Here is a 60,948-nt window from a genome sequence, read left to right as displayed (position 1 = left end):
CAGGTGTGCCTAATAAGGTGCAGGTGTGCACAAGGATGGGTTGACAGGACTGGCGGTTAGTAAACCGGCGATGTCGAGCGCCAAAGAGGGGGATCGGGAGCGGACGTGACAGTACCCCAGGCTCCAGCAGCAGAACGACGATGGATGAGAAACGTGCCGGTCCAGAAGGAAATCTCGGATGATGTTGGGCTCAAGAATGTCATCCACTGGAACCCAACACCAGACCATACCCCTCCCAGTCCAACAGGTACTGGAACCAACCCCCACGACGTCTGGAGTTGCTATATAGAGGGGAAGTGATCAGGAAAATTAAGTCCAGGTGCTAGAAAATTCTAGCCCATTTGGGTGCTGCCATAGTTACATTTAGAAGTGCCAATCCAAGAAGGCTCAAGGTCATTGGCCACAGATAAAATGACATCAAACCACATATGTAAAGTAGCTTTGCTTGGACTGATCACGTCAACATTGTACTTTCAAAATCTTAGCTATCAGTCATGAATCAAGTCGACAATCTACTGGCAAATCCTTTTTAATCCTTGTCATATGAAGAGAAGTTAAAGCTAAAATGTATCAGTGCTCATCAGCCATTGGGCAAACATTACACAAGTTGGAAATCGCAAATTCAACAGTGGTTTGGAAGGAATCAGTGTCGGTGGCTAACTGCAAGCAAAGCAATCACTAGCCTGTTATTCAGTGGAGTGGCTGTGTGGTCCCAAATTTGGGATTAAGGCGACGTTAAAATGGTAAAAATTCAACATTGGCCATGCTGTCAATGACGCATGATTTGTGCCGCGCTCAAAACAATTTTAACTCTGAACTGCGAGAACTTGACCTCAGTGAGTTCAAGACCACTGGGAAGTTGGGAATAAACGAGCTCCGACTGGGAAAATGGTCATCTATTTCGGAATTGTAAATCCAGCCTCTATCTAGAGCTATGAGCTGAAGATTAATGACATCATGATTCGACCTTGTTTTTTTCAGAGTTACCAGTTGTTTTGAAAGCACCATAAATCCAGAGAATGCCAGACTGACAATTTGTCCACGAAGGACCACTGTGCCACCTTCCTGTGAGCACAGCACAACCAGGTGAGTGCAAAATTGTATTGTATGCTGCTGTATAAATGATTAAATTTACCAGGGAGATATGTATACTGTAGCTAAGTCATACAAAGTGTATGTTGTGTAGATGTTAGTAGCCAAACCCTGATAATTTGATCTATTTTCCCCTCTTAATTTCACCTACTATTCTGACTTGGTGGTGCGCATGTAGTTTTAGAGAAATGTAATCATCGAATATTGTAAGAGCTTTCATTGTCTGCTTATATGCCCCACTCCTCAATTTCGCAATTTGGTTGTGCATCAGCAGTTATACTCTTGTCACTGGCAGCCACTTAATTTTGATCTAAACTTGAAGTAATCATGTCCGACTAGCGACTGGGCACACGGCACGTGTCCAGGGGCCCTGACTTTCCCTATTGACTAACAAAATCATTCTCACTCAGATATTCTATTAACGTGGCATAAATCATGTCTGGAAAAAGCATAACATTTGTTATAAAATTGTGAGGTTTCTCTGCCCCATGGCAAAGGTGTAGAATTGCAGGAAATTCATTTTTAAAACACATTATCCCCACTTTTAAGAGGGGGGGCCACTAAAACTAATGTTTTGCTGCAAGGGGGCAACGAAATCTCGCTAAAAGCCCCCAAAAGGATAGTCGGCTCTGAGTTGATTACATATTTACTTCCTGTTTATTCACCTGGCACTACTTGGTTCATGCACTTTGATGTTGCTTTGCCACTGACATGTACACTGCTCAAAAAAATAAAGGGAACACTAAAATAACACATCCTAGATCTGAATGAATGAAATATTCTTATTAAATACTTTTTTCTTTACATAGTTGAATGTGCTGACAACAAAATCACACAAATTATCAATGGAAATCAAATTTATCAACCCATGGAGGTCTGGATTTGGAGTCACACTCAAAATTAAAGTGGAAAACCACACTGCAGGCTGATCCAACTTTGATGTAATGTCCTTAAAACAAGTCAAAATGAGGCTCAGTAGTGTGTGTGGCCTCCACGTGCCTGTATGACCTCCCTACAACGCCTGGGCATGCTCCTGATGAGGTGGCGGATGATCTCCTGAGGGATCTCCTCCCAGACCTGGACTAAAGCATCCGCCAACTCCTGGACAGTCTGTGGTGCAACGCAGATGGAGCGAGACATGATGTCCCAGATGTGCTCAATTGGATTCAGGTCTGGGGAACGGGCGGGCCAGTCCATAGCATCAATGCCTTCCTCTTGCAGGAACTGCTGACACACTCCAGCCACATGAGGTCTAGCATTGTCTTGCATTAGGAGGAACCCAGGGCCAACCGCACCAGCATATGGTCTCACAAGGGGTCTGAGGATCTCATCTCGGTACCTAATGGCAGTCAGGCTACCTCTGGCAAGCACATGGAGGGCTGTGCGGCCCCCCAAAGAAATGCCACCCCACACCATGACTGACCCACCGCCAAACCAGTCATGCTGGAGGATGTTGCAGGCAGCAGAACGTTCTCCACGGCGTCTCCAGACTGTCACATGTGCTCAGTGTGAACCTGCTTTCATCTGTGAAGAGCACAGGGCGCCAGTGGCAAATTTGCCAATCTTGGTGTTCTCTGGCAAATGCCAAACGTCCTGCACGGTGTTGGGCTGTAAGCACAACCCCCACCTGTGGACGTCGGGCCCTCATACCACCCTCATGGAGTCTGTTTCTGACCGTTTGAGCAGACACATGCACATTTGTGGCCTGCTGGAGGTCATTTTGCAGGGCTCTGGCAGTGCTCCTCCTGCTCCTACTTGCACAAAGGCGGAGGTAGCGGTCCTGCTGCTGGGTTGTTGCCCTCCTACGGCCTCCTCCACGTCTCCTGATGTAATGGCCTGTCTCCTGGTAGCGCCTTCATGCTCCTCTGGACACTACGCTGACAGACACAGCAAACCTTCTTGCCACATCTCGCATTGATGTGCCATCCTGAATGAGCTGCACTACCTGAGCCAGTTGTGTGGGTTGTAGACTCCGTCTCATACTACCACTAGAGTGAAAGCACCGCCAGCATTCAAAAGTGACCAAAACATCAGCCAGGAAGCATAGGAACTGAGAAGTGGTCTGTGGTCCCACCTGCAGAACCACTCCTTTATTGAGGGTGTCTTGCTAAATGCCTATAATTTCCACCTGTTGTGCAAATGAAATAGACAATGGCATGTGAAATGTATTGTCAATCAGTGTTGCTTCCTAAGTGGACAGTTTGATTTCACAGAAGTGTGATTGACTTGGAGTTACATTGTGTTGTTTAAGTGTTTATTTTTTTGAGCAGTGTATTTTCTCTCTTCCTCCTAGACCATCACATCCTACCTACCGGCCTTACAATCCAACAGAACCCAGGAGCAAATCACCACCCCCCTTTTCTGAGTAGGGAACAGGTTGCGTAACAATTGTTTTTCCTGGTTGAGCCTCTCTACGCCGTACCATTAGTGCAAAGGTCACAATGCTGAATTTACCCAAGTTAGACACATTGTATGAGTTTGACTACCCCAGATGCTCTCAAGTGTATATAATGTATGATATCATGCAGACAATACATCCCTGTGCCATCTGCTGCTGTAGCCACTTTAAACTATGCCACTTTGTTTACATACCCTACATTACTCATCTCATATACTGTACTCGATACCATCTACTGCATCTTGCCCATGCCGTTCTGTACCATCACTCATTCATATCTTTATGTACATATTATTTTTCCCTTTACACTTGTGTGTATAAGGTAGTAGTTTTGGAATTGTTAGATTACTCGTTGGTTATTACTGCATTGTCAGAACTAGAAGCACAAGCATTTCGCTACGCTCGCATTAACATCTGCTAACCATGTGTATGTGACAAATCAATTTGATTTGATATCATCCCATCCTGAACCAAAAAAAACACTTAGCACTTGAGTGTCTCTGTAAAATTATGAAACTCAAACAAATGTAGTTATGCCATTTTAAGAGTAAAACAATCTGCCATGGATCATACCATATACAGCTTGGAATGACCAGTCATTGCATTGTAGACCTAGACTTCAGCAAGCTGATTCTATTGTAAGTCACAGGCACGTTGTAGCCGACTGACTCTTAACTGTCAATACCTTCAAGTCTGCAGTTCTATTTATACATCTCTCCCAGAGTTGTTGTGTACATGCATTTGTAGCACTATGGTCACGTGGAATGTTAAAAGAAGGATTCTGTGCACTGCAGAAAGGTTTGGAGTCACTGGGTTCAGATCTGCTGCATTGGTCTTAGATTTGGGGACACCTATCAAGAAACACAAACAGTGATCAGAGTTGAGTCATTATAATGGAAGCACAGAACATTCAGTGTTGAGTTAATGAGTCAGTAGTTATTCCATGATTCATCTGAGCTATGATGGGTTTGTCAAACTCACAGCCAAGTCTGTGCCAGTGCAAGCTCTGATGTCATCAGGAGTAAGCCCCTCCCAGATCTCTATGAGAGTGAGGCCCCTGGCCTTGTCAACATCAAAAACTGCCTGAGGGAGTGAGGAGTGTAAGCCACTGCATACAGGGAGAGGAGATTGACACTGCCTGCAGCTGATAAGCCTAACTTTATTTAAAAAGCTCACCTTTTCAGTGATGATCCTATCCACACACTGCTTCCCGGTCAGTGGGAGAGTACAACTCTCCAGGATTTTGTGTTTGTCCCCCTTAAGTTTGTAAGGAGAAAATGTTTACTACAGGGTACACTCCTATAGTGTAGTAAGGTCTAAAACCATATGTATGAAGCACCAGAGGTAGTGTCATTTTGTACCTTAGCAGAATGCTCCATGGTCACCACCACTTTGGTTCCTGCACTTGCCACTAGGTCCATAGCCCCTCCCATTCCTTTCACCATCTTTCCCTTTGGAGGTCAATGAAGAGAGCATACACATGTTGAAACATTATATACACGTATTCCTACGATCGGTCAGGGTGAGAGACATGATCATACCGGGATCATCCAGTTGGCCAGGTCCCCATACTTAGACACCTGCATGGCCCCCAACATGGTCAGGTCAATGTGGCCACTGAAAGTAGAGGTGGTTCATGTTACCTTCAGCTACTCCAAAGGAAAAAGTGATACTAAGGTTAGTGGAGCTAAAGATCGGGGAGTACAGTAGGTGGTTTGAGCACTCACCCCCTGATCATAGCAAATGATTCATCACTGGAGAAAAACGCGGCTCCAGGAACCACAGTTACAACCTCTTTACCTAAATAACACAAACAGAGACTGGGTAGGAGGGTAAAGGCCAGGAAAGATGTTCCAAGAAAGCTTTGATTTGAGGATAGCATGTCCAACCAAAGATTTTCTACAACTTTGTAGGTGTAGTGTTGACGTATGTGCTTGCTGTACGTACCTGCATTGATAAGGTCTGGGTCTACCTCACTTTCGGTGGGATAAGGACCCTTTTTATAATACACAAACAAAATGAAACAGACACACACACAGGGCTTTGTCAAAGAGAGGGTGCCCACTTTCCTGAATGCACTTTCTACTTGTATCTGTAAATCTAACAGTTTAATATGGCTCACCAGGCCCAGAAGTCCATTCTCACTCTGTAGGTGCACAGTGATGTCAGAGTTGATGAAGTTGCTGGCCAGCATGGGGATCCCAATACCAAGGTTTGCTTAAGATGCTGTAGTCAAGGGACCTATTAATAACCAATCACATCCACCACGTCTACATATTATTACATCTTCATTAGTAGACTACCAAACATGCTAACTGCCTGGTACTTTACTCCACGTTTTTTCAAAGGTCCAACACACCAGCTTCTCGTTAGTATAGTGGTGAGTATCCCCGCCTGTCACGCGGGAGACCGGGGTTCAATTCCCCAATGGGGAGAAAGGACTGTTTTTTTTTAGTGTGAACAATGTAGCTGAGCCCACAAAGTGAAAAATATGCTTGGAGATAAAGCTTTATGATACGATTTCCAGCCTTATCTCAGTATTCCAAGGCATTGGTTGTTCAGTGGTAGAATTCTCGCCTGCAACGCGGGAGGCCCGGGTTCGATTCCCGGCCAATGCAGGATGTTTTGAACATGTAATTTCGAGAAGTATGCAAACCCCTGAGGAACAAATCTGTGTTCGATTGCCAAGCCAACAGAAATCTCTGGTCTTTTTTGATGCTAGTGGTTGAATTAATTTAGGATCTATCGCATTTTACAACTGTTCCAGACTATCTTTGGAATATTTATTTCTCACACAGAATAGGTCAACATTTGTACTATGGGGGATAGTCAATTGACATAGGCTAGTGCTTTTGCTGTTAGTTAGGCCTACCCATCTTGTTGGCTGCCGAAAAGTAAATGTGGACAGTTATTCCAATATGAATCTCAGAATTGGATAAGGACGTGCACAGTTGCGTCCCCGATGTGTCTGTCTTCACTTGTAGCCTGAATGAAAGACCCGATCAGTGATGGAGAGCCATGTGAGTGAGAGGTGCTTCGGAGCATGCAGCACTCAGGGAGAAGGGCACAACGGCCACTGGCCACAAAAGGCATGGATTTTTTTAGGATGCATTACGGCCACAAAGGGGATGACGCCGGGAAATTCAAGGCATCGTCAAATTGTGAATGAGAGACTGAAGTGTGAACAGCCTGCGCAAATAAACAGAGCAGAGGTCATGAGCTCATGTCTTTCTAAATTAAGCATATAGATAGCTATTTCTTTGTTAACCGCTCAACACAGAATAGCCGCATGTGCACACTCCCTGGAAATCATTTGGAGAAAATATCCTTTCAATGTAATCCAGCTATGTTCAATTGTATTCTTCATACTATAAAATAATGCCATGGAATTCTAAGCCAATCTTGTCTGCTAAATGAACTAGCGTAGCCCACAGCCATATGGAATAGCCAGATCAGGACCTGCCATAAGGACAACTCAGAGTATACTATTCTGTTCTTCTGAAAAAGACCACATTTTCTTCATATCATGTTTCTTTAGAACTGTCTAAAATAAAGAATGGATTTATTGTGAAGGTATAGGCTATATTACATGGCTTTATTAGACTTTTTCCAAATGTAGATGTTCCAAAGGTCTGCATCAGTGGCTTGTAGGCTGTGTGCAAGCCAGGAGATGCTAAATGTGTTTGTTAATTAACTGTCAATTACCGTGAGACCGACCATTTATTTGCTTGACAATTACCGTCTGAGGAAATTTTGTGACTGCCATAGCCCTATATGTACCTCACGTTTCAATATCAATCCACACTGTTCCCTCCGGCCCTGATCCTGTGTAAAGGATACCATACATCCCATCCTGGAACTCCAGTGCTGCCCTCCTGATGATCCTCTCTCGGAGCAGGTCTGCCTTCCGCTTGGGTTTGAGTGTCTCCATAGATCCTTTCTGGACCGTTCTCTTCTGCACAGTGAACAGGGATTATTGCCAATCAATAGTACAGAGAAAACAACCGATTCCACGTTACCTGCCACCAACAGACTGACAGACACAGACAGGCAGGCTTACCTCTATCCTCTTCTCATAGACTGCCCCCTTCACAATCCTGTCAACATAGATGCTGGGGACATGGATATCTTCTGGAGCAAAGGTCCCCACATCTACAATCTCTTCTACCTAAGACAGTAGTAACCGAAGACCCAGTTGGGGTTTAAAAGTCTGGGGTAAGGTTCAGTAAACTCTTAGGCCACACATTATAGTTGAACAAACTGTTAATTGAAACTGGTTCATTGACATGCTAACCTCCACTACGGTGACTTTAGCTGCTTTACACATGGGCTGGTTGAAGTTCCGTGCTGTTTTTCTATAGAAAGACAAAGACAGTATCATGAACTGTTTATTGTATGCTGATATGCTAAGTAGAGTCAGTGCATTAACTATATAATCATTCACAGTGACAGTCGTTGTCCGTTGTAATTGATTTTGAATGTTAGCACTAGCAGTGGCGCAACATCATGCTAGGAAATGTTGACCTCTTGTGGAGTTTGAATATAACACGTTCTTATGATTGTTGTTGAAAAAAATCAGCCAACCCCACCTGAACACAATGTTACCGGCTCGATCAGCTTTCCAGGCCTTGATCAAAGCAAAGTCCCCTGTGATGGCTCTCTCCATGACATAGTGGATGCCATTGAACTCCCTCACCTGTGAGATAATGACATCACATGTCAGGGTCAGGAGTAAAAGCTGAGCTGACCCCATAGTGTCCACCTCTCTCTCTCTAATATTACCGGGTCTTTTTTGGAAGAAAAAAAAAAACAATTATTCTGGGTAAATAAAGGTTCAATATGAATATATGTGTGTGTTTTTGCATACCTCTCTCTTCTTGCTAGCGATGGCCACACTGCCGTCTGTGTTGTATTTGATGGGTGAGCCTCCCTCCTGGATCAGTGTGCCATACCCAGTGGGCGTGAAGAAGGCAGGGACCCCAGCACCGCCGGCACGTACCCTCTCTGCCAGGGTACCCTTCAGTAGATGTATGGTATAAGAAAGTCATAACACGATCTAACACGTAGGCTATAACAAGATACAAAAATGTTAGAACAAACTTGTTATAGCGAGAATGACAGGCAAATCCATTTTTCATTACAAACCAGATGGAGAAAATACATTAGAGTCTAACCTGAGGCGTTAGCTCCACCTCCAGTTCCCCTGAAAGGTACTGTCTCTCAAACTCTGCATTCTCCCCAACGTAGGAGGAAATCATCCGCTTGATCTGCTTGGTCCTCAGCAGCAGACCAAGACCAAAATTATCCACACTGCACACCCACGAGAGATTTATCCACACGAGAATCACAAACACATTTCTATCTTGCTTAGATACATACAACACATGCACAAAAACAAATATACTCAAAGGCACTCGCACACACACTCATTTTGTAGTAGCCTAATTACCCAGCGTTGTTGCTGACTGCTGTGATACCTTTCACTCCAGTCTTCAATAAACTCCCAATCAGATTCTCGGGTATTCCACACAAACCAAACCCTGGAAAACATTCAGAAGAAAACATTAAACTCTGAATTATCCTATACATTACCCAAACTAATGTACAAGCGCAAACATGGAATGTTAATGATTAGCGCTTAAACAAATATGACATATTGTTTTCCCAGAAGCAGAAGGTATTTATGAGGTTTGAAACGCAAAATGTTTGAATTTGACTAAAGCTTAACTATGTGATGAAAAAGGCCTGAGAGTAGGTACAGTATGCTACCTCCGACTAGTAGAGTGGAGTCATCTGGGATGTCTTTCACTGCCTCTGTGGGGTCGGTAAAGAAGCGGGCATCCCTGGGGCAGGAGGTGGAGAAGCAACAGCCACACACCCGAGGGTGAGGAACACACTGAAATAGCCACATGACAATTTGGACAAGGACATCACAGTAAACCTGGATTTTTACCAGTGAATCAATAGAGTTCAATCCACCTCAATGAAATTGATACAAATTTGCATGTTGTTATTTCGTGCTTCCATTTTGTCAGGGGAGAAAGGTATGTTAGAGTTGTGTCAAAAATGGTTAATTCAAAGTGATTCATGTAGCACTGTTTCTGGTTTCTCTCATGGACTAGGATTCATTCTAGAATAAAAACTTGTAAAAAATCTTGTAGGTTTCCTACTTGATTTATTCTAATGCTCTCCACTTAGACAGTTCTCATCCATAAGAACTCTGAGTGACCCATCCACAGTATTATAGCACTCAAATCAAGTTTATTTGTCACGTGCGGAGAATACAACAGGTGTAGACCTTACAGTGAAATGCTTACTTACAGGCTCTAACCAATAGTGAGAAAAAAAAGGTGTGTGTGTGTGTAGGTAAGTAAAGTAAAGAAAGAAAAAAAGATAAATAAAACACTCCCACATACAGTGCATTCGGAAAGTATTCAGACCCCTTGACTTTTTACGTTACAGCCTTATTCTAAAATGGATTAAAGTCCTATAGGTGCCTTTAGGAAAACTCCAAGCGGGCTGTCATGAGCTTTTTACTGAGAAATGTTTTTTGTCTGGCCACTCTACCATAAAGGCCTGATTGATGGAGTGCTTGAGAAATGGTTGTCCTTCTGGAAGGTTCTCCCATCTCCACAGAGGAACTCTGGAGCTCTGTCAGAGTGACCATCGGATTCTTGGTCACCTCCCTGACCAAGGCCCTTCTCCCGATTGCTCAGGTTGGCCGGGCAGCCAGCTCTAGGAAGAGTATTGGTGGTTCCAAACTTCTTCCATTAAGAATGATGTAGGCCACTGTGTTCTTGGGGACCTTCAATGCTGCATAAATGTTTTGGTACCCTTCCCCAGATCTGTGCCTCGACACAATTCTGTCTCGGAGCTCTACGGACAATTCCTTTGACCTCATGGCTTGGTTTTTCCTCCGACATACACTGTCAACTGTGGGACCTTATATAGACAGGTGTGTGCCTTTCCAATTGTATTTTTTTAATTTAATATTTAACCTTTATTGAACTAGAAAAGGCTGTTAAGAACACATTGTTATTTACAATGAAGGCCTACCAAAAGGCAAATGCCTCCTGCGGGGACTGGGGCCTGGGATTAAAAATAAAAAATACAAATAAATATAGGACAAAACACACATAACAACGAGACCACACAGCACTACATGAAGAGAGAACTAAGACAACAACATAGCAAGGCAGCAACACATGACGACACAGCATGGTAGCAACACAACATGGTAGCAACACAACATGGTAGCAACACAACATGGTAGCAACACAACATAACAACATGGTAGCAACACAACATGGTAGCAACACAACATGGTAGCAACACAGCATGGTAGCAACACAACATAACAACATGGTAGCAACACAACATGGTAGCAGCACAAAACATGGTACAAACATTATTGGACACAGCCAACAGCACAAAGGGCAATAAGGTAGAGACAATACATCACACAAAGCAGCCACAACGGTCAGTAAGAGTGTCCATGATTGAGTCTTTGAATGTAGAGATTGAGATAACTGTCCAGTTTGAGTGTTTGTTGCAGCTCGTTCCAGTCGCTAGCTGGGAAAAAAATCTAATGTGCAACAATTTCTAAAAACCTGTTTTCACTTTGTCATTATGGGGTATTGATGACGGGGAAAACAATATTTAATCAATTTTAGAATAAGGCTGTAAGGTAACCAAATGTGGAAAAAGGGAAGGGGTCCGAAATCTTTCCATATGTAACAAGAATAAAACATTTGAGGTTCAGAACAGATACCCTTGTGAGGTTCCTAACAGTTCCATACCATTAAACAGTATCAATAGTCACAATTTAACACACAATCGTTACATTGTATATGGAGCAATACAATACTAGCTTGATATACTGGATTAATAAACAACATTTTACCTAATGTTCAGGTTTATTATACACATAACACAATTTGTGGTAAAATTATAAAGTTGTTCCTACCTTGCCATACTGCATAGACAGTACTCCTTTTTGTCTTCTCACTGAAGATATATTTCTATGAAATTGCTCTGATTTTGACAGAATTCTGAAGGACGCCATTTTCGGAATCGGTCTGTCAGTCTTTCAGAAAACTGAGTGTTGGAGGTTTGCAGTACAGGTCATTCCCCCTGGGCCCAGTCAACAATCAGGCCAGGAGGGGTGGGGGCATCCCTGGAGTGACTGAGAAATTGACCAATTAAAAGTGATACTGCTTATTAGTACCATACTGACCAAAAGTTTTAAATGTAGGCTTTCAAAGCACCTCGTGAAAGGGTAAGTCCCCGTTTCCCCCACATTCAAGTGAAAACCTAAAAAAGCATGAGACCAGGTAGCATAATCACAGGATCAACATGGAAGACCACATTTTGAGAAGAATTTCAAGCTTTGAATTCCAAACTTTGTTAGAGAGAGAGACTGTCTATTTATAAGAGCATGTGCATGGAGGGTTTTCACGTCCTGACCATAGAAAGCCTTTATTTTCTATGGTAGAGTAGGTCAGGGCATGACTAGGGGTTTAGTCTAGTTTATATTTTCTATGTGGGGTTCTAGTTTGTATTTTCTATGTTGGTGTATTGGTATGATTCCCAATTAGAGGCAGCTGGCTATCGTTGTCTCTAGTGGGAGATAATATTTAAGTAGCATTTTTTCCACCTGTGTGTTATGGGATATTGTTTGGAGCACTTTGCACCTCTGTAGTCACGGTTTGTTTATTGTTTTGTTAAGTTTCACTATTATTAAAGCATGTGGAACTCTACATTCGCTGCGCCTTGGTCCGACCATTATTACGAACATTGTGACAAGGGTAGGGAGTCTCACTTGACAGACTTCAGAGAATGAGTTGAGTCAGGGGCTCACATGCCAAACACTCTCTCTAGAGCCAATGAGATAATGACTCTGAACAGTGGGGGCAGATTTGTAAAGGAATACATCTTTAGACCCTATCTTTTAGATAATAGAACCTCTCCCAGGGCTGAGTGCCATGAGAGGAGAATGTATTCCATCTACCGTAATTTGAGTAACCTAGACATAGACTTACCACAGCTGCTGTGATTTGTTTGGTGAAGGGAAAAAAGTCAAAAACATATGTTACTTTCAATAACATAATCCCTCAACCAACCAACCAACCAACATAGAAAAACATGGAAACCATTTCAAGTTGTATGAACAAAATACACATGGTATACACTTCCTGCTAAATGTTTGTCTTGCAGTTGTGAGTGCACTTCAGTGTGCCGGCTATGTCCACTCTAGTAGGTGAGACTGGAGGTTCAAAAATATGGACTCATCAACTCCTTATAACCTAACATTGAATAGGTGAAAGTGAGTATTCCACTTCATTGAACTCTTCAATCCATACTGCGAGGAAAATATAAATGGAAATAGGGTCCTAAATCAATGGATGGGCCTTACATGCCCCATAGCCACCACATGTGCGTCTGTGAGAGCGGACATTGAAGAGGTCGTAGACTACTTACAGATGAACAAGAAAAACAACTTGCACAATCTCGAAAGGCGGTTCCGTAAAATAATTCAGGACAATTGTCAACGGGTGTAAATTATGACAAAGGTTTCTTTTCACGACTGAACTGTAGGGTATGTAATTTTTGTGCGTAAAATGCGTAAACAACTTCTCCGAAATTGTGGTCTTGCCTGTTATGTTAAATATTTACCAGCTGGTGGCGCTTTCACGATGCCACAGAGTGGTGGATTCAATTATGCTGAGCCGCGGGGCACCCGTTTATGGACCGGATTAATGCAGGATTTTGTAGGGAGCCGTAGTCTGAAAAAAAGTACAGCTATAGTAAAAATATATATTATTTTACTGCAACCAACCACAGGAGCCTGCTCACAATGTTCAAAACACACCAGAGAGCATATTTTTTCCCCCCACAGATTATCAATAGTTTAAAAAAAACATAGCTGTGGTATAAAACAAGCAGATACTGTATTCCTAGTCGGCAGGGCCACAATTTGGGCAGCATGCGGGCCAAATATAGAACGGCTTGTTGTGGCCATAGACATATAATCCATTGAAGGGTTTTGGAACCTCTTTACCTGCCAATTTGACTGTTAAACTAATGTGTACACTTGCAATGGCTGTCATTGATATATCTTCATCTGGTTTTGGACTCGTGATTTGAACCGGAAAACATGTTGAGGGAGGCACTCCCTTCTCAAATCGAACACTAGCCTAATCTGCTCGGTTGTGTTGTCAACAAAGCAGCATGGTGCATAGTCCAGAAACATACATCTGTTTGAATTTTCAAACTAGTTTTCATTGGGGGACGTTTTTATCAAAAGCATTCACTTTTGCATGTGAAAACACAGAATCCTACTCATTACGGCACGTGATTAATTAGGCCTATATCACGTATGTTTTAGGACCACATTCCTTCTGTTTTTAACCGATTTCGCCTGCTTTGAACTGGACACCTGGCTCACGAACGAATGCAATTTACTTTCAACCGGTGCCTCAAACGTTTACCCGGCCAGATTAATCGAATCCCCTTAATGGCAGCAGTAATGCTCGCAGAGCGCGCAGCCACAGATTGACAGAATTGAATCAAGGGGAAGAGTGTACGAGAAAGAGAAAGCTATGCGTCTTGCTACAATATGTCATTTTTGGAATATAGTAACGTTTAAATGTTGAGTTTGGGGATTTTTTCCACCAAGGCGTGACCGTTTTTGGTGATGGTCTAGCAGATTGCAGTCCGTGGTTGAGACGAGTGTTCCGCTTGATCAAGTCTTGAAGAAACCAGCAGCGTTTTACAACTTGCTTATACAGTGAGTAGACACCAGCCGCACTATTGTTCTTTGCTAACTGGACTAGTACATGGATTTCTCAACCATATCTGCCATAGAACTACACAGCTGATTCAAGTAACCAGCTCGTCTTCAAGCTTTTATAATTTGAATCAGCTGTGTAGTTACAGGGCAAAAGAACATAACGTGCACCCGGAGGGCCCCAGGGCCGAGTTTGGGAAACCCTGGTCTACTAGGCCTATCCTACTGTTAAGATTAGTTTAATTTAAAGGCAAATGGCTAAATTTCAAAACAATCTCTCAATGTAATTAGCATATGAATTGGTCAATTCAATTATTCCAAAGTCGAAATCCTGTAGACCTACGTATTAAATGTGTGCAAAAAAGTAAAGAGGCGAGGCAATGACAAGTCACGTTTTGTATTCATAATTGTAGCCTACACCAAACGAAATAAAATAACACATGTGGCGGCCTCAAGAAGAGTTGACACTGCCAAAGTAAATAATGAGTATTAGGACTTTTCCACAACAGTATTCACCTATTACACTTTCTTCATTTATATCCATTGATAAATGGTAACGCTCTGATTCAGCTTTGCATGTAGTACCTTGAATTCCTCAGATGGAGACTGAAACACATGACTGTCCTCATATAAAACTAAGAATGTAATGCTTGTTTGAAGCAGTAAGATATCAACAATCTGTCTAAATGATCATTTACCTCATGTGTATGTATTAAGGAAATAAGATGTGCCATCTCAAACATACTAAAATATCAATACAATATGAATGTGTCCATTAAAATCATCAAATTCACTCTGATTGACATAATTACTTTTCTAATCAAAATGTCTTATCCTCTTCTGAACACGTGTTATTGTCTGCCACCCTCTTTAGTGTAACTGGCCCTTTGCCAGACAGTTAAAAAGAAATTGAAACACTCATTGGTGTTATTACTAATGATTTGTACTGGTGTTTATTGTTTACCCATTCTGTCTCCTATGGGATTCTAGATTGAGGAGAGAGAGTACAGCATACAATGGCTCACACTGTCTGTTGATGAATACAGAAAATAAATGCATCCAAATTTAAGTTTGGTGCTTATGGTCACCATGAAGGGAGTTATATTAACCATTAGTTCACACGACAGGTAATTGTGTGTAGTATGTATTAGGGGTTTCTACCAAACTGACTTGTTGTGAATAAAAGTCTGAGCGTGATGATGTAGTTCAATGTCAGGGTTGTGGGTCTGATTCCCAGGTGGGACCAATATGGGAAGAAGTACAAAAATGTATATACTCACTACTGTGAGGCCCTCTGGATAAGAGTGAATGCTAAATTACTAAAACATATTTTTTGTATTTTTATGGATAGGCATTTACAATAGTAAAACATATGACTTCTTGAGTTTCTATTGTTAGTATAAAAACAGGACGACAACAAGAAGCAGTGTCATAGTACACCACACCTAAAATATGTACGTTATTTAGACCATTGTGTTAGTGGCGTTAGTGCCCCATTCTCCTTTCCTTCCCCACGCCCCTCCCATATCCTCTCCCCCTCGATCGGACCCTGTTTTCCCAGATCGTCTTTCAGTGAAAACAAACACATACAAATCTATTTGTCGTTTAAGATTAACATCTTCCACTCTGCGGCAGTTTCTTAAAGACTGATATGTTTTGGTTGGCATACAGCAATAGTGATTGAAGAAAAATGAGAGGATTGTTGTTTAAGAAGAACGCCTATATTTTCCATAGAGCGGGGAAAATAACTTGAATCGGGCCAGGATGTAGGATGGTTTTATTTCACAAAACAAGTGCTGGACACAACCCAGCCCAGAGTCTTTGGCTGCAGATCTTGAATGTCATGTTCAGCAGTGGACTGTTGACTTTGTCATGTTTCGTAACGCGACCGAACGGTCAAACTCAATACCCCCAGAAAAACCAGGAATTGTGGACAGCGCTCACACTACTGAGTCACTGAGTCCGTGACATCAGATAGGCGTGTGCAATTGCCCCTTCGCTAAGCCCGGCGTCTAAATGTTTCTGCAACCAACCGCAGCACTCCCAATGGATAGCAACGGTCGTCGAGTTCAACACCTCCGACATGTTCATGTTTAAATCCCATGAAAGCCAGTGAGGGCTATAAAACAGTTTTGCTTTGACTGCATGCTGACATTGACTTCAGAGCCATTCAGCTAGCTACACTGTTACAGATTTTAACCAGGTTCCGGTGAAGCAATTGTAATGACAGTCCACCACAAGATACCCAAGAGTTTCTTGATCAGCCAGGGGTAGTTGTGTTGAATTTAGATGTGTATTAGACACACCGTTTTTTAGATAATTGTGAAGGGATTTCGCCAGCGGTTGAATGGAATTGGGCATTCCGGGAAAATGTTATCGGAGGTTGCAACAGTAACTAAAGGGGGCTGGGCTTAGCGAAGGGTACATTTAAAATACCTCGACTGTGTTCGAATACCAATATACTAACATACTGTATACTACATACTATATACAACTAGTTAATTTTAGTATACTATAAACAAACAGTATTCTTTCAGTTGAGTGTACTTGTGCTTCACCTGTCTACCGGAAGTTTATGCTGTTGCTTTGCAACTTCTTGCTAGTTTGTTAGCATAACAAATACTAGCTAGACATCTTATGACTTCATTGTAGTAACAATGTCCATTGACCGCTAAGAATGACGTGAATAATCAAGTCAATAAATGTTGGGTAGTTAGTTGGATAGCATATTGTAATGAAACAGCAGGGAGCCGGTCTCAAACCCTGGACCTTCGAGCCTGAGGTCCTGCGGCAGGGTAGATTTCCACGCTTATAAACCCAGGGTCTTTACAATATAGTTAATATACTGGCAAGTTTGATGTGTTAGTAGCCAACTAACATTACCGGTACATACAAGCAACTGCTGTAATGCTATGCGGTTCGTAAGGCTGGCGACTGTGGCGTAGCTAACAAATTAACATAACGTGTAACTTCATTTACTTAAAAAGTAATTACTTTATTACGTTGCTCAACATTTTCTTGACATTTGTCATAAAATACATTTTATAGAAAAAGCCATTTGTATCCACTGTAGGTTTTCTCTTTAACCCTAATCAAGCGCACCTGATACTAATAATTACCTGGTTGATAAGCTGAATCAGGTTAGTTACAAGTGGGGTTGGAGCGAAAACCTACAGGAAGGTAGCTCTCCAGGAACAGGGTTGGAGAGCCCTGGTTTAAAGTGACTAGTGATCCATTTATTAATGTGATCAGTGACTGGGTCTCAATGTAGGCAGCAGTCTCTCTGAGTTAGTGATGGCTGTTTAGCAGTCTGATGGCCTTGAGATAGGGGCTGTTTTTCAGTCTCTCGGTCCCAGCTTTGATGCACCTGTACTGACCTCGCCATACGGATGGTAGCGGTGTGAACAGGCAGTGGCTCGGGTGGTTGTTGTCCTTGATTAAAATTTTGGCCGGGTGCTGTAGGCGTCATGGAGGGCAGGTAGTTTGCCCCTGGTGATCAAATCAAATCAAATGTATTTATATAGCCCTTTGTACATCAGCTGATATCTCCAGAGTGCTGTACAGAAACCCAGCCTAAAACCCCAAACAGCAAGCAATGCAGGTGTAGAAGCACGGTGGCTAGGAAAAACTCCCTAGAAAGGACAAAACCTAGGAAGAAACCTAGAGAGGAACCAGGCTATGAGGGGTGGCCAGTCCTCTTCTGGCTCTGCCGGGTAGAGATTATAACAGAACATGGCCAAGATGTTAAAATGTTCATAAATGACCAGCATGGTCAAATAATAATAATCACAGTAGTTGTCGAGGGTGCAGCAAGTCAGCACTCAGGAGTAAATGTCAGTTGGCTTTTCATAGCTGATCATTAAGAGTATCTCTACCACTCCTGCTGTCTCTAGAGAGTTGAAAACAGCAGGTCTGGGACAGGTAGCATGTCCGGTGAACAGGTCAGGATTCCATAGCCGCAGGCAGAACAGTTGAAACTGGAGCAGCAGCACGGCCAGGTGGACTGGGGACAGCAAGGAGTCATCATGCCAGGTAGTCCTGAGACATGGTCCTAGATCTCAGGTCCTCCGAGAGAGAGAAATAAAGAGATAATTAGAGAGAGCATACTTAAATTCACACAGCACACCAGATAAGAAGACCAGAGAAGTACTCCAGATATAACAAACTGACCCTATCCTCCCGACACATAAACGACTGCAGCATAAATACTGGAGGCTGAGACAGGAGGGGTCAGGAGACACTGTGGCCCCATCCGATGATACACCCACTTTGCCAAAGCACAGCCCCCACACCATTAGAGGGATATCTTCAACCACCAACTTACCATCCTGAGACAAGGCCGAGTATAGCCCACAAAGATCTCCGTCACGGCACAACCCAAGGGGGGGCGCCAACCCAGACAGGAAGATCACATCAGTGACTCAACCCACTCAAGTGACACACCCCTCCTAGGGACGGCATGAAAGAGCACCAGTAAGCCAGTGACTCAGCCCCTGTAATAGGGTTAGAGGCAGAGAATCCCAGTGGAAAGAGGGGAACCGGCCAGGCAGAGACAGCAAGGGCGGTTCGTTGCTCCAGAGCCTTTCCGTTAACCTTCACACTCCTGGGCCAGACTACACTCAATCATATGACCCACTGAAGAGATGAGTCTTCAGTAAAGAGTCTGCGTCTCTCAAGTAGGTTGGTAGACTATTCCATAAAAATGGAGCTCTATAGGAGAAAGCCCTGCCTCCAGCTGTTTGCTTAGAAATTCTAGGAACAATTATTAGGCCTGCGTCTTGTGACCGTATCGTACGTGTAGGTATGTACGGCAGGACCAAATCAGAAAGATAGGTAGGAGCAAGCCCATGTAATGCTTTGTAGGTTAGCAGTAAAACCTTGAAATCAGCCCTTGCCTTAACAGGAAGCCAATGTAGGGAGGCTAGCACTGGAGTAATATGATCAAATTTTTTGGTTCTAGTCAGGATTCTAGCAGCCGTATTTAGCACTAACTGAAGTTTATTTAGTGCTTTATCCAGGTAGCCGGAAAGTTGAGCATTGCAGTAGTCTAACCTAGAAGTAACAAAATAATGGATACATTTTTCTGCATAATTTTTGGACAGAAAGTTTCAGATTTTTGCAATGTTGCATAGATGGAAAAAAGTTGTCCTTGAAACAGTCTTGATATGTTCGTCAAAAGAGAGATCAGGGTCCAGAGTAACGCCGAGGTCCTTCACAGTTTTATTTGAGACGACTCTACAACCATCAAGATTAATTGTCAGATTCAACAGAAGATCTCTTTGTTTCTTGGGACCTAGACCAAGCATCTCTGTTTTGTCCGAGTTTAAAAGTAGAACGTTTGCAGCCATCCACTTCCTTATGTCTGAAACACAGGCTTCTAGCGAGGGCAATTTTGGGGCTTTACCATGTTTCATTGAAATGTACAGCTGTGTGTCATCTGCATAGCAGTGAAAGTTAACATTAGGTTTTCGAATGACATCCCCAAAGGTAAAATATATAGTGAAAACAATAGTGGTCCTAAAACGGAACCTTGAGGAACACTGAAATTTACAGTTGATTTGTCAGAGGACAAACCATTCACAGAGACAAACTGATATCTTTCCGACAGATAAGATCTAAACCAGGTCAGAACTTGTCCGTGTAGACCAATTTGGGTTTCCAATCTCTCCAAAAGAATGTGGTGATCGATGGTATCAAAAGCAGCACTAAGGTCTAGGAGCACGAGGACAGATGCAGAGCCTCAGTCTGATGCCATTAAAAGGTAATTTACCACCTTCACAAGTGCAGTCTCAGTGCTATGATGGGGTCTAAAACCAGACTAAAGCATTTCGTATACATTGTTTGTCTTCAGGAAGGCAGTGAGTTGCTGCGCAACAGCTTTTTCTAAATTTTTTGAGAGGAATGGAAGATTCGATAGGCTGATTTCTGGGTCAAGGTTTGGCTTTTTCAAGAGGGGCTTGGTGATGCGTTGTGCAGACCGCACAAACCTTTGGAGAGCCTTGCGGTTGAGGGCGGTGCAGTTGCCGTGATACAGCTCAACAGGATGCTCTCGATTGTGCATCTGTAGAAGTTTGTCAGGGTTTTGGGTGACGAGACAAATGTCTTCAACCTCCTAAGGTTGAAGATGCGCTGTTGTGCCTTCTTCACCACCCTGTCTGTGGAGGTGGACCATTTCAGTTTGTCTGTGATGTGTACGCCGCGGAACTTTCCACATTCTTCACAGCTGTCCCTTCGATGTGGATAGGGGGGTGCTCCCTCTGCTGTTTCCTGAAGTCCACGATCTTCTCCTTTGTTTTGTTGACGTTGAGTGAGAGGTTATTTTCCTGACACCACACTCAGAGTGCCCTCACCTCCTCCCTGTAGGCTGTCTCGTCGTTGTTGGTAATCAAGCCCACTACTGTTGTCGTCTGCAAACTTGATAATTGAGTTGGAGTCGTGTATGGCCACGCAGTCGTGTGTGAACAGGGAGTACAGGAGGGGGCTGAACACGCACCCTTGTTGGGGCCCCAGTGTTGAGGGTCAGCGAAGTGGAGATGTTGTTTCAGGACCCAATTGCACAGGGTGGGGTTGAGACCCAGGACCTCCAGCTTGATGATGAGCTTGAAGGGTACTATGGTATTGAATGCTGAGCTGTCATCAATGAACAGCATTCTTACATAGGTATTCCTCTTGTCCAGATGGGATAGGGCAGTGTGCAGTGTGACAGCGATTGCATCGTCTGTGGACCTGTTGGGGCGGTATGCAAACTGAAGTGGGTCTAGGGTGGCCGGTAAGATGGAGGTGATATGATCCTTGACTAGTCTCTCAAAGCACTTCATGATGACAGAAGTGAGTGCTAGTCATTTAGTTCAGTTATCTTTGCCTTCTTGGGTTCAAGAACAATGCCGTGACGGTGGCACTGTATTATCCTCAAAGCGGGCAAAGAAGGTGTTTAGTTTGTCTGGAAGCGTGATGTCGGTGTCCGTCACTACAGACTGGGGTTCAATCCCAGACTGTGTCACAGCTGGCCGGGAGTCCCGTAGGGTGGCGCACAATTGACCCAGCTTCGCCCGGTTTGGCCAGAGGATTTGCTAGAGCACATTGAGCCAAGAAAAAACCCAACTTCAGTCATCAGTTGAATGGTTTTTCCTCCTACACATTGATGCGTCTGGCTTCCGGGTTAAGCGAGCAGGTTTTGAGAAGCACCGCGGCTTGGCGGGTCATGTTTCAGAGGACGCATGACTCAACCTTAGCCTCTCCCGAGCCCGTTGGTGAGTTGCAGCAATGAGACAAGATCGTACCTACCAATTGGATATCACAAAGAAAAAAAACAACCTAGTTTGTATAATTTTGTATTAATTATTGTGTAGTTTGTATAACTTCTTCGGCGTGATATACTCCTCTGTTATATTCACATTTACTAATCAGGCAGAATACACAGGAAAAATGTGAACTTCTTTTCTTTTTCGGATCTCCCTTGGAGTTTCCAGTTACTATATACACTGAGTTTTTCAAACCGTAGGAACAACTTTTGCCTTCAGAACAGCCTCATTTCGACGGGCATGGACACTACAAGATGTCAAAAGCGTTCGACAGGGATGCTGCTTCCCACAGTTCTGTCAAGTTGGATGGATGTCCTTTGGGTGGTGGACCATTCTTGATACACACAGGAAACTGTTGACTGAAAAAACCCAGGCTGGCATCTACTACCATACCCTGTTCAAAGGCACTTAAGTATTTTCTTGCCCATTCACCCTCTGAATGGCACACATACACAACCCATGTCTCAAATCCTTATTTAGCATGTCTCCTCCCCTTCATCTACACTGATTGAAGTGTATTGAACAAGTGACATCAATAAGGGATTATAGCTTTCACCTGGTCAGTCTATGTCATTGAAAGAGCAGGTGTTCTCAATGCTTTGTATACTCTGTGTATAGTGGGAGAGCAGTCTGTTTCATGGAAGCTCAGAGTTCAAACTTCAAGAATGTAACATAATATTTAGACGGGACAATGGGCTCAAATTCAGCAAATGATATGTTGAGACCTAGAAGAATAGATAAGCTACTATGAATACATATGCAATGGTGGGGATCACAGTACCAGACTCTGGACTTATACTGTATGTTTCGGTTTGTAAGCACACCCTACTTAATGGCAGCGGGCCAGCTTAAGGGTGATGTTCAGTCGGGTTAACTCTTCTCTCATGTTTTTCTAGGGATGAACAGCATGGCAACTTCCCACATTCTCTTCATTTGCCTTCTCCTCATCCTAACAGTTGTGTCGCAGGAGCCGCCAACTTCTGAACAAGGTACTTTTGATTAATGATGAACCAGACCAAACCAGAGGGGCTTTCCTTTCACTGGACAATCAATACAGACCTATCAGATTCCTATAAGTACTTCCTATGCATGTATAATTCGTAGTAAGGACAGTCTTGTATGTACACTATGTAGTATTATATACAGTGCCTTGCGAAAGTATTCGGCCCCCTTGAACTTTGCGACCTTTTGCCACATTTCAGGCTTCAAACATAAAGATATAAAACTGTATTTTTTTGTGAAGAATCAACAACAAGTGGGACACAATCATGAAGTGGAACGACATTTATTGGATATTTCAAACTTTTTTAACAAATCAAAAACGGAAAAATTGTGCGTGCAAAATTATTCAGCCCCTTTACTTTCAGTGCAGCAAACTCTCTCCAGAAGTTCAGTGAGGATCTCTGAATGATCCAATGTTGACCTAAATGACTAATTATGATAAATACAATCCACCTGTGTGTAATCAAGTCTCCGTATAAATGTACCTGCACTGTGATAGTCTCAGAGGTCCGTCAAAAGCGCAGAGAGCATCATGAAGAACAAGGAACACACCAGGCAGGTCCGAGATACTGTTGTGAAGAAGTTTAAAGCCGGATTTGGATACAAAAAGATTTCCCAAGCTTTAAACATCCCAAGGAGCACTGTGCAAGCGATAATATTGAAATGGAAGGAGTATCAGACCACTGCAAATCTACCAAGACCTGGCCGTCCCTCTAAACTTTCAGCTCATACAAGGAGAAGACTGATCAGAGATGCAGCCAAGAGGCCCATGATCACTCTGGATGAACTGCAGAACTACAGCTGAGGTGGGAGACTCTGTCCATAGGACAACAATCAGTCGTATATTGCACAAATCTGGCCTTTATGGAAGAGTGGCAAGAAGAAAGCCATTTCTTAAAGATATCCATAAAAAGTGTCGTTTAAAGTTTGCCACAAGCCACCTGGGAGACACACCAAACATGTGGAAGAAGGTGCTCTGGTCAGATGAAACCAAAATTGAACTTTTTGGCAACAATGCAAAACGTTATGTTTGGCGTAAAAGCAACACAGCTGAACACACCATCCCCACTGTTAAACATGGTGGTGGCAGCATCATGGTTTGGGCCTGCTTTTCTTCAGCAGGGACAGGGAAGATGGTTAAAATTGATGGGAAGATGGATGGAGCCAAATACAGGACCATTCTGGAAGAAAACCTGATGGCGTCTGCAAAAGACCTGAGACTGGGACGGAGATTTGTCTTCCAACAAGACAATGATCCAAAACATAAAGCAAAATCTACAATGGAATGGTTCAAAAATAAACATATCCAGGTGTTAGAATGGCCAAGTCAAAGTCCAGACCTGAATCTAATCGAGAATCTGTGGAAAGAACTGAAAACTGCTGTTCACAAATGCTCTCCATCCATACTCACTGAGCTCGAGCTGTTTTGCAAGGAGGAATGGGAAAAAATTTCAGTCTCTCGATGTGCAAAACTGATAGAGACATACCCCAAGCGACTTACAGCTGTAATCGCAGCAAAAGGTGGCGCTACAAAGTATTAACTTAAGGGGGCTGAATAATTTTGCACGCCCAATTTTTCAGTTTTTGGTTTTGTTACAAAAGTTTGAAATATCCAATAAATGTCGTTCCACTTCATGATTGTGTCCCACTTGTTATTGATTCTTCACAAAAAAAATACAGTTTTATATCTTTATGTTTGAAGCCTGAAATGTGGCAAAAGGTTGCAAAGTTCAAGGGGGCCGAATACTTTCGCAAGGCACTGTACATAGGTGAGAACCAGGATGAAAGTAACTTAGTTTTTTCCCTAATTACTTAGATCGATAAAGCTAGAGACACCATATTTTATGACAAACAACACTTATCATGACAAACAACTTACAGTATATATGTCCTCTACCATAAGCAACTATAATTTCTTCTTTAGGGTAAATTAGTTTAAATGAAATAGACCAAGACCAGAGCTACTGCAATGTTACTTTTGTAACTTCTAGTGGGGCGAGAGTAACACAGCCTTGGGGTGGAAGTGACAGCTTGTGAAAAGTGCACAATATCTTATGCACATGTCTTATCCCCATGTTTCTGGTTTGTAATGCTCATTACTTTCGACAAATGTACTATCAGACATCATTTCATGTGTTGATTTGAATAAAAAGGTTAAAGGTTAGAAGTGTATGAAAATGAACCTTGCAACAACATCTCAATGTTGCTGCAATCAATCATAATATTTTTGACGTACAATATTAATCAGACTAAAAGGAATCACATAATGGCTGTATTAATCATCATTTCCTAATCTCACTTTAATGGGAATGTAGAAAGAGATGTTTCACCATTTTAAATGACTATTCATGCATAGCCCTACCAATCAGGTGTGCTCCAGCTGTCCTTGTCGTGTGCACTCCTCGTGTCTTGATAGAATAAAACATTTTTATTTTCTTCACAAAACTCATCATGCTTATCACATTTCCATGGCTTGACACAAGGTAATTGACCCACATAATCATAAATATGTATATATTTTTAACCACTAACTTGTTGATTTAAAGCTTGTGAGAAGTGGATCCATCCAGTCAATTTATTAAAGCATAATTCTAATGTCATATAATGTTCAAACATTCAGTCACTTGTTGATATCTTGCTAACATTATAAAAGCAATATGAACTGTCCTTAAACAGTTCATTCTATTTTATTCCAGGTTCATCAGTTAACATTGTTACTTTCGTCCCACCCCTTTCTCCTGTAACTTCTCCCAGGCTAACACCCAAGACTAGCTAGCATGACACTTGAAATCTATACTGTCATTTATCCACTAGATGGTTTAAGAAAGTGACATGTTTGGAACCTTAACCTCTCAATGTTGTTTTTCCTCATTTGGCGTGATGTATTTAATAAATGGCCTCCCGAAGAACATGGAGGCCAGTGGTTATTTAGAGAGTGTTCAAGCTTCATCAATCCGCTGCCTTGGCTGTCAGGGGAGCACGCTTCGTCCCCCTCCCCATTAAAACAGCCATTTCCTATCTCCGTCCCTACTATTACCCAGCAGCTGTGCAAACACAACCCTCTCTTTCCCTTTGATTAAAGTCATGATGAATGTTTGGACTTTTCAGTCCTAACGTGGAGAGAGTAATTCATGATAGTTTCCAAAAATGAATGTGCGTCTAAAATAAATATACAGCAAGCATTTACCTGTTCTGTTTTGTTCAAGAAATGAAGTGAATTACATGTGCAATGTGCCATTTCCCCATTTATGTTAGAGGAAAGCTTGAGTGAAGGACATCTGATATATACTGTACTTATGTGGGCACTTTAAAGCAGTAGCTGCAACCAAGGTATTCTCCTTCAATTGAACAGATTTAAAGCACTGAGGTAAAACCTTGGATTATAAAGCTTTTCTTTCTGTTTGTGCCCCCACCTCCTGCACCTCCCACCGATTTATCTCAGACAATAACCTCTTAGGCTGGAGTACTGATGATTTTCAGAAAAAAGTGTCAATTAAATTTGTCTGGGATCTTAAATTCTTTCAACTATTCTGACAGAGTGAAGTAACACTTACTGGAAACAGAGGAACTTTGTCGAAGCAGCAAAGCCTACACAAATCGGACAAAACAGACTCACGTTAGAGGGAAAGACTGCTCAATCAGTCATCGCTAAAGAGCTCTAATATAAAGTGTATAATGTTACGTAACATGAAGAAACACTTATGAAAATGTGACTTCACTCACCATAAAGGTGAACCACCTAGGAATAAAACTTCCTGCACTCAAACTTTGTTCATTCAACACTCTTGAATGAAGGGGGCCTCTGAATATCTAAACCGTTTCCCACAGTGCACTACTCACTGCTCCCACACTGCCCCTTCAGAATTCCTGGGAATCCAGTTCCTGGAAAGCACTCGATGTGCAGCGTGCCCCGTGCAACACTATGTGCCCATACGTGCATGCTTATTTAAAGAACATGCTCTAACATATTGTATTAGTCTGTATAATACACTAAACACAGTGCCATCGCATTATCATAAAACATGTTGCGTTTTCACAACTGCTATATTCAATTATTTATGTAACATTTAAACCAGAGTGTGTAATTAAATCATTCATACTGTATATCTGTGATCTAGTCCTCTGAGAGTTAACTGTGTGCCAGACAGTTACAGTATAATGATACCCCCTGGTGTGTAGGGGAGAACCGGGACAAAAGTAACACATAGAATGACATACATTTTCTCAGATAACTAACTTCTGCGTTAAGTTGTCATGTTCCTAAAGTGGAGGACGAGCTCCCTGTTAAAAAAACAGCCCAGCCCAACCATGTTTCACAGAGTTAAACAAAGTGGTTTTGAGCCATTGAAGGAGTAAAAAAAACAGACCCGGAAGGGTTTTTCATTTGTAGAGTTTAAGGCAATAGCACCATCCCTTTCATCTGTATAGATAGGATATGTCAGTGACATTGTAGAGAGATAATAGGGAATTTGCCTCTATAAAGCATCCAGTTCTAGCACTCCTTGCATGTGTACTCTACAGGCATTTAGAAGCCCCTTGATTAAAATAGACATTTCCTCCCACCGTACCTCCTATTTGACAGCAGCCGATCAAACACAACGCTCTCTTTCCTTTGATTAGTCAGGATGAATGTTTTGACATTTCAGTCCTAATGTGAGAGATTTTACGTTATTAAAGGCAATTAAATGTACTCTGCACTGCAGGGATGTCAGGGGAAACGGGTTGTAATGGAAAAGAGTTCACCTTCCAGTGACTGGAAATACTAGAATAACTGGAACTCAAAAGTGTATGTTTTCTTGGAAAGTGTGTTTTGAAGTTAGAGCTTCAACGTTTTGTTGGAGCCAGTGATATCTGCTGCGCACCTTTGCTTCTGTGAAAACTAGCGACCTGAACTTGGCGAACACTAATCAAACAGCACTCACTCACGTCCACATTCAAGAACATTCACAAGTACTCACATATATATTTACACGTGCACATTTACATTCAGAAAATATTGGGTAAGTCAAAATGGGGACTGGATGTAGAGTCTCAATTTCTGCATAGCACGCACACACACACACACACACCACTAGTCCCTGAATCCTAATCAGTCACAGGAAATGTACCTAGTATGAAACCCTTAAGCGTTGCCAGGTGTTGGATAGATTTTTCCTCTTAATTCTAAGGGAGTTCCTGGGAGGAAAGGATCTGGTAAACAGGTTATTTTTAACCTTTGTGCCCCCTTCCCCCCTTGTTGAGCTGCTAACCAAGCCAGTGGTATGCATCACTCCTCAGAAGAGCAATACACCGTTGAAGCTGCCATCTCCCTAGGCGCCAGGGCCCTTCAATCAGCTGTTGTGCTGTCCCACTCATCGGTGTTGATGTGGCAGACTGACAGCTCTTGCCAGTGTCATTATGGGAGATGGTACTTAAGTCACTCCTCAGGGCTGTGAACAGACAAGAGTGTTTACCTTAAGCGCCCCTCTCCCCGAGGACACATTAGTATAATCATTTAATATAGCACAGACAGACCAGGACAGCACTTACCTGTTATAAACAAGATAGGAATGGTAAATTATCATTCTACAGCTTATTTATTGGTTCCTTTATTATCTCAATGAGCAGAAGGTAACAAGATAAGCAATATTACAACGTTTTCATGTGTAGAGGTAGTAATTGGCTTCTGAGAAAATCATTCCAATTGAGCAGTTTAATTAGGAATTTAATTGTCCGCTGTCATTTCCTGCAGAAACAGAAGATATCTGAAGAGTAGTGTCCATTACTGTGAGTAGAGGTTTCACACCTTGTACTATGTAGTTCTGAGAACCGGTAACGGAGAGGATTTACCAGAAAGTCCCGTGGGCAGTATAGTCTGGCTGACAATTTGAAGGTCTACGGATACTTCCAGGAAAACACAGCTGTCCGCCCTGTGGCTATTACACATGAAGAGCAGCTCAGCCCCGTAAATGGTTTCTATATACAGCAACGGGCGTAGTTCAACTTGACTGGGTGTGTGTCATTTTAGGATAATTAAAAATGGGCGCAAAGTTAATGTTTAAGTTAGAGTTTTGACTGTTTGCAAGCCTTATAGACTGTGTGTGCTCACCTCTCTCTTTCTCACGCTCTCCCTCTCAGCCCTGCCCCAGATCCGCCCCCAGATCACTGGCTGTGTCTCCCATGACATGAACACGTTCCGCTGCAGATGGAATGTCGGAACATTCCAGAACCTCACAGAGCCCGGAGACCTGCGGATGTTCTACTACATCAATAACAAGAAGTGAGAGAAAGAAGAGTTTGTTCACTGATAGGCCAATTCATTTTTCTTGTGAAATCATTTGTAGTTATTAGCCGTATGTGAGTCTCTTCCTCTTACCTACATGTCAGGTGCATGATGTTAGTCTTTCTTCCAATCAGCACACTATTAAACCCCCCATGTTGTCTCCCCATGCCTACAGCATATCTCCCAAAGAGTGGAGTGAGTGTCCTAACTACATGGCTGACAGGATAGACGAGTGCTTCTTCAATGAAAGCTACACGAAGGTCTGGATAACCTACAGTGTCCAACTCCGCTCTGGCGATCAGGATAATCTCTATGACGAGGTCATCTTCACTGTGGAAGACATCGGTGAGCCTGGCCTCTTACCCCCTAAACCATAGTTACCTATACAGTGCTTTCAGAAAGTGTTCACAACCCCTTGACTTTTTCCACATTTTGTTGCATTACAGCCTGAATTTAAAAAATGAAATACTGAATTTTATATATCACTATTACACAAAATAAAGAAAAACCCTTGAATGAGTAGGTGTTCTAAAACTCTTGACTGGTTGTGTGTGTGTGATATATATTTCAGAACACCTACTCGTTCAAGGGTTTTGCTTTATTTTTACTATTTTCTACATTGTAGAATAATAGTGAAGACATCAAAACCATGAAATAACACATATGGAAACATGTAGTAACCAAAAAACTAATCAAAATATCTTATGAGATTCTTCAAATAGCCACCTTTTGCCTTGGTGACAGCTTTGCACACTCTTGGCATTGAAGTCATAAACAGCTCAATGCTTGAAGCACAGCGACGAGCTGCTGGCAAAACGCACGAAAGTGCTGTTTGAATGAATGCTTACGAGCCTGCTGGTGCCTACCACCGCTCAGTCAGACTGCTCTAGCAAATCATAGACTTAGTTATAACATAATAACACACAGAAATACAAGCATTAGGTCATTAATATGGTCGAATCCGGAAACTATCATCTCGAAAACAAGACGTTTATTCTTTCAGTGAAATACAGAACCATTCTGTATTTTATCTAACGGGTAGAATCCATAAGTGTAAATATTCCTGTTACATGGCACAACTTTCAATGTTATGTCATAATTACGTAAAATTCTGCCGTGCAATGAACGCAAAAGTAGTGAGACTATTTCACCTGGTTAATATTGCCTGCTAACCTGGATTTCTTTTAGCAAAATATGCAGGTTTAAAAATATATACTTCTGTGTATTGATTTTAAGAAAGGCATTGGTGTTTATGGTTAGGTACGTTGATGCAACGATTGTGCTTTTTTCGCAAATGAGCTTTTGTTAAATCATCCCCCGTTTGGCCAAGTTGGCTGTCTTTGTTAGGAAGAAATAGTCTTCAGAGTTCACAACGAGCCAGGTTAGCAGGCAATATTAACTAAATATGCAGGTTTAAAAATATGTACTTGTGTATTGATTTTAAGGCATTGATGTTTATGGTTAGGTACACATTGGAGCAAGGACCGTCCTTTTTCGCGAATACGCACCGCATCGATTATATGCAACGCAGGACACGCTAGATAAACTAGTAATATCATCAACCATGTGTAGTTAACTAGTGATTATGATTGATTGATTTTTTTTATAAGATAAGTTTAATGCTAGCTCGTAACTTACCTTGGCTTCTTACTGCATTTGCGTAACAGGCAGCCTCCTCGTGGAGTGCAATGTAATCAGGTGGTTAGAGCGTTGGACTAGTTAACTGTAAGGTTGGAAGATTGAATCCCCGAGCTGACAAGGTACACATCTGTCATTCTGCCCCTGAACAAGGCAGTTAATCCACCGTTCCTAGGCCGCCATTGAAAATAAGAATGTGTTTTTAACTGACTTGCCTAGTTAAATGAAGGATAAATATATGTGTAAAAAATAATAATAATAAAAAATAAATTAAAAATCGGTGTCCAAAAATACTTGAAATTGGCTATTCCGATTAATCAGTCGACCTCTAGTTAAGACACTTGCCAGTTGGTCCGCGCATGCTTTGAGTACACGTCCTGGTAATCCGCCTGGCCCCACGGCTTTGTGAATGTTGACCTGTTTTAAAGGTCTTGCTCACATTGGCTACGAAGAGCGTTATCGCACAGTCGTCCAAACAGCTGATGCTCTAATGCATGCTTCAGTGTTGCTTGCCTCGAAGCAAGCATAAAATGCATATAGCTCGTCTGGCAGGCTTACTGGGCAGCGCACGACTGGATTTCCCTTTGTAGTCCGTAATAGTTTTTAAACCCTGACACATCCGACGAGAGTCAGAGCCGGTGTAGTGGGATCCAGTCTTAATCCTGTATTGAAGCTTTGCATGTTTGATGGTTCGTCTGAAGGCGTTGCGGGATTTCTTATAAGCGTCTGGATTAGTGTCCCGCTCCTTGAAAGTGGCAGCTCTAACCTGTAGCTTGATGCGGATGTCGTCTGTAATCCAAGGCTCCTGGTTGGGTACGTACAGTCACTGTGGGGACAACGTCGTCGATGCACTTATTGATGAAGCCGATGATTGAGGTGGTATACTCCTCAATGTCCTTGGATGAATCCCGGAACGTATTCCAGGCTAATAAAACAGTCCTGTAGCATAGCATCCGCGACATCTGACCACTTCTGTATTGAGCGAGTCACTTACTTTTTGCTTGTATACAGGAATCACGAGGATAGAATTATGGTCAGATGTGCCAAATGGAGGGCGAGAGAGAGCTTTGTATGCGTCTCTGTGTGGAGAAAAGGTGGTCTAGAGTTTTCTCCATCTTTTCTTCACGCAAATGACGGGGATTTGGGCCTGTTCCCAAGAAAGCAGTATATCCTTTGTGTCAGACTCGTTAAAGAAAAAAATCTTTGTCTAGTTCGAGGTGAGTAATCGCTGTTCTGATGTCCAGAAGTTATTTTCAGTCATAAGAGACGGTAGCAGCAACATTATGTACAAAATAGGTTACAAACAACGCAAAAAAATTAACAAAATAGCACCGTTGGTTAGGAGCCCGTAAAACGGCAGCCATCTCCTCCGGCGCCATTCTTAAGATCTTGGCTTGCATTTTGACTCAAAGTGATCTTGACGTTAACAAGTAACATCAATGAAGGATCATTGCTTTCACCTGTATTCCCCTGGCTTCCTATGTTATGGAAAGAGCAGGTGAACTTAATGATTTGTATACTCTGTGTGTGTAAAATATATATATATATATATATGTGGACACCCCTTCAAATGAGTGGATTTGGCTATTTCAGGCACACCCGTTGCTGACAGGTGTATGAAATCGAGCACACAGCCATGCAATCTCCATAGACAAACATTGGCAGTAAATTGGCCTTACTGAAGAACTTGTGACTTTCAGCGTGGCACCGTCCTAGGATGCCACCTTTCCAAAAAGTAAATTCATCAAATTTCTGCTCTGCTAGAGCTGCCCCAGTCAACCGTAAGTGCTGTGCTGCTATTGTGAAGTGGAACATCTAGGGCCAACAATGGCTCAGCCGTGATGTGGTAGGCCACACAAGCTCACAGAACAGGACCGCTGAGTGCTGTGCATAGTGTGTAAAAATTGTCTGTCCTCGGTTGCAAAACTCACTACGGAGTTCCAAACTGCCTCTGGAAGCAACGTCAGCACAATAACTGTTCTTTGGGAGCTTCGTGAAATGGGTTTCCATGGCCCGAGCAGCTGCACACAAGCCTAAGATCACCATGCGCAATCCCAGTTGTCGGCTGAAGTGGTGTAAAGCTTGCTGCCATTGGACTCTGGAGCAGTGGAAACGCATTCTCTGGAGTGATGAATCACGCTTCACCATCTGGCTGTCCAACAGACGAATCTGGGTTTGGCGGATGCCAGAAGAACGCTAACCTGCCCGAATGCATTTTGCCAACTGTAAAGTTTGGTGGAGGAGGAGTAATAGTATGGGCTGCTTTTCATGGTTCAGGCCCCTTAGTTCCAGTGAAGGAAAAACTTAACTCTACAGCATACAATGACATTCTAGACGATTCTGTGCTTCCAAATTTGTGGCAACAGTTTGGGGTAGGCCCTTTCCTGTTTTAGCATGACAATGCCCCATGCACAAAGCGAGGTCCATACAGGAATGGTTTGTCGAGGTCGGTGTGGAATAACTTTACTGCCCTGCACATAGCCCTGACCTCAACCCCATCAAACACCTTTGGGATGAATTGGAACGCTGACTGCGAGCCAGGCCTAATCGCCCAACCTCACTAATGCTCTTGTGGCTGAATAGAAGCAAGTCACTGCATCAATGTTTCAACATCTAGTGGAAAGCCTTCCCAGAAGAGTGGAGGCTGTTATAGCAGCAAAGCGGGGACCAAATCCATATTAATGCCCATGATTTTGGAATGAGATGTTCGACGAGCTGGTGTCCACATATTTTTGGTCATGCAGTGTGTGTGTACAGTATATACAGTATATTGCCTAGTTGTGTAGATATATTGAATTTTGTATGTGCCGTTCAGCATTTCAAGTGATGAACCAACTAATGTTTTCCAGTGGAACCAGACCCTCCAATAGCGCTGAACTGGACCCTGCTGAATGTGGGTCTAACCGGGAGCCACTTTGACATCATGGTGAGCTGGGAGCCGCCACACTCTGCAGACGTGTCTATGGGCTGGATGACGCTACAATACGAGGTGCAGTACCGTGAGGTCAATTCAACACTGTGGAGGATGGTGAGTCTACACCCTAGCAGTTAGCTGACTAGTGGTGGCTTTTCTGCATGATAAATTAGCAAGACATTCTACTGCACTGATGGATAAAGTAACACAAGCATTTCACTGCACCTGCCAGAAGACCTGCAAATCTGTGTATGCATTCAATTAACTTTGATTTGATTACCCTTCCATGAGGACTCTGACTCTTTTGGTGAAACTGTTGCAGATCCCACCATTGTGACATTTCAGAATCTTTACATAGGGCTCTATTCAATCCGTATCGAGGAAGTTCAGCATTACAGCATGGTTTAAATTCCCGCGTTAGCGGAGACTGCATTCACGGTAAACGGTGTATATTGTCAGCTAAATCCTAAATGACCTTACCATTTCTATCACGCAATCTGCAACGCTTCAGCGACACAGATTGAATAGATTCCTAAATGTAGTTTTCAGTGCTCTTATACACCTTCATCTGGACAGACCTGCTAAGACTGCTGTCCATGTAATTTTGACATGACCAAGTTTTACTGCACTATTTTAAAAGTACCTAATAATCAAGTCTTATGCCTCCTTCTCCCACGTTGTAATTTAGAACAGACAGCCTCTTTCCCACTCTGTCCTCATTCTCCCCCTTTCATGTTATCTCCCTCCATGCAAGGGAACATGAGTCTAATCTTGCGGGTAATCTACCAAAGTGACATACCAAGGTTCTACTGCTTTCGTTGATTCAGGTCCTTATATGGATGAAGCATGCCGGTGTAAGTTGTCTCGCCTGCTGTGTGGGTGCTATTCACCAACTTACTGGTGTGAAACCTGTCTGTTTTGACTGCACCCCCTAGGTGAACCTTGAGAAGGGGAGGCAGCGGTCGCTGTACGGGCTGCGCACCAACACAGATCACGAGGTCAGGGTGAGGTGCAAGACGCTGGCATCCCGTAATTTTGGGGAATTCAGCGACCCCATAGTCATACACATCCCCACTAAAGGTACTGACATGTATAGTTTTTATATACTGTCAAATAGAATGTAACATGTTATAACATATGATGTCTCTGTTTTGAATCATATTAATTGCCTTCTATATATGTGTGCTCAGAGTCCCGATTTCCAGTTACTGTCCTGCTTGTCTTTGCTGCCTTGGGTTTAGCAGTCATCCTAATACTGGTCATCTATTCCCAGCAACAGAAGTAAGATATTTACTTTTGCCTGTTACTGTCTTAACATAATATGTTCAACCTCTTCAGATAAATATGAAGTCTTATGCAACATGTGTGCCTGTTAATAACTATTCCTCTATCTTCAAGGTTGATGATGATTCTCCTGCCTCCAATTCCTGGTCCCAAAATCAAAGGAATCGACCCTGAGCTCTTCAAGGTATTAATTTGACACAATTTTTAAAAATCAGGGAGACAATATGAAGTACCAGCGAGGTTGTAATAGATGTATGTTTCCCCTTTAAACTAACTCTGAGGTATTATGTTGTTGTCCATATAGAAAGGTAAGTTGGCTGAGCTGACCTCCATCCTGGGCGACCACCCTGACCTGAGGCCAGAGCTGTACTGTGAAGACCCCTGGGTGGAGTTCATCGAGCTGGACATGGAGGAGCCCAACGACAGGCTGACTGAGCTGGACACACAGTGCTTGATGGACCGCACGCCCTCCTCAGACTGTCCCCCTCTCACCATTGGCTTCGGAGATGACGACTCTGGCCGGGCCAGCTGCTGTGACCCTGATCTGCCTGAACCAGAGGCCTTTCCCCTCTCCAACACCAGCCCCAGCCTGGAGCCCTCTGGTGCCAGCACTGAGGCCAGCTCCCCAGTCCAGACCCCCACCAAAGGGATGACTCTCTGGGCTGTCCCTGGCAGGGAGGACCTCTATACCCAGGTGAGCGAGGTGAGACCCACTGGCGAAGTGCTGCTGATGCCTGAGGAGCAGAGCAAGGTTGAGAAGGATGCAGAGGAGAAGGCTAAGGAGGGAAAGGAGAAAGAGAAGCCGAGGAAGGAGTTTCAGCTGCTGGTGGTGAATGCTGACGGGGGAGGTTACACCACAGAGTTAGACGCTGGGAAGATGAGTGCCAAACTCCCCACTGGGAGAGGCAGCCAGCCTGCCCCAACAGAGGATAGTAGGCTTGTGCAGGGACAGCCCTTTGGGGAGTACCAGAGCCTGTACTTTGAGGCTGAAATGCCCCCCATCCCACCTGCCTCGCCCGTTTCCTCACTGCTCCCTCTCTCTGTCTACACCATGGTGGAGGGAGTGGACAGGCAGAACAGCCTCCTTCTGAAGCCCAGCCCCCCACCTGCACCCCAGCCAGTCCTAACCAAGCTGCCCCTTCCTACACCTACACCAGAGGGGTACCTGACCCCTGACCTACTAGGAAATGTTACACCGTAACTCAGAGGTGTAGAGACGATGCTATTGCACACAGATCAGAAGTGGCATTGGAATTCAGTGACTATAAATCAAAGAGTAGGGTGCCAAATGGTATACCTCCAAAAATGAGGGAGGTTCCCCTGCCTGCCCCACCTCTTATCCTTCCTTCTCCCAACATGACCGCTACAGACATTTTGAGGTTTGGTAAGAAGGATGGGGAGGTCAGGAGAGGGGTTTGTTCTTCAAGGTCTGAACTGATGTGCCACACCTGTCTGCTAACACCTTAACTGAGAAAACAAAGGATATAGAAGGACAAGAAGGGATTATGGTCTCTCATAGGAGCTGGCTGTATGAAATATCTTAACATATTACTAATATTTTTGAAGAACATTATCTATAAGTTACTTTAATTGCCAGCACAAGATACATATAGTTAACTTAGTGGTGTTGATAATGTTTACAATAATCCCAATTATTGGTTCTTACAACTGAAAAGTATTTACAGATCGGAATATTGTCAAAAGGGAAACATTTGGTAAACAAGTGGGAATACACCATCTGTGTTCTGCCGATTGACTGTGGCTTCTCAACCAGTCTATAAGAGTAGGTCATTGTTGTTTTTCCATATATACACAAATGTGTTTTATAAAAAAGTATATATTTTTTCTGCTTACCATGATGTACGCTTACAAAAAGGGGACTATCAAATGAGTGTCAGATGATCCTTCTGGGGAACTGGAAATGGTAATGGTTCTTCACTGTACAGCTATAATGTTATAAATAAACATATGTCACATTAAAACTGTACTGATTCCATTCATTTCATGTAGTACTAATGCTTTGAGTTGTAGCCAATGGACTAGGCTCCATTTGATTTCACAGCGTCAAATGAATCTAAGATCCGTAGAATTTAAATGAATTTTAAAGTAGCCACCCATCAGGATTGTGTTATCTTTAGTGATAGAGGGAGAGAGACCAGTCATGAGCAGATGAACATGAATGACAGACCTCATTCACCTGCACACCCTAATTGACAAACAAACAAACCAAAACAAGGGCAAAGTCTTCTCATGCTTTGTTGATTTCAAAAAAGCCTTCAACTCAATTTGGCATGCGGGTCTGCTATACAAATTGATGGAAAGTGGTGTTGGGGGAAAAACATACGACGTTATAAAATCCATGTCCACAAACAAGTCTGCGGTTAATATTTTTTTCACAGGGCTGTGGGATGAGACAGGGATGCAGCTTAAGCCACACCCTCTTCAACATATATATCAACTAATTGGCGAGGGCTCTAGAACAGTCTGCAGCCCCCTACTAGAATCTGAAGTCTACTGTTTGCTGATGATCTGGTGCTTCTATCACCAACCAATTAGGGCCTACAGCAGCACCTAGATCTTCTGCACAGATTCTGCCAGATCTGGGCCCTGACAGTAAAACCAAAATAATGGTGTTCCAAAAAAAGGTCCAGTCGCCAGGACCACAAATACAAATGACATCTAGACGCCGTTGCCCTAGAGCACACAAAAAACTATACATACCTCGGCTAAAAGATCAGCGCCACAAGTACCTTCCACAAAGCTGCGAACAATCAATCTGAGAGACAAGGAAAGAAGGGCCATCTATGCCATCAAAAGGAACATACAATTTGACATACCAATAAGGATCTGGCTAAAAAATACTTGAATCAGTTATAGAACCCATTGCCCTTTTTTTCATTGTGAGGTCTGGGGTCCGCTCACCAACCAAGAATTCACAAAATGGGACAAACACCAAATTGAGACTGCATGCAGAATTCTGCAACAATATCCCCAGTGTACAACGTAAAACACCAAATAATGCATGCAGAACAGAATTAGGCCGATACCCTCTAATTATCAAAATCCAGAAAAGAGCCATTAAATTATACAACCACTTAAAAGAAAGTGATTCCTAAACCTTCCACAACAAAGCCATCACTTACTGGTCCTGGGGCTCTGTTCACAAACACGAACAGACCCCACAGAAGCCCCAGGACAGCAACACAATTAGACACAACCAAATCATAGGAAAACATTGGAAAGAATTATCAAAAACAGCAAACTAGAATGTTATTTGACCCTAAACAGAGAGTACACAGTGGCAGAATACCTGACCAAACTTAAGGAAAGCTTTGACTATGTACAGACTCAGTGAGCATAGCCTTGCTATTGAGATAGGCCACCGTAGGCAGCCCTGGCTCTCAAGAGAAGACAGGCTGTGTGCACACTGCCCACAAAATGGTGGAAACTGAGCTGCACTTCCTAACCTCCTGCAAATGTATGACCATATTAGAGACACATATTTCCCTCAAATGACACAGATCCACAAAGAATTTGAAAACAAACCCAATTTTGAAAAACTCCCATATCTACTGGGTGAAATGCCACCGTGTGCCATCACAGCAGCAAGATTTGTGACCTGTTGCCACAAGAAAAGGGCAACCAGCGAAGAACAAACACCATTGTAAATACAACACATATTTATGTTTATTTATTTAACCATTTGCACCTTGTTACAACACTGTATACATACATAATATGACATTTGAAATGTCTTTATTCTTTTGGAACTTCTGTGAGTGTAATGTTTACTATTCATTTTTATAGTTTATTTAACTTTTGTTTATTATCTACTTCACCTGCTTTGGCAATGTTAACATATGTTTCCCATGCCAATAAAGCCCTGTGAATTGAATTAGCTCTTTGGTCTGGTGTGAATAGTCAACAAAGTGACCAATACTAGGAATGTTGGTATTTACATTAGTACTTTTACCAAAGTCCAGTTCCAATCAAACATGAACTTGTATTGGAGCTGTCCTTCTCAAAGTAAGGTAAATAGGCCTCAATGATAAACGCTATTTTAAAAACTAGTTTAAAAACTATATTTACAGTCTGTGTCTCCCTCTGGTGGTACTGTAATGTAACATCAGTTCACCTGAATATGTCCTGCAGAGCGAGGTCTAGAATTGAGGGGACTACAGCAGCAGTGTGAGCTGAGGGAATAGTCTCATCTGTTAGATACAGTACTTCATCTATTGTCTAATTCTAAGCTGTCTTGAAAAGGTTGGAATAAAATTAAATGGTAACACTCTGCTTTTCAGCTTTGAATTATCTTCTGTAGGATAGTGTCAGATGTGAAAAAAGCAGCGTGAGAGGACAGTAGAGGTGAGGGCAGAAGGCTTAAATTAACTGAATCAAACAATTATATTCTTGCATAATTAAATAGTTTGGATTTAAAATTGACATGACAAAACAGAGAAACAAAATGTGTTGCCACTGCTTCCCCCTTGTGGCCGGGTGTGGTCAGGAGCGGGAGGCTGAGGTTCAGAGGCTGGTGGCAGAGATTGTTGCTGTGGGACAGAGACACCAGAGGGAGCTCGAGATTGTGATAGCAGCACAGGAGAGAGGTGGAAAGCACTCACAGAGCAAACATAAGCACATATTACACAAACACACTGAGTGACTGATAGTGATCCTCATTCCTGCTCATGGAGAGCTGCAGTGTTTCATGTTTGTATCCCAGCTTAGTGCAACCACCCCTGATTCAATTTATACTCAACACACCTTGATACGCTGAAGCAAGTGTTTCATCATTGCGTACGTGTAGGTATGTACGGCAGGACCAAATTGGAAAGATAGATAAGCTGTTTTGGAGCAAGGAGCAAGCCCATGTAATGCTTTGTAGGTTAGCAGTAAAATCTTGAAATCAGCCCTAGCCTTTACAGGAACCTATCAGGTACAACCCTAATTGGTTGTAACCATGGGTACCCTCTTAGATATCGTCCTGACCAGCCTACCCTCTAAATACACCTCTGATGTCTTCAACCAGGATCTCAGCGGTCAGTGCCTCGTCGCCTGCATCCGTAATGGGTCCGTGGTCAAACGACCACCCCTCATCACTGTCAAATGCTCCCTAAAACACTTCAGTGAGCAGGCCTTTCTAATCGACCTAAGTGCACCCCCTCCCCACTGCACTGAGGCTAGGAAACACAGTCACAACTGATTTTTCAATAAGCATTTTTCTATGGCTGGCCATGCTTTCCACCTGGCTACCCCCAACACGGCCAACAGCTCTGCACCCCCTGCAGCAACTTGCCCAAGCCCCCCCCCCCACTTCTCCTTCACCCAATTATAGACAGCTGATATTATGAAAGACCTGCAAAATCTGAATCCCTACAAATCAGCTGGGCTAGACAATCTGGACCCTCTCTTTCTAAAATTATCCACCGAAATTGTTGCAACCCCTACTACTAGCCTATTCAACATCTTTCATATCGGCTGAGATCCCCAAAGATTGGAAAGCTGCCGTGGTGACCCTCTTCAAAAGGGGTGACACTCTAGACCCAAACTGTTATAGACCTATATCCATCCTGCCCTGCCTTTCTAAAATCTTTGAAAGCCAAGTTAACAGATCACCGACCATTTTGAATCCCACCGTACCTTCTCCACGATGCAATCTGGTTTCCGAGCTGGTCATGGGTGCACCTCAGCCACTCTCAAGGTTCTAAACAATATCATAACCGTCATCGATAAAAGACAGTACTGTGCAACCGTCTTCATCGACCTGGCGAAGGCTTTCTACAATGTCAATCACCACATTTTTATCGGCAGACTCAATAGCCTTGGTTTCTCAAATGACTGCCCGCACCCGCTCGTTCCGACTAGCATCACTACTCTGGACGGTTCTGAACTAGAATATGTGGACAACTACCTAGGTGTCTGGTTAGACTGTAACCTCTCCTTCCAGACTCACATTAAGCATATACAGTGGGGCAAAAAAAGTATTTAGTCAGCCACCAATTGTGCAAGTTCTCCCACTTAGAAGAGAGGCCTGTAATTTTCATCATAGGTACACTTCAAAATGAAAAAAAAAAATCCAGAAAATCACATTGTAGGATTTTTAATGAATTTACTTGCAAATTATGGTGGAAAGTAAGTATTTGGTCAATAACAAAAGTTTCTCAATACTTTGTTATATACCCTTTGTTGGCAATGACAGAGGTCAAACGTTTTCTGTAAGTCTTCACACACTGTGGCTGGTATTTTGGCCCATTCCTCCATGCATCCATTATCTCTACTTGCACATTATCAGCTGCATATCTATCACTCCAGTGTGAATGCTAAATTGTAATTACTTTGCCTCTATGGCCTATTTATCGCCTTAACTCCCTTATCTTCTACATTTGCACACACTGTACATAGATGTTTCTATTGTGTTATTGACTGTACGTTTTTTATGTGTAACTCTGTGTTGTTTTTGTCACACTGCTTTGCTTTATCTTGGCCAGGTCGCAGTTGTAAATGAGAACTTGTTCTCAACTGGCCTACCTGGTTAAGTAAAGGTGAAATAATAAATAGATAAAACGCAGGAAGCCAGTGTAGAGAGGCTAGCACTGGAGTAATATGATAGATTTTGGGGGGTTTTTAGTCAAGATTCTTGCAGCTGTGAAGTTTATAAACTGAAGTTTATTTAGTGCTTTATCCAGATAGCCGGAATCTAGAGCGTTGCGGTAGCCTAATCTAAGTGACAAAAGCAAGGATACATTTTTCTGTTTCATTTTTGGACAGAAGGTTTCAGATTTTTTTCAATGTTATGTAGTTGGAAAAAAAATGTACCTGAAACGGTCTTAACATGTTCGTCAACAGAGAGATCAGGGTCCAGAGTAACGCAGAGTGTAACGGTTTTCTTCCGTTGAAGGAGAGGAGGACCAAAATGCAGCGTGGTTAGTGTTCAACATGTTTAATAAGGACAATAAACGTGAAACCTACAAAATAACAACTGCGCCACAACCGTAACAGTCCTATCTGGTGCATAGACATAAGACAACCACCCACAAAACCCAACACAAAACAGGCTACCTAAATATGGTTCCCAATCAGAGACAATGACTAACACCTGCCTCTGATTGAGAACCATATCAGGCCAAACATAGAAATAGACAAACTAGACATACAACATAGAATGCCCACTCAGCTCACGTCCTGACCAACACTAAAACAAAGAAAACACAAAAGAACTATGGTCAGAACGTGACACAAACGTCCTTCACAGTTTTATTTGAGACAACTGTACAACCATCAAGATTAATTGTCAGATCCAACAGAAGATCTCTTTGTTTCTTGGGACCTAGAACTAGCATTTCTGTTTTGTCCAAGTTTAAAAGTAAAACATTTGCCGCCATCCACTTCCTTATGTCTGAAACACAGGCTTCCAGTGAGGACAATTTTGGAGCTTCACCATGTTTCATCAAAATGTACAGCTGTGTATCGTCGGCAGTGAAAGTTAACATTATGTTTCTGTATGACATCACCAGAGGTCAAATTTATAGTGAAAACAATAGAGGTCCTAAAACGGAACCTTGGGGAACACCGAAATGTACTGTTAATTGTCAGATGACAAACCATCTGCAGAGACAAACTGATATATTTTTCAGACAGATAAGATCTAAACCAGGCCATAACTTGTCCGTGTAGACCAATTTGGGTCCCAATGTCGCCAAAAGAATGTAGTGATTGATGGTATCAAAAGCAGCATTATGGTCTAGGAGCACGAGGACAGATGCAGAGCCTTGGTCTGACACCATTAAAAGGTAATTTACCACCTTTACGAGTGCAGTCTCAGTGCTATGATGGGGTCTAAAACCAGACTGAAGCATTTCGTATACATTGTTTGTCTTCAGGAAGGCAGTGAGTCGCTGCACAACATCTTTTTTTTGTTGTTGAGAGGAATGGGAGATTTGATATAGGCCGATAGTTTTTTATATTTTCTGGGTCAAGGTTTGGCTTTTTCAAGAGAGGCTTTATTACTGCCACTTTTAGTGAGTTTGGAACACATCCAGTGGATAGAGAGCTGTTTATTATGTTCAACATAGGAGGGCCAAGCACAGGAAGCAGCTCTTTCAGTAGTTTAGTTGATATAGGGTCCAGTATGTAGCTTGAAGCTTTAGAGGCCATGACTATTTCATCAATGTGTCAAGAGATATAATATTTAAAAACTTGTGTGTCTCCCTTGATTTAAAGAGGAGTCTGTCATTTGCTTTCTAATGATCATGATCTTTTCATCAAGGAAGTTCATGTATTTATCACTGCTGAAGTGAAAGACATCCTCTTGGGGAATGCTGCTTTTTAGTTGGCTTTGCAACAGTATCAATAAGACATTTTGGATTGTTCTTATTCTCCTCAGAAAAATAGGATGATCGAGCAGCAGTGAGGGCTCTTCGATAGTGCACGGTACTGTCTTTCCAAGCTAGTCGGTAGACTTCCAATTTCGTGTAGCGCCATTTCCTTTCCAATTTCCTGGAAGCTTGCTTCAGGGCTCGGGTATTTTCTGTATACCAGGGAGCTAGTTTCTTATGACAAATGTTTTTTGTTTTTAGGGGTGCGACGGCATCTAGGGTATTACGCAAGGTTAAATTAAGTTCCTCAGTTAGGTGGTTAAACGATTGTTGTACTCTGACATACCTTGGATAGGTGGAGGGAGTCTGGAAGGGCATCTAGGAATCTTTGGGTTGTCCTAGAATTTATAGCACGGCTTTTGATGATCCTTGGTTGTGGTCTGAGCAGATTATTTGTTGCGATTGAAAATGCATTAAAATAGTGGTGCAATAGTCCAGGATTAGGAGGAAAAACATTACGATCCACAATATTTATTACACGGGACAAAACGAGGTCCTGAGTATGTGGCAGTGAGTAGGTCCGGAGACATGTTGGACAAAACCCACTGAGTCGATGATGGCTCCAAAAGCCTTTTGGAGTGAGTTTTTCCATGTGAATATTAAAGTCACAAAAATGTAATATTATCTGCCATGACTACAAGGTCCGATAGGAATTCAGGGAACTCAGTGAGAAGAAGAAAACACAGTCATTTTTGGGGGGTAAATTGAAATTTGGTATCATAAATGTTAGCAACACCTCCGCCTTTGCAGGATGCGCGGGGGATATTGTCACTAGTGTAACTAGGATTAGAGGCCTCATTTAACACAGTAAATTAATCAGGCTTAAGCCATGTTTCAGTTAGACCAATCACATCAACATTATGATCAGTGATTAGTTAATTGACTATAACTGCTTAGGAAATGAGGGATCTAACATTAAGTAGCCCTATTTTGAGATGTGAGATATCACAATCTCTTTCAATAATGACAGGAATGGAGGAGGTCTTTATTCCAGTGAGATTGCTAAGGCAAACACCGCCATGTTTAGTTTTGCCCAACCTAGATCGAGGCACAGACACGGTCTCAATGGGGATAGCTGAGCTGACTACACTGACTGTGCTAATGACTAAAATGGCAGGCTGGCTGACAGCCTGCTGCCTGGCCTGCACCCTATCTCATTGTGGAGCTAGAGGAGTTAGACAGGGTTCTATGTTCATAGATAAGATGAGAGCACCTCTCCAGCTAGGATGGAGTCCGTCACTCCTCAACAGGCCAGGCTTGGTCCTGTTTATGGGTGAGTCCCAGAAAGAGGGCTAATTATCTACAAATTCTATCTTTTGTGAGGGGCAGAAAACCGTTTTCAACCAGTGATTGAGTTGTGAGACTTTGCTGTAGAGCTCATCACTCCCCGTAACTGGGAGGGAAACAGAGACTCGATGCCGACATCTTTCTAGCTGATTTACACGCTGAGGTTATGTTGCGCTAGGTGATCTCTGATTGTTTCATCCTAACATTGTTGGTGCCGACGTGGATAACAATATCCCTTTACTCTCTACACTCTGTATTTTTAACCTTAGCCAGCACCATCTTCAGATTAGCCTCAACGTCTGTAGCCCTACCCCCTGGTAAACAGTGTATGATCGCTGGATGATTATTTTTAAGTCTGATACTGCGGGTAATGGAGTCGCCAATGACTAGGGTTTTCAATTTGTCTGAGCTAATGGTGGGATGCTTCGGCATCTCAGACCACGTAACGGGTAGAGGAGAGACCAGAGAAGGCTCGGCCTCTGACTTAATGGGGAGAACTGGTTGAATGTTTCTGTAGGCTGAATGAGTGAATCCGGTTGAGCATTCCTACAGCATTTCCTTCCAGAAGCCATGAGAAAATTGTCCGGCTGCGGGGACTGTGGCAGGGGATTTATATTACTATATGTACTTATTTGTGGCACAGACCCTGTTTCATCCTTTCATACACTTAAATGACCCTTGTCTAATGATTGCATCTGAAGCTGGGCTTGCTGCATGGCTATCCTCACCATACTGCGTTCTCCTGTATATTATGAGTACAGCGACTGCAATTAGAAGGCATGATGTTACTACTTGGTTTCGGCAGGTCTTATAGAACCATGTCCAGATATAGCGTCCAGGGTGACAAAGTTGAATGAAAATAGTTGAGCGAGGGGGAAAAAATGTAAATATAAAACGGCAATTAAAAAGTAAAGACCGTAAAGTTGGCAGGTAGCAGAGCAATCCTAGCAGACAAAGCATACAGCACGTGAACAAGTCCAGAGTTGCAGCTCTTTGGTTTTAGTTGACTGTGTTTTGTGGATATTTATGTTTGTCTGTGCAAAATGTGTTGTATTCTATTTGTTTTATATTGTATATATCTTTTAAATATATTTTATGAAATTGTATATCCAGGACTCCCTCATAAAAGAGACACTGGCGTCAATGGTGCCTCTGGTATATTGAGAATCACTGGACTGTAGCTTTCCGTCTCTAAAACCCAAATTTCATACAACAAAATGCCACACATATAACAAAATATATATTTAGAGTCCCCTGTTTGCCTTATATTGTGTTTTTTGTGTGCAGTTGAGGCTAAAGATGCAGAGCAGAACAGAAAGTAGTCCGATATGGAGGAGAAGAGAAAGAGGGACCAGAAGGGAGAGAGGCAGTTTGAAATATTGAAGATACAAACGGTGGGATATAAACTGGCAGTACAGAGCTAAGGAATAATGTCTAACTTGTTTTTGCCGTACATACGTACGTTACGGTCACAAGATTCAGGCCTCCTTACTGTCCCTAGAATTTCTGAGAAAACAGCTGGAGGCAGGGCTTTCTCCTATAGAGCTACATTTTTATGGAATTGTCTGCCTATCCATGTGAGAGAGGCAGACTCGGTCTCAACCTTTAAGTCTTTATTGAAGACTCATCTCTTCAGTAGGTCCTATGATTGAGTGTAGTCTGGCCCAGGAGTGTGAAGGTGAACGGAAAGGCACTGGAGCAACCAACAGCCCTTTCTGTCTCTGCCTGGCCGGTTCCCCTCTCTCCAGTGGGATTGTCTGCCTCAATCCCTATTACAGGGGCTAAGTCACTGGCTTACTGGTGCTCTTCCATGCCGTCCCTAGGAGGGGTGCGCCACTTGAGTGAGTTGAGTCACTTACGTGATCTTCCTGTCTGGGTTGACTCCCCTCCTTGGGTTCGTGCCGTGGGGGAGATCTTCGCGGGCCATACTCGGCCTTGTCTCAGGATAGTAAGATAGTGGTTGAAGATATCCCTCTAGTGGTGTCGGGGCTGTGCTTTGGCAAAGTGGGTGGGGTTATATCCTGCCTGTTTGGCCCTGTCCGGGGCTACAGCAGGAGACAGCAGGAGCGGTAGAGATACTCTGAATGATCGGCTATGAAAAGCCAACTGACAGTTACTCCTGAGGTGCTGACCTGTTGCACCCTCTACAACCACTGTGATTATTATTATTTGACCCTGGTGGTCATCTATGAACATTTGAACATCTTGGCCATGTGCTGTTGTAATCTCCACCTGGCACAACTAGAAGAGGACTGGCCACCACTCACAGCCTGGTCCCTCTCTAGGTTTCTTCCTAGGTTCTGGCCTTTCTAGGGAGTTTTTCCTAGCCAACGAGCTTCTGCACCTAGGATGCCTGCTGATTAGGATTTAATGCTGGGATTCTGTACAGCACTTTGTGACATCGGCTGATGTAAGAAAGGCTTAATTAATACATTTGATTGATTTAAATAAATTAGATTTTTGATTGACAGAGGAGCAAATATACCTGTATTTGTAACTGGTTTGATAGTAATAGGCAAATCTGCTCCATGTAAAGATGACTGCTATTTTAGTCATCTGACACATACAGTTGAAGTCAGAAGTTTACATACACCTTAGCCAAATACATTTAAACTCAGTTTGCACAGTTCCTGACATTTAATCCCAGTAAAAATTCCCTGCCTTAGGTTAGTTAGGATCACCACATAATTTTAAGAATGTGAAATGTTAGAATAATAGTAGAGAGAATGATTTATTTCAGTTTTTATTTCTTTCATCACATTCCCAGTGGGTCAGAGGTTTACATACACTCAATTAGTATTTGGTAGCATTGTCATTAAATTGTTTAACTTGGGTCAAATGTTTCGGGTAGCCTTCCACAAGCTTCCCACAATAAGTTGGGTGAATTTTGTCCCATTCCTCCTGTCAGAGTTGGTGTAACTGAGTCAGGTTTGTAGGCCTCCTTGCTCGCACACGCTTTTTTAGTTCTGCCAACAGATTTTCTATAGGATTGAGGTCAGGACCTTGTGATGGAAACTCCAATACATTGACTTTGTTGTCCTTACGCCATTTTGCCACGACTTTGGAAGTATGCTTGGGGTCATTGTCCATTTGGAGGACCCATTTACGACCAAGCTTTAACTTCTTGACTGATGTCTTGAGATGTTGCTTCAATATATCCACGCAATTTTCCTTCCTCGTGATGCCATAACATTATTTTGTGAAGTGCACCAGGCCCTCCTGCAGCAAAGCACCCCCGCAACATGATGCTGCCACCCCCGTACTTCACGGTTGGGATGGTGTTCTTCGGGTTGCAAGCCTCCCCCCTTTTCCTCCAAAAATAATGATGGTCATTATGGCCAAACAGTTCTATTTTTGTTTCATCAGACCAGAGGACATTTCTCCAAAAAGTACGATCTTTGTCCCCATGTGCAGTTGCAAACCGTAGTCTGGATTTTTTATGGTGGTTTTGGAGCAGTGGCTTCTTCCTTGCTGAGCGGCCTTTCAGGTTATGTCGATATATGACTCGTTTTACTGTGGATATAGATACTTTTCTACCTGTTTCCTCCAGCATCTTCACAAGGTCCTTTGCTGTTGTTCTGGGATTGATTTGCACTTTTTGCACCAAAGTACGTTTATCTCTAGGAGACAGAACGCATCTCCTTCCTGAGCAGTATGACAGCTGCGTGTTCCCATGGTTTTTATACTTGCTTGCTATTGTTTGTACAGATAAACATGGAAATTGCTCCCAAGGATGAACCAGACTTGTGGAGGTCTACAATTTTTTTTCTGAGGTCTTGGCTGATTTCTTTTGATTTTCCCATGAAAATCAAGCAAAGAGGCACTGAGTTTGAAGGTAGGCCTTGAAACACATCCACAGCTACACCTCCTATCAGAAGCTTCTAAAGCCATGACATAATTTTCTGGAATTTTCCAAGCTGTTTAAAGGCACAGTCAACTTAGTGTATGTAAACTTCTGACCCACTGGAATTATGATTATACGTTAAATAATCTGTCTGTAAACAATTGTTGGAAAAATGTATTGTGTCATGCACAAAGTAGAGATCCTAACTGACTTGCCAAAATTATAGTTTGTTAACAAGAAATTTGTGGAGTGGTTGAAAAACAAGTTTTAATGACTCCAACCTAAGTGTATGTAAACTTCCGACTTCAACTGTATAGTAGGTAGGCTAGCTTTCACAATAATTAACTTCGTTTTTTTACTGGCAGGATAGTGCAAAGGTACATCTGGTTTGATTTGCTGCTCTAGGTAAAGATATGCATGGCTGAGTTTGATGGACAGATCAATCCTAACACTGTTTCTTCTGCTGTCAGTTTGGTGCTAAACTTACCAGGGTGCAAAGTACAACACAGAGAATCCAGCAGCAGTCCCAGGGCTCAGGAATTTACCCCAAAACATCTTTTTTTTTTAAAGGAAAGGTTACAGAGGCATAAATATCATACCCCCCAAGAAAAGAAACCTCCCCTGTTATTGTAATGGTGAGAGGTTAGGATGTTTTGGGGGTATGATATTGGTGCATCTGTAACTTTCTCACCCATCATTATTCACGATTCATTCCGGATTATCTGTAATCATGGTAGCATTCACATTAATGTAGACGTGTTAGAAACATATTCTATTCTTATTTACAATAAAAGTGACTCCAAAATGACACAATACATTATATACTATTAATTTCTATTGGCCACAAAATAATCTGAAACAACCAAAACAAACTTGGGTCACAAGCTTGATGTATACATTGCGTGCTAGGAATATGGGACTAAATACTTCACTTTTTACTACTTTAATACACATAAGTGAATTTGTCCCAATACTTTTGATCCCTTAAAATGGTGGGGCTATGTACAAAAAGTGCTATATTTCCTAAACGGTTCGCCCGATATGGATGAAAATACCCTGAAATTAAAGCTGGCAGTCTGCACTATAACCTCATAGTCATTGTATCATTTCAAATCCAAAACAACAAGAAATGTGTCATTGTCACAATACTTTTTTTTTTACAATACTATTCATGTGACAGAACAAGACTGGGTCATGCATGTGACAGACCAACACCTCACAATGTCACGATCTTTTAGAGATGGATTGGACCAAGATGCAACGTGGTAGGCATACAAAAAAAAAAATAGCAACTACACACAAACAAGATCCCACAATCTAAGGTGGGAAAAAAGGCTGCCTAAGTATGATCCCCAGTCAGAGACAACGATAAACAGCTGCCTCTGATTGGAAACCATACTAGGCCAACAAAGAAATAGAAACATAGATTTGCCCACCCAAGTCACGCCCACCCAAGTCACACCCAGGTGACGTAACCAAATAGAGAATAAAAAAGGCTCTCTAAGGTCAGGACGTGACACACAAGGCTTCTTCTCTCTAAGCTGAGACCTTGAAACTGAGAGATCCCTTTTTCTTAACAAGGTTCTGGGTGTACTGCCAAATTCCAGACCCTGATAGTGAGGATTCGTTCAATCAGTCACTTGCATGAGCACAGAAAATGGTTATTAGAAGAAATGTATAAAATAGAAAAGCCAACATAAAATGTTCCATCACAACATTTTCATGACGGCAGTTATGAAAGATCATTGTCTTCTAACTATATTTGAAAGTGCATTTGTTATTTGAGTTTAATTTCACAGAGAATGAGGGTTAAGAGTATCACAACAATTCTCACGAATTCATGCATTTATTTTAGAACTAATCCTTTAATCAAATAATGGTCATTTCCTGCAGAAGAGTGTTGTCATTGCTGGAGTCTGCTGTCTACACCCTACAACCTTAAGCCCTTTCTGGTGACGTATGGGGAACCGACATGTGTGTTTTAACACGGGTCCTCTACTCAGGTAAACAAAGCCTGTGTCTATTCAAGCCCTTAATCCAATAGATAGATGTCTGCCCCCCCCCCCGCACCAGTCATCCCCAGAGAGAGAAAGGAAGCTAACTGTTCCTTTACGTAAGATACCAGAAAGACTCCCACATTCAAGGAATTAAGACTCTGTTCCCCCCCCCCCCCCCCCAGCCAAGGCAATACGTAAATGATTGTGTATTGATTGATCTCATTAATTTGGTTCATAAACAATACTTAATCGTCTCCCTCATAGAGAGTTGAATAACATGTAGGGCACCTTGGGTAGCATCTACCTGTTTGTATCTACCTGTCTGTATGTAGTGGTTAAATTGAGATGGGTTAAGTAGTAGAACTGTTATGAACCTTGTTGCTTTTATGTCAAATAAATAAATGGCTAAATCCATGAACATCAAGCATGTTGTTTTCCATTTAGCACATAAAACGTATACCAGAAGACACAGTATAGATGTCACTTAATTACTTATCACTAGACTGCGAACAGCTGGTAGGAGTCCCATTATATTTCTCTCTCGCACAGGGGCAAGTTCAGTACACCTGAAAATGAGGGGCTGCATTTGAGCCACTTGTTGTTGTTAGATTTACTGTAATCTCTTTATCTGTGGTGTGCTGTGTCTATGAAGGGAATAGGCCAAGCTAATCTCTCTCTGGGAACATTGAGTAACAGTGTTACATGACGTCTGATCCTCAACGTCTGGTCCTCACCGTCGCCCACTGCAATCAACAGGTCAACCTTGTGTGGCACGGCAGGAAGCCCTTTGGTTGCATAGCACAGGTGTTCTCTACAGTCAAGGCCAAAGGGTCCACAAATGCACATTCCTTTACCTTCCTAAAACCCTATGCAGGGCACTTAAAGTGCTGTGAAAAAGTATTTGCCATTTTCATATTTTCTCTACTTTTTGCGTAATTTTGATACTGAATGTTTTCAGATCTTCAACCAAAACCTAATATTATATAAAGGGATCCTGAGTGAACAAATAACACAAAAATGACATACTTATTTAATTCATTTCATAAACAAAGTTATGCAACACCCTGTGTGAAAAGTCATATTCCCCTTACACTCAATAACTGGTTGTGGCACCATTAGATGCAATGACTCCAACCAAACGCTTCCTGTAGTTGTTGTTCAGTCTCTCACATCGCGGTGGAGGAATTTTGGACAACTCTTCCAGGCAGTCCCGCTTTAACTCAGCAACATTTGTGGATTTTCAAGCACAAATTGCTCATTTCAAGTCCTGCCACAGCATCTCGATTGGAATTAGGTCTGGACATTCCAAAGCTTCAAATATGTTACCTTTTAACCATTTTTATGTAGACTTGATTGTGTGTTTTGGATCTTTTGTCTTGCTGCACTTCAGCTTCAGCTCACAGACTGATGGCCTGACATTCTCCTGTAGAATTATCTGATACAGAGCAGAATTGATTGTTCGTTCTATTAAGGCAAGTCATCCAGGTCCTGAGGCAGCAAAGCATCCCCAAACCATCACACTACCACCACCATGCTTGACCGATGGTATAAGGTTCTTACTGTGGAATGCAATGCTTGGTTTTGCCAGGTGTAATCAAATCAAAAATCGAATCAAATTGTATTAGTCACACGCGCCGAATACAACAGATGTTGACCTTACCGGGAAATGCTTACTTACAAGCCCCTAACCAACAATGCAGTTTAAAAAAATTGAATGATAAATAGAAGGAACAAGTAATTAAACAGCTGCAGTAAAATAACAATAGCGAGACTATATACAGGGGGTACAGTACAGAGTCAATGTGCGGGTGCAACGATTAGTCAAGGTAATTGAGGTAATATGTACATATAGGTAGAGTTAGAGTTATTAAAGTGACTATGCATAGATAATAACAGAGAGTAGCAGCGTAGAAGGAGGGGGCAATACAAATAGTCTGTGTAGCCATTTGATTAGCTGTTGAGGAGTTTTATGGCTTGGGGGTAGAAGCTGTTTAGAAGCCTCTTGGACCTAGACTTGCCGATCCAGAACCGCTTGTCGTGTGGTAGCAGAGAGAACAGTCTATGACTAGGGTGGCTGGAGTATTTTACAATTTTAAGGGCCTTCCTCTGACACAGCCTGGTTTAGAGGTCCTGGATGGCAGAAAGTTTGAGGAGGGGACTGAGCATGCACCCCTGAGGGGCCCCTGTGTTACGAATCATCGAGGCGGATGTGTTGTTACCTTCCCTTACCACCCGGAGGCGGCCCTTCAGGAAGTCCAGGATCCAGTTGCAGAGGGAGGTGTTTAGCCCCAGGGTCCTCAGCTTATTGATGAGTTTTAAGGGCACTATGGTGTTGAACGCTGAGCTTTAGTCAGTGAATAGCATTCTCACATAGGTGTTCCTTTTCTCCAGGTGGAAAAAGGCAGTGTGGAGTGCCACAGAGATTGCATCATCTGTGGATCTGTTAGGGCGGTATGCAAATGGGAGTGGATCTAGGGTTTCTGGGATAATGATGTTGATGTGGGTCATGACCAGCCTTTCAAAGCACTTCATGGCTACAGACGTGAGTGCTACGGGTTGTTAGTCATTTAGGCAGGTTACCTTAGTGTTCTTGGGCACAGGGACTATGGTGGTCTGCTTAAAACATGTTGGTATTACAGACTCGGTCAGGGAGAGGTGGAAAATGTCAATGAAGACATTTGCCAGTTGGTCAGCGTATGCTTGCAGTACACGTCCTGGTAATCCATCTGGCCCTGCCACCTTGTGAATGTTGAACTGTTTAAAGGTCTTACTCACATCGGCTGCGGAGAGCGTGATCACACAGTCATCCGGAACAGCTGATGCTCTCATGCATGTTTGAGTGTTATATGCCTCGAAGCGAGCATAGAAGTTGTTTAGCTCGTCTGGTAGGCTCGTATCACTGGGCATCTCTCGGCTGTGCTTTCCTTTGTAGTCTGTAATGGTTTGCAAGCCCTGCCACATCTGAGTATAGTACAATTCGATCTTAGTCCTGCATTGACGCTTTGCCTGTTTGATGGTTCATTGAAGGGCATAGCAGGATTCCTTATAAGCTTCCGGGTTAGAGTCCCGCTCCTTGAAAGCAGCAGCTCTAGCCTTTAACTCATTGCGAATGTTGCCTGCAATCCATGGCTTCTGGTTGGGGTATTTACGTACGGTCACTGTGGGGACAATGTCATATATGTACTTATTGATGAAGCCAATGACTGACGTGATGTACTCCTCAATGCCATGGGGAACAATCCCGGAACATATTCCAGTCTATACTTTTGACTCATCTGTCCATAGTAAATTATTCCAAGACTCTTGATGATCATCAAGGTGCTTTTTGGCAAACTTGAGTCAACTTTTTGGACGAGATGGATCCCATTATTATAAGGGCACAAGGCGAGACCCAAATGCAGACACAGGAGGCAGATGGTAGAGCTACGATATTTATTATAACAAAGGGAGTAGGCAAAGGCAGGTACAGAGAACTGGCACAAACTGGCACAGAGAGACAGGAAACACATGGATATATACACTGGGGATAATAAGCGACACCTGAAGGGTGTGGAGACAATCACAAGAACTGGTGAACCAGATCAGGAAGTGACAATTATGTCTGGTTAAAAAGCAACAAATCGGACGTTTTGGAATGGCCTCGTCAAAGTCCAGACCTAATCCAAATTCAGATTTGGTGGCAGGACTTTAAACGAACAACTACATGAAGCATTTGGTTGCAGTCATTGCTGCTAAAGGTGCCAAACCAGTTATTGAGTGTATGGGGGCAATATTTTTTCACACCGGTGAATTGGGTGTTGCATAATTTTGTTCATTAAATAAATAACATAAGCATCCAATTTTTTTTGTTATTTGTAAACTCAGGTTCCCTTTATCTAATATTAGGGTTTGGTTGAAGATCTGCTAACATTCAGTATCAAAAATAGAGAAAATCAGAAAGTGGGCAAATACTTTTCCACAGCGCTGTATATATATTTTTTATTTTATTTAACTAGGCAAGTCAGTTTTAAGAACAAATTCTTATTTTCAATGACAACCTACCGGGGAACAGTGGGTTAACTACCTTGTTCATTTTTACCTTGTCAGTTCAGGGATTTGATCTAGCAACCATTCGGTTACTGGCCCAATGCTCTAAACACTAGGGTACCTGCTGCCCCAAAACAGCTGAGTTGGCCGGGAATACTGTACATGTTATGATCCCATCTACCCTTATTCTGCATGCTCTGTAGCCTTTCACATTAGCAACTTGAGGAGATTGGGATACATCTAAATAGAGCTTGGGGATTAGAGTGCATGACACCAACTTGATCCCTTATTTGCGAGGGGAGGGGATAGAAGGAGACACCGTCAGAGGTGAGGAGAGTTAATTTTACGTTGACTCTGCAACTTGAATAGGCTGATGCTCTCCAGGACCATTACCAGGCGCACAGATCAGAGCTGGGGAAACCTGGGAGAACAGCTAGAGACATATTCTGAGACCGTCAGTGGAAGTCAGAACCTAAAAGCTAAATGGAGTTGGATATTTGTATTTCAGAGTTTAAAAGACATTGAGGAGGATTGGAGATCTCCCGCTTGCTCCATAGAAAGGATTTGATGGATTGTACCATGACTTCTGAAGCTGCTGTTTGGGTATCCGAAGGTGCTGAGAGTCATGAAAATGTCTGACATGGGATAAAAGCAGAGTGACAGCTTTCAAACTTGAAGGTGAGATATGCAAAAAGATGTTCTCTCTTCTCAAGCTGGTATTATTGTATAAATCATTGCAAAACACTGACAATAACTTTCTTTCTAAAAAAATCTAATTTTGATGCCCTGTAAAACTACTATAATATTATATAATAGTAAGGGAGAGTGGGTTAAGTTGAGCCAAAGGAGTAAGTTTAGCCACCGTTGTTTTTAGAAACCATACACAAAATGTATAATTTGACCAAATATTTAGGAGCCATGGTTGAGCCAATGGCAAGTTGAGCAAATTGAAGAGTTTTCTTCCTAGGTGAAATGCAAGGCATAATCACTGGGACATGATGTAACAACAGGGCCTGGCTAGGGTTGCAAAGTTACCAGTAATTCACCACTGTTACCGGAATCTTGGTAGTTAACAGAAAATCTAGGGCAATCTATCGTAACTTTGGTCATTTATACACTACCGGTCAAAAGTTTTACAACCCCCACTCATTCAAGGGTTTTTCTTTATTTTTACTATTTTCTACATTGTAGAATAATAGTGAAGACATCAAAACTATGGAAAAACAAATATGGAATCATGTAGTAACCAGAAAAGTGTTAAACAAATAAAAAAATATTTGAGATTCTTCAAATAGCCACCCTTTGCCTTGATGACAGTTTTGCACACTCTTGGCATTCTCTCAACCAGCTTCACCTGGAATGCTATTCCAACAGTCTTGAGCACTTGTTGGCTGCTATTCCTTCACTCTGCGGTCTGACTCATCCCAAACCATCTCAATTTGGTCGAGGTCGGATTGTGGAGGCCAGGTCATCTGATGCAGCACTCCATCACACTCCTTCTTGGTAAAATAGCCATTTCACAGCCTGGAGGTGTGTTGGGTCATTGTCCTGTTGAAAAACAAATGATAGCCCCACTAAGCCCAAACCAGATGGGATGGTGTATCGCTGCAGAATGCTGTGATAGCCTTGCTGGTTAAGTGTGCCTTGAATTCTAAATAAATCACTGACAGTGTCACCAGCAAAGCACCCCCACACCATAATACCTCCTCCTCCATGCTTTACAGTGGGAACCACACATGCAGAGATCATCCGTTCACCTACTCTGCGTCTCACAAAGGCATGGCAGTTGGAACCAAAAATCTCCAATTTGGACTCCACACCAAAGGACAGATTTCCACCAGTCTAATGCCCATTGGTCATGTTTCTTGGCCAAAGCAAGTCTCTTCTTATTATTGGTGTCCTTTAGTGGACAGTTGAAGAAACTTTCAAAGTTCTTGAAATGCTCCAGATTGACTGACCATCATGTTTTAATGTAATGATGGACTGTCATTTCTCTTTGCTTATTTGAGCTGTTCTTGCCATAATATGGACTTGGTCTTTTACCAAATAGGGCTATCTGCTGTATACCCCCCTACCTTGTCACAACACAACTGACTGCCTAAAACGCATTAAGAAGGAAAGAAATTCCACAAATTAACTTTTAAGAAGCTGTTAATTGAAATGCATTCCAGGTGACTACCTCATTAATCTGGTTAAGAGAATGCCAAGAGTGTGCAAAGCCGTCATCAAGGCAAAGGGTGGCTATTTGAAGAATCTCAAATGTAAAATATATTTTCATTTGTTTAACACTTCTTTGGTTACTATGTGATCCCATATGTGTTATTTCATAGTTCTGATGTCTTCACTATTATTCTATAACGTTGAAAATAGTAAAAAATAAATAAAAAACCTTTGAATGAGTGGGTGTTCTAAAACTTTGACCGGTAGTGAACTTTAAAAAAAAGTATTAATATATATATATATATTAGAAAATTGTCATATCTGTGTCCTTGAGTTTTTAGTAGATAGACCATATGGTTCAAGAGCAAATAGCCTACTTAATGAAAAAAGCATATGCACAAAAATCTGATTTCTCTCATATAGTATGTGGTGCACAAATTTGTTTACATCCCTGTTAGTGAGCATTTATCCTTTGCCAAGATAATCCATCCATCTGACAGGTGTGGCATATCAAGAAGCTGATTACACAGGTGCAACTTGTGCTGGGGACAATAGAATGTGCAGTTTTGTCACACACCACAATGTCAAAGATGTCTCAAGTTTTGAGGGAGGGTGCAATTGTCATGCTGTCTGCAGGAATGTCTACCAGAGCTGTTGCAAGAGAATTGAATGTTCATTTCTATACCATAAGCCGCTTCCCATGTTGTTTAAGAGAATTTGGCAGTAAGCCCAACCGGCCTCACAAACGCAGACCACATGTAACCACGCCAGCCCAGGGCCTCCACATCCGGCTTCTTCACCTGCGGGATCATCTGAGACCAGCCACCCGGACAGCTGATGAAACTGTAGGTTTGAACATCTGAAGAATTTCTGCACAAACTGTCAGAAACCATCTCAGGGAAGCTCGTCGTCCTCAGGGTCTTGACCGACTGCAGTGCGACATCGTAACCGACTTCATTGGGCAAATGCTCACTTTCCATGGCCACTGGCACACTGGAGAAGTGTGCTCTTCACAGAGGAATATCGGTTTCAACTGTACCGGGCAGATGGCAGACAGCATGAATGGCGTTGTGTGGGCAAGCACTTTTCTGACGTCAATGTTGTGAACAGAGTGTTCATGGTGGCGGTGGGGTTATGGTATGGGCAGGCATAAGCTACGGACAACGAACACAATTGCATTTTATCAATGGCAATTTTCATGCACAGAGATATTGTGATGAGATCCTGAGGCCCATTGTTGTGCCATTCATCAGCTGCAATCTACTCATGTTTCAGCATGATAATACATGCCCCATGTCGTAAGGATCTGTACACAATTCCTGAAGGCTGAAAATGTCTCAGTTCTTCCATGGCCTGCATACTCACCAGACGTCACCCATTGAGCATGTTTAGGATGCTCTGGATCGACGTGTACGACAGCGTGTTCCAGTTCCCGCCAATATCCAGCAACTTTGCACAGGCATTGAAGAGAAGTGGGACATTCCACAGGCCACAATCAACAGCCTGATCAATTATATGCGAAGGAGATGTGTCATGCTGCATGAGGCAAATGGTGGTAACTCCAGATACAGACTGGTTTTCAGATCCAAGCCACTACCTTTTTTTAAGGTATCTGTGACCAACAGATAATCCATAGATTAGAGCCTAATTTCTTAATTTCAATTGACTGTCTTCCTTATATGAACTGTATCTCAGTAAAAACTTTGAAATGGTTGCGTTTATATTTTTGTTCAGTGTATTTTACATGTCATAATCCCAGAAAGAGGGCCAGAGATAATTACAGACATCCGTGATAATCTGAAGTACCCAAAAGGGCCACTAGAAGTCTGATAGATTATATAAAATCCCTGAATGATACCAATATTCTGGTATTTTACTGCTAAACTTCGGAAAGTTTATTTATTTATAATATAATTAGAATTTATTTCCTGTCCACAGTCCATAACCTGCCATGACCTGAGCAGTAGTAAGGATGCCAGGGGGGCAGTACCAGGTGTCCACCAGGAGGAAGACTCTCCACAGCCGCTATAGCCTGTCAGTCAGCTCGTTAGGTCGGCAGGATGAGGAGGAGGATACCCCGCCACCATGCCTCAGCCCTCTGGAGAAGCTCACCACCAAAATGTGTCAGGATGAGCAGACCATCAAGGAGCTGATCGTGGGCCGTAGGATTGGCTTCTACAAGGTCCGAGGTGAGATCGGCTCTGGAACCTTCTCCCACGTCAAAATGGCCTTCCACTCCCTCACCAAAGGCAAGGGCCACATTGCTGACCGTGCAAAATGTCATCAATAATTAATCAGTGCAGCTGGTATCATCATCCATGCAATGATGCTAACAGCATAGCAATTCATTAGTGTGACTGTGAAACCACCACAGTAAAGCATGTTGAAAATGAACTGAGAAAAACACCTGTCTCAAGTGATCCAACACCTTTCACCTTCTCTCCCACAGACAAGGTGGCCATCAAGGTGCTGGATAAGATGCGACTGGATGTTCAGGCCCAGAGGCTGCTCTCCAGGGAGATCTCCTGCATGGAGGCCCTGCAGCATGCCAATGTGGTGCGTCTGTACGAGGTGGTGGAGTCACACAGCCGACTCTACCTGGTGCTGGAGTATGCCGGTGGAGGGGACCTCCACACACACATCTGCTCCGATGGCAAGCTGTCAGAAGCCGAGGCCAAGATCACCTTCGCACAAATCCTATCCGCCATCAAACACATGGTCCGTAACATTCAATTGAATACACATCTACTGTAGAATCAGCCATGTGATCCCAGGTCTTATTACAGTCCAATACAGAGATTCTTGATATAAAGATATTATTTTTGTCAATTTCAATCATCAAATTATTTCATACAGTATGTTTATTGTTTTTATTTGCAGCACGACAAAAACATAATCCACCGGGACCTGAAGGCTGAGAATGTACTGTACACCTGTAATGGCTGTGTGAAGGTGGCTGACTTTGGATTCAGCACCAGGGTCACCAACTGCAGTGACACCCTGGACACCTTTTGTGGCTCTCCCCCCTATGCTGCGCCTGAACTCTTCAGGGACGAGTGCTATGTGGGGCCGCCAGTGGACGTATGGGCCATGGGCGTCCTGCTCTTCTTCATGGTGACTGGCACCATGCCCTTCCGAGCCGAAACCATGGGCAAGCTGAGGCTCACTGTTATAGAGGGGGTCTACACCCTTCCGCCCTGGGTGCCAGGCCCATGCCAGCGGCTGATTCGGGGCATCCTGAAGCCTGTGCCAACGGAACGCTATGCGGTGGACCAGATGCTGGGCTGTGACTGGCTGCTTCCTGTGGAGTACCCGTGGACTGTGGTGCCACCGGTCCCCCTCAACCCTCTGCGCCTGGCGGATGCAGAGCCTGGGGAGCTGGATGATGAGGAGGAGGAGATCAGGGCCTCCCTGGAGGAGCTGGGTGTCAACATGGAACACATACGCAACAATGAGGGCAAGGACAGCCGCAGCCCCATCACCGGACTTTACCGCATCCTCTTACACCGTGCCCAGAAAAGGCGTGGCGCTGAGACTGTGCCTGTGGTCGGAGGGTTGGTCCGGGACCCTAAAAGAGAGGGCCTCCGAGCTTACAGAAGTCTGATGCACTCCTCCAGGTTATGTGTCCTTCAGTAAGTGACCAGCCTGGACGTGGGTCCTTGTAAACCTGCTTTAATCCATTGAAAATTCACTCAGGGTCATACAGCTACAAATGTTTTATTGCACTTTGGGATGAAAGTGAAAATGTGTTTTGTGTGAATGTAACACAGGAACCTCTGTAGATGAACAGTTGTGGTAACACACAGATACTGAAACATTCGACTGCTGGTCATGATGTCTCTAACAAAGTAAGATTGTTATTGGTAATATTTTGTGAAGCTGAAATAGAGGTGTAAAAGTGCCTGATGAAATAATGAGTCCCATCAAAATGAATTTAGGAAGCACCCTTTTTAGTATAGAAGTGATACTCACCTCCCGGGTGATGCAGTGGTTAAGGGCACTGTACTGCAGCGCCAGCTGTGCCACCAGAGACCCTGGGTTCGCGCCCAGGCTCTGTCGTAACCGGCCGCGACCGGGAGGTCCGTGGGGCAACGCACAATTGGCCTAGCGTCGTCCGGGTTAGGGAGGGTTTGGCCGGTAGGGAAATCCTTGTCTCATCGCGCACCAGCGACTCCTGTGGCGGGCCGGGCGCAGTGTGCGCTAACCAAGGTTGCCAGGTGCACGGTGTTTCCTCCGACACATTGGTGCGGCTGGCTTCCAGACACATTGGTGCGGCTGGCTTCCGGGTTGGATGCACGCTGTGTTAAGAAGCAGTGCGGCTTGGTTGGGTTGTGTATCGGAGGACGCATGACTTTCAACCTTCGTGTCTCCCGAGCCCGTACGGGAGTTGTAGCGATGAGACAAGATAGCAGCTACTAAACAATTGGATACCATGAAATTGGGGAGAAAAAGGGGTCAAAATTCCACAAAAAAAAAAGTGATACTTATATACTTTTATTCATAGCACAATAGAGCGCATGAAATATGAAGAATGTGCTGAAAGAGCATTGCTTTTAGACAACTCCTTGGTTGTTTGATG

At 42.9% G+C, this 60,948-nt stretch overlaps 3 protein-coding genes and 1 non-coding gene across 6 annotated transcripts; 3 read left to right on the top strand and 1 right to left on the bottom strand.

Annotated features, from left to right (window-relative positions):
* Positions 1-4,016: 4,016 nt before the first annotated feature.
* LOC110509755 (succinyl-CoA:3-ketoacid coenzyme A transferase 1, mitochondrial) lies at positions 4,017-13,163 on the bottom strand. Of its 2 annotated transcripts, none has more exons than XM_021590840.3 (18): positions 12,971-13,163; positions 11,457-11,675; positions 9,260-9,386; positions 8,940-9,030; positions 8,665-8,800; positions 8,358-8,507; positions 8,080-8,186; positions 7,785-7,845; positions 7,551-7,658; positions 7,331-7,445; positions 5,613-5,707; positions 5,438-5,486; positions 5,218-5,290; positions 5,032-5,107; positions 4,852-4,941; positions 4,667-4,747; positions 4,472-4,573; positions 4,017-4,341 (listed from the first exon to the last, which is right to left on the bottom strand). In XM_021590840.3, the coding sequence occupies exons 2-18, from the start codon at positions 11,553-11,555 to the stop codon at positions 4,306-4,308; spliced, it is 1,596 nt and encodes a 531-aa protein (XP_021446515.1). In that variant the 5' UTR covers positions 11,556-11,675; positions 12,971-13,163; the 3' UTR covers positions 4,017-4,305. The 2 variants fall into 2 exon arrangements, with proteins under 2 accessions (XP_021446515.1, XP_021446514.1); XM_021590839.3 differs by having other exon boundaries at positions 5,438-5,531; positions 12,971-13,152.
* trnac-gca (transfer RNA cysteine (anticodon GCA)) lies at positions 6,038-6,108 on the top strand. The gene has a single exon. It is a non-coding gene; the product is annotated as a tRNA-Cys (tRNA).
* An 817-nt stretch (positions 13,164-13,980) lies between the features above and the next one.
* On the top strand, positions 13,981-36,662 carry ghr (growth hormone receptor). Of its 2 annotated transcripts, NM_001124731.1 has the most exon segments (9): positions 14,048-14,279; positions 22,477-22,569; positions 28,700-28,841; positions 29,020-29,189; positions 33,332-33,510; positions 34,332-34,476; positions 34,587-34,677; positions 34,795-34,864; positions 34,985-36,662. In NM_001124731.1, coding segments are annotated over 8 exon segments (1,785 nt in total). In that variant the 5' UTR covers positions 14,048-14,279; positions 22,477-22,478; the 3' UTR covers positions 35,882-36,662.
* Positions 36,663-58,229: 21,567 nt separating this feature from the next.
* LOC110509338 (serine/threonine-protein kinase NIM1-like) lies at positions 58,230-60,820 on the top strand. The gene is made up of 3 exons (XM_021590256.3): positions 58,230-58,618; positions 58,819-59,087; positions 59,250-60,820. Exons 1-3 carry the CDS (start codon positions 58,342-58,344, stop codon positions 60,003-60,005), a joined length of 1,302 nt encoding a protein of 433 aa, XP_021445931.1. The 5' UTR covers positions 58,230-58,341; the 3' UTR covers positions 60,006-60,820.
* The last annotated feature ends 128 nt before the right edge of the window (positions 60,821-60,948 follow it).

The sequence above is a fragment of the Oncorhynchus mykiss genome, chromosome 29 (assembly GCF_057628025.1).
Source record: "Oncorhynchus mykiss isolate SJ-2025 chromosome 29, ASM5762802v1, whole genome shotgun sequence".
Taxonomy (NCBI): Eukaryota; Metazoa; Chordata; class Actinopteri; order Salmoniformes; family Salmonidae; genus Oncorhynchus; species Oncorhynchus mykiss.
Note: the sequence above shows the minus strand (reverse complement) of the source record. Positions and strands in the feature narration are given on the sequence as shown.

Excerpts from the sequence above, each read along its gene's own strand:
- LOC110509755 (XM_021590839.3), bottom strand. The coding sequence starts at position 11,555 with ATGGCGTCCTTCAGAATTCTGTCAAAATCAGAGCAATTTCATAGAAAT. Across the intron at positions 9,387-11,456 it reads TGTCTATGCAGTATGGCAAG|TGTGTTCCTCACCCTCGGGT; the intron begins GTAGGAACAACT and ends TGGCTATTTCAG. Across the intron at positions 4,748-4,851 it reads CCATGGAGCATTCTGCTAAG|GGGGACAAACACAAAATCCT; the intron begins GTACAAAATGAC and ends TACAAACTTAAG.
- ghr (XM_021590219.3), top strand. The coding sequence starts at position 28,747 with ATGAACACGTTCCGCTGCAGATGGAATGTCGGAACATTCCAGAACCTC. Across the intron at positions 34,477-34,586 it reads CATACACATCCCCACTAAAG|AGTCCCGATTTCCAGTTACT; the intron begins GTACTGACATGT and ends ATGTGTGCTCAG. Across the intron at positions 34,865-34,984 it reads TCGACCCTGAGCTCTTCAAG|AAAGGTAAGTTGGCTGAGCT; the intron begins GTATTAATTTGA and ends TTGTCCATATAG.
- LOC110509338 (XM_021590256.3), top strand. The coding sequence starts at position 58,342 with ATGCCAGGGGGGCAGTACCAGGTGTCCACCAGGAGGAAGACTCTCCAC. Across the intron at positions 58,619-58,818 it reads CTTCCACTCCCTCACCAAAG|ACAAGGTGGCCATCAAGGTG; the intron begins GCAAGGGCCACA and ends TCTCTCCCACAG. Across the intron at positions 59,088-59,249 it reads TATCCGCCATCAAACACATG|CACGACAAAAACATAATCCA; the intron begins GTCCGTAACATT and ends TTTTATTTGCAG.